A 72,089-nucleotide genomic window follows, 5' to 3' on the forward strand; every position below is an offset into this window, starting at 1 on the left:
CAATGTCTTCCAAAGTTCTATAGCCGAGTAGTAAGAAAAGCAACACAAAAAGATGTTAATAGTGGGCTTACAGTCCTGCTGCTTCTCATAGGAAGTATTTTCTGCCAGTTTAATCACTTGGTTCTCTCTCTCAAAAACCTCTGTTTTCTCTATAGTCTCTTTGCCTTCAAAATGGGACATACCAAAGGCCTGACCAAAATAAACCGAGTAGAAGGCTTCCTATTTGGATTTCACACATCATAAAATTCCATGTCCCATTTGTCCATATCCCCCTGAAAAGCATCCCTGTATTACTGATTTATGGTCATGCTGTAGATGTGACAATGGTACTTGACTCTAACTTAGCAGTCCAGAGATACTATCTGAAACCCACCTGGTACACTGGCAGAGTTGGTGCTCAGTAAATCACAGGTATTACTGTTAACTGTGTCCAGCATTTATAGTATTTTTTCCCTGCAATAATTATTTCATTAATGGTCCCTATGCAATGTACACCTATGGATTTCTAGCGATATACGATTTTGAGGTAAATATTACACTTGTAGGCTGGTCTCTTCACCTTCTTTATCAAAGCCTTAAAATTCCAAATCCATAAAACAGGAATAACAACATGCTTGCCTCCTGCGATAGTTTTGAAGATTAAATATGGTAATTCATACAATGTGCTTAGCATAATTGCTGACACCTAGACAGCTCCAAGAAATTGTGGCTTTAGTGTCCTATTTTAATCATGCCTATTTATCTCTTACTAAATATGTTTAAATAGTACTAAGAAGTCATTCAAGAAAGGCTTGCTGTTTGATCAGTTGTTCTTCATGCTGGTGGAGGACAATCACTTTGTCCCCAAAAGATGGGGTTGCTTTTCACAAGTTGTAAAAATTTCATTGAATATGAGTATTTATTGGTTTCTTGACTCAATGTGAAATCACATCAACATGGGTTACACCACAAGTGGGAAGAAGCTGTGCCACTATTTATGCCACTAAAAATCCTTCATATATAAACCATCCCATCTCAATTTTTTACACACTAGTGCCAAATTAATCCTTCTAAACTGTAGCTTTAGCATTGATTTCTCTGCTCATGAACTTGCAAGGATTCTCCATTTTCTACCAAAAGCAGTCCAAATTTATCAGCTGAGCATTTATCCCTTGATCCATTTTCCTAATGTTTTTGCCCATCACTTCCCAGGAAGGGTTCAATATTCTCATGAAGCACCTCCTTTTCCTGTGGATGCACCAGGATTCCTATCTGCTTCTCTTCCTCCACATGTTCTGGACATCTTTCAAGCCCTTTTTAAATCATCTTTCCATTTCTACATGGTATCCGCCAGGGTCTAGCACAGCTCTGGGAAGCCTTCCCAGCAACTGGATATAATCTTCCCTGCCTGATGCACTAGTCTCTTAGCTCTCTTCAAATACTTCCTACTTCCGGCCTTACAGTACAATCCACTAAAATGAGTAATTTCTCCTCCTGGACTATAGAAATTAGTTCAGTTTGAAGTCCACGTCTTTTCAGCATCCTATCACACCCAAACCTGGTGGTAGAGCACTTTGAACATTATAGGTATTCAGCACATTTTTGTGTTCTATCAATTTACATTTGCTTATAGAGGCTTAGGGATGCCCTCAAATTTTCTTTTAATGTTACAATCATTTTAAAATGAGGTTATCGCCTTATACTCGTCAGAATGGCTAGAGTCAAAAAGACAAGAAATAACAAATACTGAGAGCATATGTTTAGAAAATTCCTTGTAATATATTCAGATTACCTTCTATAAATTTTAGTTTCCCCATTTGCTTTTTCCAGCTTTTTAAAATTCTATGATGGACAGTATTTTATTTATTGTTTATACTACAAATGCTTATGTTAAGAAAAAAAAAGGAAAAATAAACAACTTAGCATTACAACACAAGGAACTAGAAGAAGAAACTTAGCTGAAATTTGGTAGAGGAAGGAAGTAACAAAAAAAAATCAAAAATAAACAAAGACCAGAATAAGCACTAACATAACAATACATAATATTATTTAAGTAACATGAAAGTAATGACCAGTTTTCTTCCAAAAAACTAAACAAATTTGACAATGCCTTAACTACATTAACTAAGAAAAAAAAAAAGAGAAGACTCAAAAACCAAAATGAGAAATGGAAGAGAAAACAATACAATGGATAACCACAGAATTTTAAATCTGTTTATTTCAGCAATTGAGCACCATCTGAACTGTTGAGAGCAATCACTCAACCTGAAAACTAGTATTGCAATTTACTCTCAAAACACAAAAGTTCATTAATATTAGCATTTCCACTATCATAACTTTTATCACCCCACAATATGTCATACTTGGATTGAACTTAATGGAACCCTAAGAAAGATCTCAGAAAGTATAATGGAACAGTATAAAGTAAGACTCTCAAGACACAAGTAAATATTTTCTCCAAAGGAAATGGAAAGTAAGTACACTGAAAACAAACTCCTCTTGCTTCACCTCCAGATACTGTTCTACCGTCTCTTAACTTCCTTTTCAGAACTACCTCTTACACTAGCTACAGCTTGGTGAATACTCTGTCATCACCTATCACCTCTATGTTTCATTTGTCCTTTCTTTGTTTTCCATAAAATACCATGCACGCAGTGTTTTATGTGTATGTGGCAGATTTTACTGAATGTTGTAGAGAAACAGGCTTTATAATGTAACTGTCCACAGAAATTAAACAGTATACAGCTTGGTTAGTAAAAGAAGAAAAAATTGTGCCACATGTATTTTTGAACTATTCTCTTCCTCTGCTCCCCTTTTCCAGCCCTCATATACTTAGTCATTCTTAGAGTTATCCATCTGTTTTCTTCTCTCTAGCCATTATATTCCCTTAAAGTTTGACTTATCACCCCAGGCCACACCATCATTCTAAGCATTTATCAAAGAATTATCCCAAACCAAGGGGAACCAGACCAAGATAAACCCAAGTGTTATCTCTACCCCAGAGGAATCTTGGTGCCAACTGTCAAGGCTGTTTGAAAGCCTGCTACAGGTGTAATCTCTGAATTCTCCTCAACCACACTCCTGAGCACATGTTATCTGGAGATGGTATTCTGGAATCTGTAAATGGAAATGTAACCAAGCATGACCTCTGGGTGTCAAGCAGGGCGGTACTGTCAGCCAGTGATGGCTTCCTCTTGCCTGCTTCTACTCTCCCAAAGAGGGAAATCTGTCCCTTCCATTGAGTTCTCATCTTGGCAAGCTGTCTTCTACTGGCTCTTACCTTCAGGTAGAGATCTATTTTCTATTAATGGCCATATTACCATCTTTCTTACCTTTTAATAAATCCCCTCTCTGAAACTCTTCCAGTATAGGAGAAAATCATCTGATTGGGATGAGACAAACCACTTACTGTAAGAAAACAAAATGCTGTTTTCTCCACTTGCTTTCTCTATCAAGAATAGGAAATTAGGATTAAAAAAAAAAAAACAGCAAGAGCTTGTTCTTATTGCATTTCATGCTATTTCTGAGTTTGGGAGCTCTCAGCAGCCTTCCATGGTGTCAACCCATTATATACCTTAAAAAAAAAAACTGCCTCCATTAAACTTTAAGCTGTCAAGGATTACAACGAAAAGATACAATTTTTTTCACTGCAGGAAAGGTCTGATTTAGTAACAAGCTATAAGCTAATAGAGCAGCAGAATCCACATATAATGTTTCATTGAAAGGGAAAAAAATGCTGCTTTTTTGTGTGCTTCAACCTTGCTTTCTTCTTCTTTTTTTTTACTGTATAGTCCACTTAGCTTTCAAATACAATAGAGACTAACAAGTGTGTTCCTCTTACATTTGTGGCTACAAATCTTGGTATGGAAGCACATACAGACATGCGGTTGGTTTATGCACCTTTTATAATGGAGGGGCATCACTGAGGGAAAAAAAAAATGTTAGTCCACATTGCTGTCTAGCCTACATGTTTAATATTGATTTAATTAGTCATTTAATTCCAAACACCCTTATTATCTACTTGTTTGAAAAGGCTATTTACTTTCACCACAATGCATACATTAAAACAAGTGACTGAGTAGAAAGCCAGCCTTGTGGCCTGGTGCTTTCTGGGCTCAGAAATGCTACCTTCCTCCCCCACTTTGGCTACAGCATCACAATGTCAAACATTCCGCACACATTCCCTAAGGAATCTGCAAGGCTAATTAGGGTGAGATTCACCGTAAAGAATACAGTTGTTAAAACAGCTTCTGTACACACTAGAGTAATGAGCATTCTTTACACATGCTGTGATTTGTTACTGCAATCTGCAGTCATATATCTCCTAGGAAATAACTCATGTGTTGTTATTTATTGCATGTATGATTATTAATGATATATTAACAACTGTTGAAAGCAACTTATTTCACCTCAATAACTCATGTACTTAGCTCAACGTTTAAAGAGCCAGGAAGGCATCAATTTTCTCAGAAAACTATGCCTTTTGTGTTTGTTTTTTGTTTTCCTTGAGGATAGTAAAGAAAATGTCCAAAATCTGATAAATTCAAAAAAATGTTATTTAACTTTCCTTATGAAACATTTTATCATGGTTATGGCAGAGTATATTTTTAAGGCTAGACTGTTTACAATTTTCAATAATTCAGATCAGCCCTATAATCCAACGTCTAATATAAAAAATAAAACCAGAATATCATGTGCCAGTTTATCAGTGACTTGAATAGGGACAACATCATGTCCATGGCTGTTTTTTTTTTATTATTAACATTACTAGAAAAAATACGTTGCTCACTGAAGCTCAATCCAAATACAGAGTTACCTAAATACTTTGAAATGCTGTGTTGGTAGTTTATCTTGCATAAAATATACAAGGGTGGTTAAGCTACTGACTTAAATATTATGTGTGAGACATTGCACCATTCGGCATCAATGAAAACTGAACTCCTTACTGCTTCACCTTCAGCACTGACAGATTTTTACCAATTAACCACTATCCAAATGTCTTCTGATAATTGGAACACAGAAGCAAGAGAGCTTTTGTTTCAGGAATTAGAAATCTAGCATTAGACCTCAACTTTCATGACTCATTGAGCCACTGTGTGGAATGATTTCAGGGTCTCAAGACCTCTCTCGGCTTACCTGAAATCACGGATGCCGTGTGCCTGCATTCCTGCAGGCCTCTCTTCCAAAGATACACACTGCATCACATGGGTGGCACATTTCCAGACAGACAAAAGATTCTTCCTTTTGAAATATTCAGAGATCTGAAGAAAGCATTGCACTATACTCGGGTTCATTACCAAACACTCAGATAATGTCACAGATCTACATGATATTAGAGGCAAATAAACAATTACATCCATTTTGATGATCAGAAAGGAAGATTGTTGACACAAAGTGATGCCATGTGATGAGACAGCACCTTAGGTTGCTAATTACTTAAGTTTACAAAATCATTTCTGACAAGCCTTCATTTCATGAGGCTTGTCGTGCTCTTGTGAAACAGTTTTGCCAAGAACACTGTCGGAGCCATTGAAAAAGCTGCTATTAAATGCTACCTTCTTTGAACTATTATCCATTACACAGTTTTGTGTGTGTGTGTGCATGTGTGTTTTCAAATGGGTTGCATTAAAAAGTCAACTGAAGGCATTCAGTTCTCAAAGGAAGAGTATGATGCTAGAGGTCTGAGGCAGAAAACAGCATAACAATAAACAAGCAAAGAAACAAATAGACAAGCAATGGGGGTGGGTCTACGGAACAGTCTTTCTAGCAAGACTGAAGGGACAGGACTGGAAGGAAAGCAACACATCTGCATATCTAAGGAGAATGATAACAACATCAGATGAAACAAGTGAATATCAGGATTGAAAAGGCTGCAGGAGTTTGCAAGCAGATGTCAAAAAGCATACAAGAAAATGTCAAGAAAAGTATAACAAGCAGCTAAAACTGGTTGCAGAGATTAGGGTGCTAAATATATGCATGATGAGAACACTACTCTATGGCTTACAGACCCAAGAGCTGCTTCACAAGCAAGAAGGGGAAAAGAGAGCTTCATAAATAATTTTTGCAAATAAAATTGGGGTCAGAATGTAAACAAATGTAGGAAGAAAATAAAGCTCTGCTTAGTACTCGCTTCCAGGTTTCCTGTGACAGGACTCTTAACCAGATGACGAGAGAATGACCTTTTATTAAATAGAAATTGTAAAATGTGCTAAGTCTAGAAGGGAAATAGAGATGTCCAGAGGTAATTACTATAATCTCTAACTTTCAGGAGCCTGCTTTATGAAATATTACAAACAGGAATTTGAATTGCCAAACTGCAGACCTCTTCATTGCGAAACCTTAAAGCGGAATTAAGTTTCCAAAACCCACCCTAAGGGATCCTTGTTTAAGGTAATTTTGGGCATAACTCTATTCTAATTCCAAAAAGATTCATAAGTTTGCTTTAATCAGATATGCATGATTTACAGATGACAAGTTACCTGATCTACTAGGCAGAATCAATAAGGTTTATAAGCAAAATGCCGTGGGGACACCCACTATTAGCTTAATTTTTAGCTTAAACCCTCATCCTTCCTGGGAACCAAATGACAGCACAAAATCCTTTCCTCCTTAGAACGTGACTAAAGAGTTCATCATTCCCCAAGAATAAGCACTACTATACCAAGCTTTATGCCTAAGCTCAGTTAGACTAATGAGACATTACTGATGGAAGAACAAAACAAAACAAAAAACTTTACAAGGTTATGGCATTCCCAACTCTGCATGTCGGTTTCTCTTTCAAGGACAAATTACATCTGAAGAGACCAAAAACCCTAACAAAGTAGTCTTAAACACTTTGCAGATTGGCTTCTACTGTGTAAGTTTCTCCTCAAGACAGTCTTGGACACCAAAACTGGAATGAAATAAATTCTCAATACACACACACACACACACACACACATAAATTCTCAGTACATGTACACAATATAAAAAGCAACCTGGATCCACACTATGAAAATAAAAACAGGGGTGCCTGGGTTAAACATCTACCTTTGGTTCAGGTCATGATCCCAGAGTCCTGGGATCAAGCCCTGCATCAGGCTCCCTGCTCAGTGGGGAGCCTGCTTCTCCCTCTCCTCACCCCCTGCCATGCTCTCTCTCCTTCTCTCTCTAATAAATAAATAAAAATCTTAAAAAAAAGAAAAAAAATTTTCATCCCATTCCCACTCATGACCTGGAGTCTATCCTGGCTTAACCAAACCTGCTTCTTCTGGTTGAATGAGAGGAAATGAGAAAATCTACGTATTAGGATTTGTCTCAAGATGCATCTCCTTGTGAGCAAGAATGTATCATGGTTGCAAACATCATTAATCATTAACATCTGATATCTTATTACCTACTCTTCTGCCTTCTGTTTCTATTATCCTACCTGTGGAGGTGCTCCTACTTCTCAGCTTTAGTAACTCCATATTAATAATTCTTTTTTTTAAGATTTTATTTATTTATTTGAGAGAGAGAGAGCAAGAGAGACAGCACAGGTGGGGTGGGGGAGAAGGGGCAAAGGCAGAGGGAGAAGGAGACTCCCCATTGATCAGGAAGCAGGACATGGGGCTCCAACCCAGGATCCTGAGATCATGACCTGAGCCAAAGGTAGATGCTTAACCAACTTAGCCACGCAGGGGCCCCCGTACTAACAATTTTTAAACCTGTATCTGCAGCTCTGTACTTACTCCCTAATCTCAGGCCTCTCTAACTTGGATATTCTGCCAACATTGTAATCCAACAAACAAATTCACAATGCTTCCTATTGCCCCAAAAGACATAATATTAAAAAAAATTAAGCAAATTATATGGTATATTAGAAGGTGGTAACTGATATAGAAAAAAAAATTAAGCAGGGAAAGGGAAAAGGTATTATCAGGGACAAGGGTAACAATTACTACAGAGGAATCTCTTTAATCATTCCTTGTTTTTGCTTATCTATTGCTTCCCTTCCACTTAAATTCCTCACTTCTTCAAATTAAACTTCTAAAATATTCCCCAGGGCCATTTTCAGCACCTTTACCATAAAACTGATCCTTGAGAAATATTTTCATTGCGTCTTTCTTCTGAAAATTCTCAGTGCTTCTAGTCATGTATAGAATTAAGTCCAATTTATTTTATGTTTTAAGAAAATTTCTCTAAACATGTTCTCTAATCCATTCATCACATCCACTCTAGACCAGAACCAACCAAGTGCCTCTCAGGCGTCAGGGGCTGTGTTACATACTCGAGAATTAGAAGGATCAGGACACACTACTTCAAGGAGTTTTAAAATCTGGCAACGACCAACAGCAGACAGTAAATACCCCAAACCAACCACCCTTGATCTTTAATTCTCAACTTCATGCACAGTTTTTTCCAACTCTGAAATGCCATTCCATGCTTACGCCTCTTCTAATCTTACCCAGCTCTCACAGCTCATTTGCACCCTCCTCCCACAAGGACATATCAACACTAGAGGTCACATTGAATACTCCTACAGAATTGGTCGTAGGTAAAATTAATTTTGGCACTATCCCGATATTAGAATTTGCCTACTAAAAATCTACTTTCCCTCCTTCTATACTAGTAGATACTCATCTTATTCCCAGAAGAAAAATGTACACCTGCCATGCAGATGGTGGCAACGTGTAAGAGTAAGAATAAGGACTGCGGGGAGGCTTTCCAGGAAACTCTTTAAAGAATCTGGACCCAGGTGGGCATTTCCCTGTTTTGCCCTCTCCCTGCTTCCTCATTCTCTTTGCCTAGAATACGGACATGAAGGCTGGAAATCCATTAGTCATCCTGGATCATGGAATGACTTTGAGATCGGCAACCAAGTGCTAACCACTGGGGAGAAAGAGCGAAGATGTTACATCTGATCACTGTGGGGTTGCCACAGCAACTCCCCACAAGTAACAAAAGAAAAGTAAAACACTCATGACTCTCACCCACCGTGGTTTTGTTGGGGCGGGAAATAGCAAATTTCATTGCCCTTACCCGAATGCAATTCCTGACAGATGTAGCACTATTTAGCCTTGAATTCAGTCATGAAGAAAACATTTGTTGTGCACTGGGCATTTATTACATATTTGTTATATAAATGTACCAGACATTTTGCAACATACTGATGACACAAAGACAAATGAGAAGTGGTCTTTGCCTTCCAAGAGCTCCCAAATGCAGTGGCAAAGATACACAAGAAGTAGTAATTAGGACAATATGATGGACTAAAACGCTGTAGTACAGGTGACTCTCAGGGGCTATGAGAGCATACAGGAAGAACATCACGAAAACTCTCTTGAGGAAGTGACACCCGGCTCAAGTCCTAAATGTATCAAGAGTTACCTAGAAGAGGAGTGAAAGAGTGGGCACCGACACAGGGCTGAAGAGGTGTGCAGAGGACAGATTATAAAACGCTTTCCATGCCATGCTCAGGAATTCAGGGTCTTATCTGCAGGTCATTAGAAGAAATGGAAGGATTTTCAAAAGGAATGATACAATCAGACATACATTGGGCTCGTCCAGCTAGGTATTATTTGGAGAGAATTTTGAAAAGAAGTTCAATTGGAATGTTCCTGGAGAGGTATTTGGACAGTATTTCATGGGGATTCGTTATGGGGGAAAGGGGGTAGTAGGTAGAGTCAGGTATGATTCAGGGTTCCAGTTTCTGAGACAATGAGAATGTCACCAAGTAAGAGAGGAAAGACAGGAGGAGCAGGCTGATTAAAGGTTGTAAGAAAACTATAAATTTAACATGGACATTACGATTTTGAAGTCGCAAAAGATAACCGAGCAGATATTTATTTTAGCTGGTTATATATAAACGTATGAGTTCAGACTAGAGGTTTAGGTTGGATTTCGAAATCATCAACATCTATGTAGATAGAGCCATGTACAGGTGAAATCACCCAGAGAAGGAGTTACACGACTAGACTTCGGGGGGGGCATAGCCATTTAACAGACCAGCTAAGGACAAAAAGGCCATGGAAGAGACAGAATGTCCAGAGAGATGAAGTCAAAATCCAGAGAATGGTAAATCAAATGCTAGGAAAGGGAAGTTTCAAGATGTGGGGAGAGAAAAAAAAATGTGGGGAGAGGTCAAATGTTACAGGTCAGTTAAACGTTGCAGCAATAAAAATTTTAAGGAGAACTTTTAAAAGTACATAGTATTTGGCTACAAATATAGACAGAGCCGCTTCGATACATGTGGGGTAGAATCTAAATTAAAGTAGGTTAAATAACAAATAAGAAATCAAAGTACAATAGAGCAATTATGCTATATATCATATCTTGTGTCCTCAGTTAAACTCGAGGTTTCTAAAAGGCACTTTTTACATTTCTTTTCTCTATTTATGTCCCATTTTTATATATATGTATATGTATATATATATACACACATATATATGTGTGTATGCATACATACTTACGTATTGTGCATAGATATGCATCTATTGTGTATATATATTTTTATGTATAAATGCATGAGCATATGTGTAGTTGTATGTTTAGCCCATATACGTAATAGTGGCTGCAGAAGTACCAATGACTAAGGTTAACTTAATGAAAATCCAACTGAAGTTCCTGGGTCTCCAAGTCCACTGGCATCAGTAACACTTTATTGCCTTCTTCGCATGTCTCCTAAGCAAAACTGAACTTGTTTTTGCTGAAGCCTTATACGTACACCAAGTATGTAGCCTGAAGTTCCTCTTTACTCCCATTTATTTGCCTCTTTCGTATCTACATTTTCTTTCCTCCACCGCTCAGATCATGAGCAGTCTGACTTCAGCAGCTGGCATTTATAGAGCTATAAGTTTCCATAACTTCTCCAGGAGCTCTGCATGCATAAGCATGCCAAATCAAGCCCTTAAGCTAGACTGCAAATAATTTCTACAGTAAATTTCACTTGAAAGGACCTGAAGTTGAGTATGTATTCTGTAGGAAAAGCTCTATCTTCCCACAGAACTCACAAGCTCTCTCCTTGCAATGTTAAACTCAAATTTTACTAGTATAATTAGTATACATATGGAATTTATGGCACAAAAAATATAACTGATTAAAACAAACTGAATCACTTTAAAGCAGCACTAAAGCACAAACATACTTTTGTTTTGAAAACCTCTTATTCTTCTGACTGTGTCTCTGGGTTTAGAGCTCCCTCTAACCACAATATGGTATGTTTGGGGCTTCTATTATCTGTTTTGGCATTTCACACATGGAACACCTGCATGAGATAGGTTCCTTGACTCTACAAACAGCTTGCAGGATAAGAATTTATTATTGAATGAGTCTTATTCACACTGTTTAAATGAAAGGAGGAGCTCCACTAATGGTTTCTCCAGTTTAGTAACTGGAATATTTTATAGTTTCATCTAACTTTTATTTTCCCCCATCTGCTTAAGTGGCTTTATTCCTCTCAAGCCGAAAATTTCAAGGCTCTTTACTAATAGTATGTTCAAATGTATTGGTGTACTTTTTTTTTTTTTCCCCCTGCCACCTTCTTTTTCCAGCAGTCTGCCTTTGTTCTTCTCAGAGGCCTTTTATAAACCTTTCCTTTTCCCTTCTCTTTTCCACTGATGTTGTCTGGTCTAAAACAGTTCCAGAAACTCAGTGAGGTCACAAAGGAGAAGAAAACTTGGAAGAATGAGGATTAAAGTTTAAGGTGGAGAAGCAAGCACTTTGCAAGCAAATGGACTCTCTAGGGCCTCAGTCACTGTATTTTCACCGACTGTTGAGTCAGTACCACTCCAACTTTTAACTCTCTAGATCCCTCCCCACTGGTCTGCCAAAGGGCCCCCAAGCATTCACACTCTTTCCTTGATATTATACCTTCCTCACTCTTGTGAATCACAAACTCCATGGTATCTTGTTTTCTTAGAGCAGCAGGAAACTACAAATATCAACCCAGGCTATTTGTGCTCCCTCCTATGATTCCAAGGAACGTTGGGGTAGGAGGGCATCCTTTCTTCACCTTCCTAGAGTAGCTCCAATTCCTCTCACTACAGTGACAAGGAGTTGTCACTCAAAGGCCATAGCAGGCTGGTTAAACCCCATGTCTTGAATTCCGTTTTCTTAGCTTTCAATGCACAGTGAGGGGTTGTACATGTTGGGGTATCAGGGGGTGAGAAAGACTGGAGGGTAGAAAACTTGATTTGTAACATTTGCCAACATCCATGGTGTAAATATTCCCACCATGGTAAACTTCAGTCTAGCAGCACTTTAGGAATTGGCTCCCACATTTTTTGTAATTTAACAACTGGCGTTCAGTAACTGTTATCAGCTAGCTCCTGCATACCATTGCAAAAAGATGCCATACAAAAAACTTTGAGGAATAATACACCCCTTTCACTTTCTGTACTACTAATTACATTACTGAAAGATCTGCCCTTGTATCTTTCTCAGGGCCAGTTCTAAGCACACTTGCAAAACTGGGACTTACCCTCAGAGCCTTTAGCTTTGCCTTTCAGGTTCCCTGGCTTTTCATCACTTTGCTGTTCCCAGTGCCTGGCTGGTGTCATGTGATTTAGCAATCTTACAACATGCTTTCACCGCTATTAAAATCACTTGCCTTGCTTAGCATTCTGTCACTGATCTAATAACTTAAGTGAGCCAATAAACTCACAAATGAGTTAATGGGCACTAAGTGTTAATGGAGATAACAGCTTGATTCTACACTCTTTCTTGGGTTATCTGCAATATTAAGAGTGATGGTCTCGAAAGAATGTCCTAGCTCTGAATCGTGTCTCTGTGGCACTATCAGGCACTAGGAAAACCACAGAGCTTTTAGCCCCATGATGGCAGTTTTCAGATGTTACCCGGACATTCAGTCCAAGTATCTCTGAAACAGGCACAGAAAACTTTCACAGCGAGCAGTCTGTTTTGCTCAGCACTTCTGACTTCTCAGAGGCATTTCAATCATGATTCCTCTAAAACCTTGTCAAGAACCAAGTCTTGTCTCCATTTATTCCTCAAGCTTTTCACTCTTCTCCATGCCCATGCTTCCTCAAAATACATGGACTCCTGACCTTCCTCCCACCTAAAAGTCCTTATTTTATTCCTTTGAGATTGTGCTAAAAATTTAACTCTTTCCAAGAGATTTTCCCAATTCCTATTCCATGCTATCTCGCCTTCACTCTGATGTGATTAGGTCCCTATACCCTGTTCGTCTTACGAGGTCAATGATCTGGAGCAAGTGACTTCAACATTCTGTGCCTTAGTTTCCTCATCTTTAAAATGAGAATGACAGCAACACATGGTCAGAGTTACTGTGGGGATTCTGGGAGTTAGTATGTCAAGTGCATGTGATAGGGTAACTGCACATGTAGTGACTCTGCAAGAAACAGGAGCTTTCATAGTGGTATTGGTAATACGGAGTGCTATTTTATCCCTCATCAAATGCTGAGTTCTTTACAAGCAAAGAGACGATATCACAAACGTCTTTGTATCTTGAGCCTCTCTCTTCACACCTGGCATTTAACAGAGGCTCAGTGCAAATTTATTGACTAACATAGGGTACCTGGGAATTTTTGTTTAGTCATGTTATAGGCACGTGGTAGGCCTCCCAAAGGAAATTGTCAAATTTTCTAGGAAAGTGATATGTTCTATACTTTTTTAGATTCCTCAAAGAACTTAATGCAGTAAAGAGAGGTGCTCAGAAATAACATTAATGAACAAATCGAGTATGAATAGCTGTTAACCCTGGACAACCTAATTGCATTGTGTTCTCTCACGATATATTTTTTTCTTGTTCTGCAATATCGGTTGTGGCCTTATGGATAGGAGCTGCCAGGGCAGAAACTACACTTGGTTTAGTTTCTGTATTTTAAAGTATTGAAAGGTTTTCAGCACTCAGTGAACAGTAATGACAATAATAATAAAGATAAAAACTGCAGTAAACTGGTTAAACAAGAATTACTCACAAAGGCTGGCCATTCTATTGCAGCTGGGGAAATGAAGCATGACTAGTCACTTTTCTTTTAAACCAAGGATACATCAGTGGCCACAAACAAATAAAGATGACTCAAATAAATTAAGTAGAAAATGCAAAACTGAAAGTTCTCCATATCAAGCTAATGTTTTAAATAAATATATTGCAAACCATCTAGCCCACCTACATGAGCTGTAATTAAGACAATCCTTAACAGTATTAAAGCCGAATTAGAGGCTCAATTCTATGAGATAATAATAATCTTTATATTGGAATCCAAAGGACTTCAAATTCCTACAATCCATGCTATCTGTATTCCTTCAGGAAACTAGTACTATTGAAATAGAAAGGGAAAAAAGATTACTGAAAACAAGGAAGACAAAGCTAGCATAAATGAGTCAAATCATCACATAAGAAACCTTGCAAAATTAAACTCAATCTCCTTTCCATGGTAAAATAAAACAAAACAAAACAAAACAAAAACAAAAACAAAACACACACACACACACACACACACAAAAAAACCTAAAAACAACAACAAAAACCAGGAGACATGTGGGCAGCTGGGTACCAGTGTCACATCACTCCTGTCAATATATGTATTCATTCTGCAACCGTTTAGTACATTAGTACTGTACTGAATACTGGGATAGATGCTCACAAGTTATCAATACCTTGAGGTACGTATGTTTAGGCATTATTTAATACTCATGAATGGATCAAGATTCATGGATAAGATTCTATGCCAGATTTAGCTTTTCTGTGTGTCCAAGTGTTATGATTAACAATAAAGCTACTAAGCACCCAGTATATCTCACATACTGGTCTAAAACCTCCCTGACACTAAAAGAAATAGTTGTTAATATAATCTCCTTCTTGTTATATGAGGAAACAGACAGCCAGAAGAGTTAAGCAAATTGTACCACGTCACTAGTAAGTGACTAGTCCTAGGAAGTAAAGAGCTGGTGTTTGAACCCAAGCAGCCCTCATGATTAAGTGCACTATGTCTCAATAACGGCATTAGGGCAATCTGATTGAGTGCCTCTTGAGTGCTCTGGACACATTAGGTCATTGATGTTCACAAGTCTGGGAGGTAGATATAGGTGAGCAACTGAAAGAGGAAAGGCCCCTTCTTCAACAGCATCTAGTTCATAAGCAGTGAAGTTTAAGTTTTAACCCAGGAAGGCTATCCAGTTCAAAAGCCTGTGCCCATAACCACCACAGCATGCTGCCTCCATCTGACTTCATTTCCATTCCTATATGAACAAGGCATATTCCTGCACAAATTCTCTGCATTGTGCATCACTGAGAGCCATGCAGGTATTTTGTTCCACACGAAAGAGAAAAAGCCTGACTCTCTCTGTAAAGTTTTCTCAATAAGACAGACATTGCAGCAGAGCTTCTAATAAAACGTCCGAAATGAAGCAGCACGCGCCCTAGTTCACCAAGTCTCTTTCCTCTTTACTCCTCCTTCGTGACCCGAAAGCTGAACAGAGCGCTGACCCCATTCAACAGGGAACAACAATCATAAGGACCGCAGCATGAGATGAGGGATCAGAAGATTACGCATGTAATGGAAGACAGTCGAGAGCCTTGAACAAATCTTTCACCATCATGGCTTAAAGAAAACAAACTGTGGTTTTTGTTTGTTTTTTTAAGAGTTCAAAGAAGAGATGTATGTGGTCAAGGGGGACAGCAAAGGATGCCAGAAAAAAATTAAAAGTGAGTCAACAATACTAAAAGTAGAAATGGAAGGTGAATGTAAACCACTTTGTAAATAAAAGCACATTAAAAGAAACAAAAAATATTAGAGAAAATATGGAAAACTCAACTAGGAACAGGGAAGACCAGCTTGAATAAACAGAATATAGTTAAACGGGGGAAAAAATAAATGCTTAGACATAATAAGAGATATGGGAGATGAATTTTATACATGCAAGTGTATACTTGTGTATATACATATTTTCATATTTCTGAAGAAAAGAACATGACGTTTCTTAATTAGGCCATTGAAACACCAAAATAATAAAGATAAAAATTTCTACATTAAAATGATAAATTCTATCCTCAGGAAAAAAATGAAATGCGTCAACCAACACCTCCGCATATCCCAGAGCAGTTGCTGGACTTTTAAGTATAAAGAACTAATCCCAGGCAAACAAAACCAAACAAATAGCCATTAGGAGTAAAAAGAGACAAACAAGACAAACAGATAATCTTTCAGAGTAAAAAAGACAGTATGTTGCTGTGGTAAAGAAAAGGTGGACTTCATTTTTTATTCTCCAACAAACTGTTTTTGAATAATTAAGGCAACAGATAAACACTTCATTGAGCCCAGGCTGATCTGATCGCTGTGAGCACACTTAACAACTACTCAATCACAAAATCCAACCTGACAGAGATGAATCAAAGTAAAGACCAGGATGGAAACTTGAAATGGAAAAAATGGTGAGCCACTGATACCACTTACTTAGAAGAACTAATGATAAAGCAACGTGGGTATTACGATTATTTGTCAATTATAGGATGTTATAACCAGCAAAACTGGGAGAGGGAGTGAGAGAAGGGAAGTCTGACGAAGTGAACGTACACTCATTTCCCAAGTGAGAACTCAACAGATAACTGGCTAATTCTGTGGAGTAAATTTCTTGGATAAAAGTTAAAAATAATAACAAAATCAACTAAAACTAACATATATTGGGAGGTAGAGTAACGCAAGGGTTAGTGAGCTGACTTCTTCGTACTTTGATGTAGAGATTCAATGGATTTTGTAAAGCTAATCAATTAAGAAACAATTTTTAAGATAGTTAAACTTGCAAGAAGGACTCAACAGTCAATAAACATTCCAAGCAATTACAAGAAAAAAAGAAGTACACAAACAGAAGGTGGCACAGTAAGATACAAGTGCTCTGTTCCACAAGAGACTGGAAACAAGGAAACATGAAATACAAGTAAGATTATAACACTAAGATCAATCATATTTCTCACATGAACGAAGATAAACAGAATAAAATAAGCTATTAAGAATAAAAGATTATCTAATTTGATCTGCAAGAAAGTCTAATCCCATAGTGTAATAAAGTGAACTTTAAAATAAAGTGGCTTTAAAGGAATACAAGAAATGGATAGGCAAAGATATACAAGAGAAAATACAAACAAGAAAGCAAAATTTGTGATATTAATAGAGTTGAAATCAAGGAGGAGAAAAAATATTAAAGGAGTTAAAAGCAGCACTTTAATGAAATAGAACATACATAACAGCTCTAGAGTATTTTTAATTACATCTTTCAACTCATTTGGTCAAACAGACCAAATAATGTATACAGATGTGCCTACTAAAATACATCAATCTCCTTACATAAAATAGCATACAAATTAAGTTATAAAGAAAAATTAAAGCAATTTTTGACAAGCGATTAATTTCAAGAAATCCCCTGCTTACAATGCACTACAATTACAATAACACAGAAGAAAAACCTAGCATACCAGCTGTTTAAAGATTTAGAAGTTCTGTGTTCAGCAGCTCATGAGTTAAAAGAAAGGAATGTGTAGAATATCCAGAATATAACAATAACAAGTAATTATATATCAGAACCTATGAAAACTGACTAAAATTATGATCAAAAGAAAAAAAATTATAGGCTTTAATAATTACCTTTCTAAACAACCAAGAATGAAATAAGTTAATTAAACATTCTACTGAGGGAATTAGAAAAGTAACAATAACATGGAACTAAGAAAACCAGAAGGAAGGAATTGCCAGTGACAAAAGCAAAATTAATAAAATGGAAAATAGAAAAATAGTAAAACAGCGAATTCACTAATTGACAGATATGTGGTCACATAAATAGGTATCATATACAACTGAATACATGTTATACACATATGCATATACTAATATATAGACATATATACACTTGGTATATGAGTAATACTGAAAAATAACATTAGGGAGAAAGCACATATAAGAAAAAAAGTAAAACTCAGAGTGTTAGTAACTGTATATATTATATACACATACTATGTATTATACACATATATATAACCATATGCAATATAAAGCTACATAAATATGTGTGTGCCTGTGTGTTTATGCTTATGTTTGCATACATATATGTGTATATATAAACTAATCTTAGAAAAATAAGCTGAGGAATATAATATTACATGTAATAAAACAGGCAAAAAATGAATTTGTTAGTGGATACTAATGCAGGGAAAATGAAACTAATTATGAGAAAATACTTAACTCACGCACTGAAGATACATTTGAAAGTCTGAATAAAACAAATGGTTTATTATGATAACAGAAGTGACAAAGTTGATCTAAAAGGACAACGGAAGTCAAATGAAAGTAAATTTTTAAATTTTTGTGGGGGAAAAATTAAGAAAACTATTTATTTATCCTCAGTAAGCCAAACACTTCTTAAACCACAGAGTTCCAATGAGGAATTATATAACCAGCCCCTAAAAAATAGATAATTGCAAAGCTATTTGAAATTCTAGAAAGCATATAAACTTATAACTTCCAAAGTCATCTTTTATGAAACCAACATAAAACTAACATTTTAAATCTGGAAAAAATGATCTTTCCAGATTTAAAAAGGGGCCGGGGGCGGGGGAGGGGGAACTACAGCCTCATACTGCTTTTGTATACAAGACAAAGCAAAAGAGGAAATTCTTAGAATATTAAAAGAATAGAACACAATTACGAAGGTTCATTCAAGGAATATAATTACATGCATCTTTATACAAAATCTATCAATATATTTTAAAATATTAGAAAGAAAATAAAAGCACATGATTATTTTGTAGGCAGCACAAATTATTTGCTAAAAACTGATATCTAACCTTGATCTTTGTAATTAATAAAATGATAACTGATATCTTCTAAAACTTTATAATCTGTTTGGTATATATGTCTAAAAGCAAAATCCATGATAACACTGAAATATTAAAGCATTTTCATTCAATTCAGTAACAAAACAAGATGTTTATTATGATTACTATTATTTAAATATTTAAAATGGTTCTAGAAGTACCAGATGTACTTTAAAATATTTCTTAAAATCTTAATTTTTTAAATGGAGAATTAAATACTGTAAAGGATAAAACAACATTTTTTTTCAGATGACACACAACTGGAAAACTTCATTAAAATGAAAAGCAGTAGGAATATTTGCTGAGGGAACCAAATACAAATAAATAAAATTAATTGCTTTTTTTGGAAACATACCCCACTATAAAAATAGGAATTAAGAATCCAACTTTAAAATAAAGAGAACAAATACCTAGGGGTGAAGTTAATCACAAACGTGAATGATGTCTCTGAAAAAACAATTTTTAACTTTACTAAAGGATACATATTCTTAAAAGGCTTCAAAAGTAAAAAAGACAAAACTAATTCTTGCACAGAAAGACCCACTATTGTAAAAACGTAAGTTCAAACTAAATTAATCTACAGATTTCACATGATCCAAATAAAATACCAACAGCCTTATTTTTGGAACTTGAGCTGATTCTAAATTTCTTATGTAAAAATAAACATGGAAAATTGGCAGTAAGTTTCTGAGAAAATAAAAAGTAGTAAAAGAAGATACCTTGGTAAGATAGTGAGGTATATTTTCCTACTACTGTAATTGTTTGGCGCTGGTATCTGAATCGGCAGACTGATCAACTGGATGGTAGAAAAAGTCAAGAAATAAACAAATACCCATGAAAATTTACTGTATGATAAAGATGGCATTTCAATTAGGTAAAAAAAAAAATTAGCTTTCTCTATAAAGGATGTTGACACAACCAGCCAACCATAAATTTAAAAAGCTGGTTATTGTCTTAAGAGTAGACCCCAATAAATTCCAGATGTATCAAAGATTTAAATGTAAAAATAAAATTTTTAAAGTACTAACAAAATTTACATTTATAAAAATAGTTTTGATATGGAAATGCTCTTTCCAAATAATAGGAACCATCCAGATGCAGCAATTAAAAAAGATTAATAAATTTCACTACATAAAAATTTAAATAGTCTATGCCCCAAACCTCACAATATAAGGAATTTTTAAATATTTTATAAAGCTTATTAAATAGAATAATTTCCTTTACTTGTAAGAAACATATATAAGTTTTTTTTTCTTTTACAAATCATAATTGAAAAATAGGCACACACAGAAGAAAATTCTGTCACACATAGCTGATTATAAATTAAACTTAGACTTTGACTCAGTAAGGCAACTTTCAGGCATTTATCCAGCATTTATACATGCATCTTTATTTTATTTTTATTTTTTTATTTGTTTGTTTATTTATTCATTCTAGAGAGAGCTTGTGAGTGGGCGCGGGGGGGGGGGGGGGAAAAANGGGGGGGGGGGTAAGAATCTTAAGCAGGCTCCATGCGCAATGCAGAACCTAACGCAGGGCTCGATCTCAGGATCCTGAGATCATGACCTGAGCTGAAAATGAAGAATTGGATGCTCATTAACCAACTAAGCCACCCAGGTGTCCCTATACATGCATCTTTAAACAATGAAATAAGAGTAAGGATGTTCATTGCAGCATACTTACAACAAAATTCTGCAAAATCTTTAAATGTCAAGCACTAATAAATGGGTTAAGTCAATCTCAGGCCACCCATAAATGAAATACTCTGCAGCTATGAAAAGCAAGGGAAGTTATAGAGCTGATAATGAAAATACCGCCCAAATATAATAAAAAAAAAAAAGAGTATTTTATGTCTGCATGTATAAAATTCTTTTGGAAATATATATAAGATTTTAACCTGAAAACAGACTGGAGAGCAAAGATGGGAGAAAGAGTTCCTTTTCATGTTACAACTTCTTTACTGTTTGAAATTTTTTATACATATATGTATCACTTTTTAAATTAAAAAAAAAGGAAAAAAAACCTAGAGGTTAAAGCAAGCACACTTTATGAACTTCATATTTTCACATTTTGAAAATGACAAATAAATTTTACAAAAGTATTAAAGGTTTACTAATACAATTTTATGTCATCATTTCTCCCCTTAATATTTGTCCCCTTCAGGCAAAAATAATCCTGGGGGACAGGGAAGGCAAAGAAATGTTCAATAATCAATGTAATCTCTTTAAATCCTAGTAACATAACTGCAAAAAGATTCATACATATAAATGAAGCTATAAGAACTTAATAGCATGTATGTGACTTACAGGAAAGAATACAGGCATTGAATCCAGATCATCTGGGTTTCAAGCTGGCTCTACCACTTACTTGGGCAAGTTATTCCATCTTTAAAAGTCTCAACTGAATGGCAAAATAGAGATATAGGTAACAACCTTATAGCACAGTTGTGAGGATTAAATTATAACACATTAATGTTGAATAAAGATTCCAGGACTTTCAGTGTGATCGGCAGACTATACAAAAGAGATTATCTTTGTGGTACTGTCTACAACACCATCTTCAGGCCAGAAAATGGTTAGAGGTCCCAACAGATCCAATGTAAATTCCAAAAAGGTATAAAAACAAGAGAATGGAAACCACATGCAACTTAACAGAGTCTCAATTCACTAAGTAACTCCTGACCAGTGTGAAAAGCTCACAGAGGCACGTGGGTTATATTCAGCTGGATGCATTTTAAATACTCCTTAATTTGTTGTTGTCTTTAATGACCTGATTGAGAATTTTTAGGGTCTACTAAAGGAGCATTTTATTTGTTCCTTAACACTATCTCTTTTCCTCCAATTTTCTTCTCTCTCTGTTTTCTGCCTCTTCTTCCATTACATAAATAGATAGACCCACGCCATATGTGTAATTTGCTTCAATTTCGCTCTTTATCCTCTTACAGAAATCTGTTTTAAGTGGACTATACCAACAGATCTAGAGGTGCTAACTAGATCAAACAGTTAATTCTGAAAAATTTGAAGGCTTTCCGTAACATTTGTTTATGTTGGCTTTTTCATTTAGTTTCTAGGAAAATTTTATCACTGTGACAGTTAATTCAAATCCCAGCAAGACCTGGTAAGCAAATAACTTGCCAAGTTTTAACTAGAAGTACTCCTTAGCCTTTACCAAAAGAAGGACCAATTTGAGGTGTATTTCTATAATGGATGAGCCTTCTGTCTGAGTATTCCATTACCTCATTCATTTTCAAGTCAATTTAGAACTCCTGAACAGTGCCAGATTTACAGCCCTGAGTCCAGACTCCCTTTTTTAGTCTAGAAAGAAGGCATTGCATAAGTTGTCATGCTGCAAGCCTTCTGAGCTAGCCCCACTCCATCACACCCTTATTCCTGAGGGGACACAAGGGTTTCAGACTCTTAGTCTGTCCAATAATGTTAAGTACCATTAAAGATCAGCAAATCTAGCTGCAACCTCAACTCCACATCTTATGGGACATTATCACATCACTAACACAATGGGCTGGCAAACGCAACCAAGGTCTAAAATACCCAAGATCCAAGCCACTGAAGGTCTCTGCATTCACTCTATGATTACAATCGGTAAGCAGCAAGTTTATAAAATATTTAATTTTCCAAGGTGTTTTTAAGAGCTATCCCCAGAGAAACTTGGACCCCTAAATGTACAGAACCTAGATTCAAGGAATGACCGATTACACCATCTTCTCTAAGAAGCAACAACGTCATGGTCGCTTAGGGAGTTAAGCCTATTTGTGTGCACACCCTATCTATAATTAGAATTTTCTGAGGGACAGGCTAAAGCATGGCCGGAGTAGGATTACCTTTGCTATTTCACAGTATTACTGCTATTGTGGGGCTGCTTACATCATTCTGTCAAATGTCCTGATGCATAAGGGAACAGAGAGCTTTGGCCCTACCGGACAGCTTGCTTTATGTCACACATGACTTGACCTTTGGCATCTAGGTCTTTTCCCCATAGTTTCCTCTGCCTGAAGATACTGAAGTTTCCTCTAGGTGGCCAAGGTGAACTCTGCAGGGACATCAGGTGGGTGATACGTGGGGCACTGTGCTTTAGTAAGTAAGGCAAATCTCTGCCCAGGTGGAAGTTCTGAACTGGGAAAGATAGCTATTTTCAAGGGTAGGATCAAGCAACAGAAAACCACATCAAGGAGGCTGGGATTTGAGAGGGGAGTGGAATCCAAGAGTCTAAGAGGAAAACTTTCAAAAAGGTCAAGAATGTGTACACAAAAATGTGTCCAAGGTTCATTTTTAACACGAGAGGACAGCACAGTTCAAGGAGGCATCAGTCTGCTGGAAAGTCGACTCAGGACAGCCAAATGTCTCTTCTTCTTTTCCACCTACTGACACCATTTTCAGTCTCCACAGCCTAATTCAAATATCATCCATCTGAAGTCTCCTGAAACTCTCTCCTGACTCTCAACAAAATGAATCATTCCTTCCTCTGCACTCTTTCAAGACTTGCTCAAATTGCCTAGTGTAGAGCTTATCATTTTAATATAGTTAGTTATAGATTTATCTTCTTGGGTTGAGGCCAGGTATGGTATTTTATTCCTCTTTATATCCCTAAAACCTAACCAATTCATAAGGTGGATGCATAATTTAGATTAGATGAATTGGACTCAAATATGACTTGCATCCTCCATGAGATCAGATTATACATATAATAGGTCACAGAAGCTTTAAGGAACCAGAGTTTATTTCTTACTTGATTAATTCTATGGCCACCATAAAAGACATCGTAGCATACTCTTGGATTAGACAAGAAATCTCCAAACAAACTGGACACAAGGAAATGAAACTAAACAAAACTCTGACTGGAATTATCATGTGTATATAGATCAAGTGAGGTGAGTTTCAGATAGAAGATAAATTTACTTTCTGCAGCTGAGCTCAGAAAAGAGCTAGTAGGATGATGGGGGAAGAAATAATTCGATTGAGCCACCTACTGTGGCAGAATATTAAATATCTATGATAATTGTGATACCAATAACTATTTCAAAGGCAAAGAATGCTATTTATATTACTATAGTGGCATCCATGAAACACTTGGATAATTTTAGCTCAAGGTTTTAATCTTCCTGATTTTCAGAGCTTTCACACTTGCAGTGCCCTATCATGTTCGGGAAGGAGTGCTTATTCATAAGAAGCTGTATCTTCATTCTTTAGTCATTAGTAAAAATGGGTCATAGATCATGTCATGTTGTCTGTAACCTAGTTATAATTCTGGCAGGAGGGAAGTTTCAAAATCATGATTGCATATAGGAACCTTTAAAAACTCATTAGCTTCTGATAATTATACTAATATCTAAAGCACTAAAATCATGGAGCTAATTTCTGCAAAAGATCAGCAGTGAACGTGTTCTGGGGAAGTTTTCTCTTTCAATTTTCTGGGAACAAAAGAGAAGGCAGTTCAGGGCTCTAACGTGACACCCTATTTCAGATGCAGAAGAGAGAAAATTTCACAGAAGCATCACATCGTGAGTTAGCGGATTCTAAAATGAAAAGCAAGAATATTAGAGCAACATCTCAAAATGGGACTCTGGGCACTGGAGAAGCCTCTCCACTTGTGATTGATTTGCATTTCTGCCTATGTCTGAATTCATATACCATAAGCACAGATGGAGGTGTGATAGATTTTTTTTTTTTTTGAGCACATCTATTTATTCAGATACCGGATTCAGTCTCTGAGTAGAGAGATGGTAAAGGCTGCTGTGAGCAGATGGCACATAGGCACTATGACTTCAGAAACAACATTCCTTAAAGATAAGTGGCGCAGTAATAATAATAATACTTAGCACATACATTGCACCTTTGGTCTGCCAACATTAACTAATTAATCTTCAGTAGACCCCTGTGAGATTAAGTAAGTGCTTATAATGATCTCTATTATGCAGTCAAGTCACCTAAGAATGTGTCTGCACATACTGTGGAAGAATTGGCCCAGTTAAAGACCGGGTGGATCCAATTTGCATGGCTCTTTAAGATTTCTGCTCTAGTAGCAGAGACTAGTATTTCTAGACACCCTGCTGCTTGAGGCATCAAGAAGATTTGAAGCAGGCTCTCAACTGCAAGATACATTTCATTCAGAAGGTTTCTGCTGCAGGGATCTCAAATAGGCCTGGGAGAAGTCAAGTCAGTTTTTTGAAGCCTGAGAGGCCACGGCTGGTCAGTAGCTGGTGTGGAATTAGAGTCTCTGCCTATTTCTCTCATAGCATTGTCAAAGCAGACAACTTGACTACAGATCAGACCCGAGTCCTCCCATAAAGCCATTCCTGATCTCCACAGTTCAAACTGTTCTCTTTTTACTCAGAATCCACAAGATTTCATCTTTTAAACATCTATCTGGTATTAATGGCATATGGCATCTATTTTTTTAAATACTATACCTATTTGTACTGTTACCTGTTTAGGCCATGTATACCTGTGAGTTAAGAGTATTATAAGAATTAAATGAGCTCAAACACACTGAACTGAGAACCATGTCTGGCACATAATGAATTCTCCATAAATATTATTATAATTATTTTGTCATTATGAAATCTTGATTTTCCTCTGCTAGATCTTTCCCTACACTGTCTTATACCAAGAAAAGCTCATAAAGGTATCTTACATGTTCTAACAGTTTACCAAGCAGTTGGTCAACCATCTGATTCTCAAAAAAAAAAAAACAAAACAAAAAACCCACTTAAGAGGTAGGTAGTATTAGCTGTCTCTGATGAAGGAAGAAATTAAGATTCAAGAAAGGTTAACAAATTCAACAAGAGAATTCAGCTAGAATGTAAGTCAACAGGAACCTCAGGACTCTTGATTCCAAGACCAGTCCAGGGGAAGAATTCATCCATGATGGCAAATGTGCTGAGTCAGAAGCTCTAATATAATCCCTAGGCTGTCCTTTTTCCCTTTGCATTGGTCTGCACCTGATTTTCAGGTTATACATCTTCTATTTAGATTATAATTTCCTTGAGGGAAGGTCTTATAACAGGCATTTTTAAGTTGTCCCTAAACCCCTCATTACACCACTTCCTACTCTTCGAATATTGAATATTTTAACAGCTCATGTCCATTAGAATCTAATCTCAGTTTGACTACTCATTTCTCATATGACCACTAAGATAATATTGATTACAAATATGTTATCTGGCTATATCTTAAAAAATGATTGCCAGTAAAATGAAAAATACTTAGACTTTTGGGTTTCAAGAAAACTACTTCATTTAATCAGGTTATTTTCCATAGGCTGAAAAAATTATTAAAAATATAAATGAAGCACACTGGATAGTTCTCAGACTTCCTCTGATAGCACAATCCTCAGAAATCGTGGTGTCCCTTGTAAAAGTCCACAAAGTAATCCGTTCCAGCTCATTCACAGTAATTTAGCATCAATGTTGGCGTTTGCCATTCGATATTTTACTTTATCAGTTTTATGTTTAAATTGAATGCATAGCATGCAGAGTAACAACCAAAGGCATTTGTATCCATTCATGAAGAGCCGGGATTTATGCAGGCAGTGGTGTTTGTACTGAAATTCCTCCTTACCTGTTCACTCATTTTGCTCACTAGAATATGAGTAATGCTAGGCACCAAATCTCAAAACACAATCATGAGATTAATGCTGAAAATGGGGGACATACTAGATAACGATTTGATTATTTTCCTGGAAATTGATTATTTGCCTGATTTTGGTAATGAAGCAAAATGTGCAGCCCAGAGTAAACCAATTTTGATCCTCAAAGTTTGTAAACTCCTGCACTAGAAATTAAGGTAAACCTAAACTTTCCTTCTAGTTTGTCCTTTATTTAAAAATAATTTTAAAAAATAATCAGTAAGTCAATTTGTTCATTGTTTCATTTACCTCTCATATCCTTAAGAGTGCAACCCATGCAAATTTTACAGAAACATAATTCTTTAAGAATATGTCCTTTCCTAACAAGGGAAGTCTAGGTCTAGGAGTTACAACAAAACTGGAGGTCATAACAATTATGTGAAGGTCATGGCCTTCTAACGTTTGCTAGTACCACAGCTACAGTTGGGTGCAAAATTCTCATGTTTGCTACATATTAAAAACAGAAATTAATACAAGGCCACAGACTGAGTCCAGAGAAAATAATAATTGTGAGGTTAAAGGCTCATATATACACATATTTATATCTATCGAAAGACAAGTGGAGTGGAAGACAAGTCAAGGGGAATATTTTTCTTATCAGCCATAAAATGTATGTATAAAGACTCCATTGCTATTTCTGGTGGTGATAGAAGGAAGAGTGGAGAACTAACAATTATGATGCAACTGGAGGAGCAAATTCAGCTTTTCCTCCTTTTATTAAACATCCCTCATTCATTTTATCCATCAGTTCTAGGAAAGCTTCCTTCTCAGAGCATTTGTTCTCAGCTTGGTGAAGCTATACAGGTGGTGCTGCCTCAGCAGGAAACTGTCTTCTTGCTGAGGGACCGCCAATTATTTGTAGTGAAACTAAAACAGAAGAATAAATATTACATGTTGATGGATGCTTGTCAGGCAAGGGAGTGAGATGCTTTCAATGGGGCTTGTCAGACACAAAAACCTTCAGCAAATCTGCATTTTCAATGGCAAAGTGGCTAGAATTCTCCAGCTGCTCCACTGGTGAACCTCAAGGTTTATCTCATAAATTTAAATTATAGATGACATAGCACTGGAATGGAAATAGATGACACCTTTAAAAATAAATCTAGTGCAACATTTGGGAAAAGGAATCACACATTTAAAAGGGAAAAAAGGAAAGCTCCAATGTGCCAAAACAGAGCTTTTATTTATTGTCCTATTTACTATTCTCTGTCCAAAATTAGCATCTCTCTTACTTTCCCTTTTAGTCCCCTTTATAAGACATGCTGTGGAGGAGCTCTGGAAGTTTTGTGCAACTCAAGGAGTAAGCTGGGTTGCAACTATAACAAAAAGCTTGCCAAGGTTGAGAGCCAAACTGGCAAGGTTTTCTGTTGTGTCAGCGTTTAAGTATTATTGCAATGTTATCGTATCACTGAAGAAAGGGGGGCATGGAAACAGCTAGAGCCAAATGCTAAGGAACATTTGAAGGGAAGTGTGTACCTAGCTTCAATAGAGTTTGGCAGTATTGGTCAGGGCTTAACTTTAATAGGAACCAGTCAATTCAACTTTAATTCAATCATACGAAATTGTGCTTTTTAAATTTTTTCCAGGAGATCTTGGTTCCAGCAGTCTTTCTGAATCAGATAGTGGTAAAGAATAATAAAGAATATAGGTCTGAAAACATGCAACATCACATGAAGACTTGTTTGTATTAGAAGGAAATTTCCACTGGCCAGAACAGGGAGAATACTTTTCTTTTGAAGGCAATTTCAGAACGATAAATTTGACATTTTTCCCCCTTTCCTGTATTTATTCACATGTCTAGGTAAAAGTCGATGAAAATCTGAACATTTGTCATGAGAAACCACAGAAGAATTCATGATTTGAGCAAAGACTGTACCAATATCAATAGAACGAACTGAGAAAAACAAAGATGAAAGCAACAGTTAGAAGCAAAATGAGTTAAACCAAAGCCTCAACCTACCATTAACATTAATACATTTACTGAGGTGGGGAAACGTATAGCAACATTTGATCATCCCATGCAAGGTATTATGAAAGACAGATTTCTCTAGATTACAAATCTTCCCCCCCCCCCAACCAAGTAAAAACCAGAGAAGACACAGAAACATGAGCTCTTCCAGAAATCACCCTTCCCACCACTACTGATGGTTTCTGTTCTCAGGTCATGGAAGTACACATACAAAATTCAGAGGATTTAAAGACGGAAGTGGTGAGTTTAATAGCTTTACCCATGTTCACTATTTGCCTCCCTTGCTTTTCAATTCCCTGTAGCTAGAAAGAGTCAAAAATATTCTCACCCAGTGATCAGTGTTGGTTTTCAAGTGACACTCTGCATGTGGAGCTCAGAAAAACCAAACACCTACAGGAATGTGTCGAAGAAACCGGATAGCAAGGCCGCCAAGTGACTCAGTCTCTGCTTCCATTCCCTGGGGTTTATCAACTTTGTTAATGGGGCATATGTGCTGAGAATTATGTAACATTAAACATGGGGAACATTTCCTGGAATTATTTTTTACTCTTCCTCAAAGCCAGTGCACTGATAGGTCTAGTGTCCAGGTAAAACACCACCCTCTAGTGTACATCTCTAAATAATGCTTTTGTGACTCCTCCTATGACGATGATAATGATAGTTAAGAACATGAGAATAGGATTAAAATGAAAGGCATTTCCTATTAATATCCATAGGGCAATACATGCAAGGACTAATTGCACAGTGGGTGGTACGTAACTCATCAGTGTGGTCAAAGTAACTTGATTTTCACTCAAAATGAACCCAAGAGTTAACTAGATGGGAAGAATCCAACAAAACTCATCAATATCTCAAGTACGTACAGAGTATTTCATATGGGGCAGATGTTCCGTAACACAACAAAAATGATAACCACTTAAACTATGAAACCGAAGAAAAGTATTCCAAGAGGTGAACATTTTCTGCAAAATCCCCATGAAGCCAGTTCTTTAGGAAAAGAACACATATTTGTGGGATCGGGGTGGCATTCGACTACCTAAATAAAACTAAAAATGTAATAACAAATATTTCTGTTAATGTTTCTCAGAAATGTTCAAAATAATGGACCAATAAAATGTGAATTTTCCTACATCATAAGGAGAAAAAAATAATTTATAAAAGTCTAGATTAGAGGCCTTTTTGCTGTTATATAGTGTGATTCCCTGTGAATAAAATGAGCAGAGGGAGCAATTAAAAGTATTTTACAATTCTCTAGCACAGAAGATTGTTAGAAAATCCTGTGAGGACACCTGACATTGCTCTCTTCTCTCTTACACAGAGCTCAAAGAAATTGAACTCTTTTGTTGAAAATATCTATGTCTCTCCTTTCTACAGTGGTTAATATCTCAGGAAACTTTTTTCTTAATCATATCTGGCCTACACTATTGAAAGCAGATTTGGCGGGGTGCATAAAAATGTGAAGCATTCGAGTGTTAAAAATTCTCCCACAGGAAATGAAATTTATCAAATTCATACACATACTATTTTTCCAAATAGTATCTTCAAAAGGCCTTATTAAAATTCTCTCATTGGTATTTTCTGATGGAATCAGGGAACACCTAGTATCTCCACCTAACAAAAACAGCACTGCTCATCAATATCTTTTAGTTATAAGCAAGTTATTTAGACTTTTGCTACCCACAAAGCTTTCTCTCGTACGTACAACTGGATCTAACTGCCTCAAAACATTTTTGGAAGTAGTTGGAATATAATTAAGGACCCATATATATATGCACATGTACACTTGGTCCAAGTTCTCCTGTGTCTGTTTAGTGAATATCAGCTGAACACGACGTGCTCAGGTAGGATATACCCACCCCCACCCAACCCCCCGCACCACCAAAAGAAAGTGAATTTGGCCTAGATTATTATCTTCTCTTATAACTAGAGAGAAATACAATTAATCAGCACAATGGGAGTCAGAAGACCCAAATCTTCACCTTGGCTCGGATTCTAACTAGGTGTAAGAGTTGAAAAAAGTAACTTTACTTCACAAACCTCAGAATCCCAAGTCATATAATACATGTGTGGGTAGGACTGGGTGATTGCAAAAGACCTTCCACATCTTAATGGTTTATGAATTATAAGGCTTTGTAATTTGGCTTTCTAATTACTATTAAAAATCTAAGATTATTTGGAAAAATTTTTTAATTAATATTGGCTATGATCATCACCCAGTAAGTAGAACATCTCAAAGAAAGACCTACAAATAAATAATTTCATCCAGTGTTGATGCCTCCTTCTGTTGGTCTAATACTGGGGAGGCTATCAGGACAAGATGTGGAATGACGTTGCCGGGAGGAAAGTCCCAGCTCTACCATCACTGGCTACATAACCTGAATTATTTAACTTCTCTGTGCCTTAGATTTCTTATCAGCAATGCGGGCATAAAATAGCATCTCCTTGACTTTGTAGGATTGTTTGGAGGATCAAACACATTAGACACATAAAGCTTTTTGGGCAGTTTATATAGATCAAGAATCCAACAATATTTGCATTACTACTACCACTCTAACAAAGAAGAGAGAAAATAATGAAGGAGGAAAATCATCTCCAAATCTTATTTTTAACAGAATTTTTAAGGGAAAACGGAGTTTTAAATTTGCATCGAATGGTTAATAGTCTTTATATCTCTACCATTAGCATCATCTATGGTTAGAAATATAGGTAGCATCTGGCCAACACTCTAGTTGGTACTATGGAAAGAAAGCATGTTTGAACTCATGGGGAAGTTTCACTGACAGAGCTAAGCTGTCAAGAATGGATAATGGATAATAAATTAGGTATGAGGACATTCGTTATAAAGGCATCACTGTATTCTGAAAAACACATATGTAAGAATTATTTCGAACAAATAGTAGCTACACAAATATCGGCTACCACACATACCACGTGGGAAGAAAGGCACATTTTAACTGTGGTGAACATAGCAATCTATGACAGGCAAACTATATTATTTAGTTAATCCAACAATAAAGTTTGACAGGTTCTTTAAAAATAAACAAAACAGTGCATTCTGAAATTTATCAAGTGATTTTTTTTCAAATAAATACCCATGCTGTGTTTCGATGTTTTTGAAAACCTTGAAATTCACGTTCAGTTATAAACTTGCTAGGAAAATGAGAACTTGGATTCTTCCAAATGAAAGCCTTCTGGAGTTAATAATTCTCACAGCAGTTTCATAGATTCTATCCAAACTTCAAGTCCAAATGCCAGGGCTAGAGACTATGAAGACTGATAAAAGTTAGAAGTTCTGCTGATGTTTTCTATTCTATTGCTGTTCTTATAAAGGTTTTTGTTCTAGCTACATACAACACATCATATTGTCTTTAGCACTGGCAGAGAAAAAAAATGAGTTTGCAGACTTCAGAGAGACTAAATAGACAGAGATAATGTGGCCTGAGAATATCAGCTTCTATACATCTATTTCTTATATTTAGCAGTATTCATAAAACTAAGTGGGCTTTGAGTAGAGAGCATTATCTTAAAAGGGTGCAAAAACACCCTGAAACTAAATTCATATTTTCAGAACTCTCACAAAAAATGAGGAACTGAGGCCAAACTGACACTACTTTGCAATCAACAAGAGTTGTCCGCGTATTCAATGGCTCCACTGGGCACATTTAGCACAATTGATCAGACTAACTTTGAGATGGATCATACGGATATAAAGACTCCTTCAAAGCAGTAGGAAAATGAATAGCTGAATGGAGAAAATTGTGCCACACATCTTCTTGTCCTATTACTGTTAACGCCAGCAGTCACAATCAGTAGTTTATTGTATAGGGCAATCTTGTTGATTAGAAACTGGATTCAAGTTCATCAAAATGGAATGGCATGTAACTCATCCCTTCTATTCCTACAGAAATAACTTATGCATCTTTATAGACATTTTTATTTGTAGCACTATATTATGTCATAAGAATTGGCTTTGGAAATGCACATCGTGCCTTGTCAATCACTTCTGCCACTCATTTCTGGAAGGAACTACAAAACAAGTCAGTAACAATAATAATAATAATGTTTCACTTTGGCAAACAAGACATTTTTAGTTAAAAGTTTCAAAATATTTGTCTTGAAGTCCCAGTGCTTGGTCGTATTATTTGGACTACCTTTATATCAGGATGTAGGCACCTTGCTAAAGGACCCTAAAGGAAACAACCCTATGGAAGGAGAATAATGTGCTCAAAATTACCCAGAGGGTCCCTAAGTGTGAAATCAATGCAAAGCCAAGAGGTTTAAAGTTCACCGTCAGCCACTAACTCCTTTCTCTGATATGCAACATCAGCTCATTACCCCCAGTCCTGACCCAAACAAGAGAGGATAAGCAAATTTAGTTGCCTAGCAACAGGATTGCTGAGCAAAGAGGTAGAATTTGCTTTAATGTTGCTTCTTGGGCTGATCATTTAAAGGTCCTTGCAGATCATGCAACCTCTAAAACCAGCAACTCTCCATAAATACTGACTTAGATCAAGGATAACGTTGATAGTCAAATACAGAATACAAAGCCATTTCAATAGCAACAAGAAAATAATTTTTAATTAATATTTACTGGTGTATGCCTATGTTAGATACTGTTTAAATGCTTTGGGTATGTTAACTTCTAATGTAGAAAACAGAGAAGAGATGAAAATGAGATACTGAAAATACACTGAATACATACATATAAATTCAAGAAAAGATGGACTATACATAAAAAAAAATATGTATTAAAAAACAAAAAATGGTTATTAGGTTAATCCATAAGGCAAAGAGCAAGACATCAACAAATGTATACCTCTTTGTTTAAAAATAGGTATATGAATCCTTTATTTATATAAGCTTTCAACAATGGTAAAACACTCAATTTGACTTTCTCTCCCAAGTTCTTTGAGAGTTGAATACAGTTACAAATATGTTTTCCCTTGTATGAAAAAAGTAAAAAAAATAATAAATAAAGCTTATCATAAAGTCATTGCCTCTTCTTAAAGCAGAAAGATTAGTCCTATAACTCATGAGCTTTAGTTTACTATTCCCTTTAATTACACTTACAAAGCAGATAGTGTATGAGTGTGCACGTGAAATTTCATCATCACAACTCAACTGGTACACAAGGTAACATTGCATAAGTAAACAGAACTGTATTAAAATCAGTTTGCTAAATAGTCACCTTTGCCAGTTCAGTTATTTTATAACCATCAATTACTTGGATATAACTCTAAGGGTGCTGATGACTAAGTTCCACAGAGAAAGGACAAGGAACACAGCATCCTCATTTTCCCTCCTCACAGACACACACTGTAGCAATAGAGCAGTGAAGACATTCGAAAAAAGGGGGGGGGGGCTGATTCCATATATATCAAAATTTAGCATTTTCTATGTACAATTTTAATGCCAATATACTTGTTTTGAAATATGAAATGATTCCATGGTTGCTAGAAAGACTACAAACTTCATTTGTAACTTCAAGTCTAGTTGGTTGTCCCCCTAAAGGAAGTGTGTCCTGTGTCTTTCAGACTCTGTAGACTTACTTTGGGGGGAAAAAAAAGCTCATACTGAGAACAATAGTTCCAGACACCACAGATGGAAATTGAAATGTGGTGTGATACTGCACATCAGGAGCCAGCTAAGGTAACTGTGTTGCAATCTGCGAGTTACTCTTGTGAAAAGATCCCTTGGCATTTTCTTAACAAGAGCAGAGTGTTAGTGCCAGTGTTTTTGGCTTGCTTCCATTTTCCAGTGTCTAAGTTCCAACCACTAATACTCTCTCTACATTTCAAATATTAAACGATTTTAGGGTTATATAATTCACATTAATATTTTCCTCATACACCTCGGTGATATGGCAACACAGACCATTATTAGGTGTTTACGAGATTCCTCAGGCAAAACTGTGTTCTATCCTTGAGCTTCAGTAAGAGCGCTGTTAGATCTTTTTACCAAGATCCTGATTGCATTTTCTCATATTACCCAGTGCTTCATCAAGTTAAATGCTTTTATGAAACTGAACCAACTTCAAGACAGACAAATGAATAAAAGCAAAATAGAGGAGACTAGGAGAATGAACACACACTCACACACAGACACACACCCCACACCCACAGACGTAATATCTGGCAGCACACTGGAATATTTATCCTTAAAATGTTGTTTGTTTGGTTTTTTTTGCATAGGAAAATAAAATATATATTATAAAATATAAATGTATATTTTAAAAATATATATATTTTGTCATCTTAACACTCCATACTCTAATAATGAAAGCTAAATAAATCATTGACACAAGAATTTGCTTAAATAGCATATTGGTTTCAAAAATAAAATGTTTTGAGGACTAAATCTGAAAGTCATTTTTAAAAATTATTTTTTAAGTATCTGTGAAAAATATCTCAAGTACTTAGCAAAAGTTGATACAGGGAGGGCTTCCAGTTTCCAAACTAGCATATAGCATATAAGAACCTTGGAAGTTGTCACTCTGTCCACACAACAAGTAAAAAGCTGAGCAGACTGAAAAATGGACAACTCTTCTTAGAACCATAAAAGAAGTGATATCACAGGGAAAACCACTGCCCTGAAAGCTGGAGAGACAAACTGGGCAAAACAGAGGCTCACAACTTACTGGAGCAGAAACTCCTGAGCAGAGACATCTACAGGAAAGGTGGTGGCGGGAGCAGGCTGAAGGAAGGGGAGACAAACAAGAACCGCAACCGACCAATTACCAGTCAGAGTTAAAAACTCTAAGGGGACCCAGTCATAGGGGTGGCCCCACACCACTGTGAACTTTACCTCTGGGAGTTCGACCTGGCTCTCAAAAAAATTCCCTCATGCTTCCAGCAGGGTGAGGAAAAAAGGAGCCATTAAGTTCTGCCCTCCGTAGAAACTGTTTAACCAGAAACTAACCTGCTGGGGTGCTATCACTGACTGACCCAAAGGAAGGGAAATACCCAATTCCAGCCAGTTCTAGATGGATACCTAACGCAGTAAAATGCCTTTGTATGATACTACGATGGTGGATACAAGTCATTATACATTTTTGCAAACCCACAAATGTAAAGCCCCAAAAGAAAATCCTGATGTAAACTATGGTCTTTGGGTGACTGTGGGATGTCAGTAAAGGTACAATTATAACTAACTGACGGTTGGAAGATGTTTAATGGGGGAGAGTATGCATGTGTAGGGGTAGGAAGCACGTGATAAATCTCTATATGTTTTCCTAAATTTTATTATGAACCTAAAACATTAGCTCTAAAAAATAAAGTCTGTTTTAAAAAAAATTGATACAGCCTCAAACTTATTTTTTTTTTAAAGATTTTATTTATTCGACAGAGATAGAGACAGCCAGCGAGAGAGGGAACACAAGCAGGGGGAGAGGGAGAGGAAGAAGCAGGCTCATAGCGGAGGAGCCTGATGTGGGGCTCGATCCCATAACGCCGGATCACGCCCTGAGCTGAAGGCAGACGCTTAACCGCTGTGCCACCCAGGCGCCCCATTCAAACTTATTTTTTAATCTTTTATTTTTGTCTAATCATTCCCTTGATTATATTATTCAGTTATCTTTTCAAATCAGTCCAATTGGTTTTTTCTCCCTTAATTCTATTGCTGTTATTTATTTATTGAATGACCACTTGGCATTTAGAACCTAATGCACACAATCCCATTTAACCATTCACATCCACAGGCTGAAATAGAAATGATCACCGCCAATGTACAGGTAAGGACTCTTTGAAAATGTGAGTTAATGTGACATTAAGGTTGGAACATAATGCTGCCCATTATGTTATATAGTCTTACCACATTATACAGTTATTGGCAATGGTAAGCTCTATCACATGAAATCTCATCAATGTTTGTTTTTTTTTTTTTAACTGAATTTTTCAAGGTTGTCTGGTATGCCTCTGCAAAGCTACTTTCCCCCAAACTTCTGAGTAAAATTAGTAATTTCTTCTTCTAGAATAAATAATAGTCAATTCAAATTTCTAAAAGCTGGGTAGAAGTTTCTCATTTGATTTTATTTGTTATCATTTAACATTTTTCACCAATATTTTTGGATAATTAGAAGCTATATTTATGGGATAAGGACATCTAGACTGCTGATTATGACTTACATACTCCAGAAGAAATAGATGATGTTATTAAATTATAATTAGGGACGAAAAGTTACCCCAACAGTACTTTGCAATGGCTGAGGAACAGAGTGAAATTAAAGGAGATCAAAACAAAGCTTAAGGACATGGAGGTAACATACGTATGAATACATGTAATTTTAAGATGTATAGATACTCTAGTCCTCTGGAGTGAAGAACTGTTAGTGTAATTATAAATGAAAAATCTGTGTATATTTCTTTTGTAAGGGAAAATATCAAATAGCTTTTGGAAGGAAGAGTCTATGCCATTATGAGAAGTATCAACATATGAAAACGTTGACAGTCTTTTTCTAAAAATGCTAGATTTGGTAAATCGTACTATAATTTCGAAACTCAGACTAGCATTAAACACTACAAAAAAATCTTAAATTCAAATCAACAAATAATTAGTTTTGATAACTTTAGTATCAAATCATATTTTGTCTCATTTCTAATTTATTATCCTTAATAAACACACAGCCATGGCCCTCAGCTGTGACAGATATATTACACATAAGCATAACGAGGCGGATACAGAGAGATTGAACAAAACTTTTGTTTAAAAGGGGGAGGAAGCAGAGAGGAAGACGGGAGTTTATGTGGCTATAAAATAATCAGATTTAGGTTGGCTTCAACTTTTTCACTGTTTTCATTTTTCAGAGACCAAAAAAAAAAAAAATGCAATGCAACCTGAATGGCATACTTTTGAAAATATAGAAGCATTATTTCACAACCAGTTCCAAAGAAGTGGAGCAGGACAAATTTAAGAAGCAAAACGATCACATTTTAAAAGCCACAAGCACCCTTTGGTTCATTCCTTATTAATGGACTGAAACTTCCTCTAGAAAAGAAAAAAAGGAGGGGTGCAAACAAGAGGTCTAAAATAGGAATTTTCAGAATATTTCTATAAAGACAGAGAATGCTACAATTTAACCACTGAGCTGAAATGTGAAATCCTTAAAGTGTGTTTTTAGGCTGCTGATCCTGACCTCCTACAGACCAATTAGAGTTAAATAATTGTTGTTGGTATGACAACCTCAGGAAGAAACAAAAGACTTCACTTTCTTTAAGCAAAGCCACAAAGTTGTTCTTTAGAATAGAAAATAAGCAGGGGTGGCTATAAATTGTGGTAGCTTATGAGATCACATTGGATAATGACATTTTTCTTCTAATAATGTAATTAAGACCACAACAGGTCCAATGGGTCAGAGAGGGCTAACTCATGCACATCATTACTTTGTGCATTTCAGCTGCCTTCAATCTGAGAATTGATTATCAAAGGCAAATTGATTATTTCATTCATATGAATAGTCAGTAAGGCATATCAAATCCATATTTTTTTAGATATAACTTTAGTTTTACCTCTCACTAGGAGCTGTATTAAAAGGTCTGATGGCCAAAGCCCATGAGCATTTCATTAAAACACATACAGGACATGAAATGGTCAGACATGTAAATGGTCACTTTTGATCTATGTAAAAGCTGCTATTACTGATTACAGGGAAATGAAGGTATCTGTAGTCCTCATCACTTTAATTTAGATATATTACTCTTGATTGTAGAGCTTTATTGAAGTATGATTGATGTACAATTTAATGTAAAATTTCATGAGTTTTGACATGTATGTATACTTGAAACCATCATGACAATAGAGATAATGAACATACACATTACCCTACCCCCCAATTTTTTGTGCCACAGTGTAATCCAGATCTCATTCCCTCTCCTCCACTGGCCATCTCTAGTGAACCACTTACTTGTTTTCTGTCAGTATAGATTGTATTTTCTACAATTTTACATAAATAGAAACAGAGTAAGTACTCCTTTTTGTGTGGTTTCTTTCACTCAGCATGACTATTTGAGATTTATCCATTTTGTCATATTCCTTTTTACTACTGAGTAGTAATTTTTTTATGAATATACCATAATTTGTTTCTATGTTTATCTGTTGATGGCCATTCAGATTATTTTCTGTCTTTATGTATAACGAATAAATCTGTTATGAACATTTCTGTGCAAGTAATATATAGAAATATGATAATATTTCCCTTGAGTAAATATCTATAAATGTGAAGGCGTGTACTATACGGCGGGAATACATTTAACTTTTTAGGTTACCAAATGTTTTCTAAAGTGGTTATTGTATCTTTTACTCCCCATATCCATGTATGAATTCAAGTCATTCCACAGCTTCACAGTCAGTCAGTATGGTTAAACTTTTTAATTTCAACCATCCTAGTGGGTGTGTTGATATATATCTAATTGCAGCTTAATTTGGATTTCCTATGACTAATGATGCTGGGTACCTTTTTTGGTGAACTGTCTATGAAAATCCTTTGCCCATTTTCTAATTAAGATTGTTTACTTACATATAATGGAGTTTGTGGGTTCATTGCATATTCTGAACACAAGTGCTTTATCAAATGAGTTTTGCAGATATTTTTCCAAGTCTATGGCTTATCTTTTCATTTTCTTCAGTGTCTTTTAAAAGCTGAAGATTTTAATTTTGATGGTGTCTGACTTTCAAGTTTTTTATTTTATGGATTATGCTTTCGTCGTCATGTTAGAAATGTCTGCTTAACCCAAGACACACAAGTGTTTCTCCTGTTCTCTTTTAGCACTTTTATGGTTTTAGGTCCTTCATTTCGGTATACATTTCAATTAAATTTTTGAACATGAAATGGAGAAAAGGTCAAATTTCTTCCTTCCTTTATTATGGTTATTCGATTCTTGCACCTGTTTGTTGACAAGATGATCATTTCACAACTTTATTGCTTTAGCATCTTTATCAAATCAATTGACTATATAGTGTGGGTCTATTTCTGGGTGCCCTCTTGTGTTCTATCAATACTTTTGCCAATATCATGCTGTCTTGATTACTGGAGATTTATATTAAATATTTTTATCAATTGGAGTCAGCACTCCCATTTTTTCAAAGTTAGAAAAACCAGTCATTTTGCAATTCTAGGTCCCACATCACCAAATAAATTTAGAACTAGTCTGTCAACCTCTTTAAAAACAAAAACAAAAACAAAAAACCTGTTATTATTGATTTAATTGGAATTGCATTGAATCTACAGGCCAATTTTGGAAAAATTAACATCTTGTTAATACTCAACATTCTAATTCACGAACATGGTATATGTATCGATTTACTTAGGTCTCATATAATTTCTCTCAGCAATTTCTTGTAGTTTTCAGTGTAGAGATAATGCCAACAAGTATTTTGTCAAGTTTATCCCGAAATATTTCATTATTTTTATGCGATCTTAAAGAACACATTTCTTAAAATTATTCATTGATAGTTCATAGAAATACAGTTGATTTTTGCATTTAGCTCTTATTGAGAAATCTTGATAAACATGTTTGAAGTTCTAGTAGCTTTTTTGTAGAGCATATATATTTTCTAAACAGGTTATCATATCCTCTGAAATAAAAACAGTTTTCATTCTCCCTCTCAACCTTTAGGATTTTATTTGTTTTTCTCGTCTTTATGTACTGATTAGAATCTCCAGGACAGGTTGAACAAAAGCATTAGGAGTAGGTATCTTTGTCTTGTTCCTGATCCTAAGGGGAAAGCATTTAATGTTTTATAATTACATATACTGTTAACTACAAATTTAACTATAACTATAGGTGACCTTAATCAAATTGAAGAAGTTCTCTTCTATTTCTAATTTGTTGAGACTTTTTATCAGGAAATCAATACTGGGTTTTTGACCCGTGTTTTCTCTGTCTCAGTTGAAATAATCCATTATCCCCTTCTTCTTTAGTCTCAATACGGTAGGTTACACTGAGATTTGAATCATAAACACATTTTGCATTCTTATGATAAACTCCTCTTAATTGTGATCTTATCTTTTTTTTATATTGTTGGATTTGATTTTCTAAACTTAGTTAAGAATTTTTGCATCTATATTCATGAGTGATCTTGGCTCACAGATTTCTTTTCTTACAATAATGTTTTTCTATTTTGAATACCAGGATAATGCTACTCTTATGGAGTACTTGTAGAATGAGCTGGGAAGTATCCTGCCCCTTCAATTTTTTATAAGACATTTGGTGTTATTTCTACATGAAATCTCTGATACAAATTCACAAATTAGAATATCAGAACATGTTCATGCCATTACCTATCTTCTTAAACATAAATATTATATTGATAACTATTTTAATGTCCTTTACTAATTCTGTCCTTTGCTTCATTGTTTTTCCATTGATTAATTTTTCTCCTCATCATGGTTTATACCCTTTGCATGCCTGGTAATTTTTTATCTGATGCCAGATTTTTTTTTAACCTTATGGGGTATTGATATATTTTTTATTCCTTTAAATATTCTTGAGCTTTGCCTTAAGATATAAGTTACTTGGAAATCATTTGATCCTTCCCAAGTTTGCTTTTAAGCTTCGTTAGGCAATTCCAGGGCAGTCTTTTGTCCAGGGCTGATTTTGACTCCCTAATGAGGCAATGCCAATTTTGAGTAATCTACCATAAGCCCTGTGTATTGGGAGAACTTTCTCTAACTGCTTTGTGGGAACACAAACTATTCTCTCTTTGTAATCACCAGGGATTGCTCTGGCAATTCCTTTCCAGAGACTCCTTCTCTGGCCTTGAGTAGTCTTCTCATAGACATGCACTTATTCTGTACACAACCTAAGACCTGGGGAAAACCCTGACCAGATTTCCAGAGCTCTCTCTGTCTTTGTAGCTGTCTCTTGATAAAACAGCTCCCTTTTCTGTCACTCTGCTCTGCAAATTCTAACCATTTTGGTTTCCCTGCCTCTTCAATTCAGGGACTACTAGGCTCTTACTGGTTCTCACACTCCTTCCACAGGGCTTGACGATAAGTAGGACAATCATAAGCAATAAACTGGGACAATCGTAGAGCTCAGCTCAGTGATTTCCATTCTCTTAGATCACTGTCCTGTACTGATTTTTGTCCAATGCCCACATTTTCATGCATTTTGCTTGTTTTTACAGTCATCGGGAGCGAGGCGAAGTTAATTTCACTATTTGATCAAAGCCATCAGATACATTACTTTGAAAGATAAAATTAAGTCTATTCAGACATATTTTTTTTAAAGATTTTATTTATTTACTTGACAGAGATAGAGACAGCCAGCGAGAGAGGGAACACAAGCAGGGGGAGTGGGAGAGGAAGAAGCAGGCTCATAGCACAGGAGCCTGATGTGGGGCTCGATCCCATAACGCCGGGATCACGCCCTGAGCCAAAGGCAGACGCTTAACCGCTGTGTCACCCAGGCGCCCCTATTCAGACATATTTATAAGATAAAATTCTCTAAGGGGTAAAATGTATTTTCCATCCTTGTGATATAGCCCTATGAATAGAGGGGAAGCTAAAACCTCTTCCCGAGGAAATTAAGAAGGTACTGAGGTCCAATCAGGAACATACCTACTTTCAGGTCTTAGGAGCCTGTTTAAAGACTACATTAACATTCAGGTCTACTAATTTCAGATTCAGTGTCTGGTTTAACCTATCTTTCATTAATAAATATTTTCAAACAGACATTTAAATGGGATGCCTCTGATAATTCTATTTATTCAATATACTATAATCACAAAGTACTTCATACCTATTACCTGATTCAAGCCTCATAACTTCCCTGTAGGTTAGAATATCCAGGTATTTGATTCCTTTTACACAGAATAAAGATATGAGTTCCAGAAGACATCAGCAGACCCCTCCTACCCCTCAAAGAGCAAGGACCTTTAAGAGGCAGAACAGAGACCTTGAACAGGTCTTCCAACTCCTGGTTCACAGCTCTATTTGCCTGCATTTGTTATGCTGACTAGTACATTTAAATAAACCATTTGGATCAAATGTTGAAGCCTGCTAATGCCAAACCTTCAGGTCACTGCATGTCCAGCAGATACAGCCTGAGTCTTGGCACCACTTGTCAGCTAAGTTCACGAAATAAAAAAGATGACAATATGAATTAACTACTTATAATAGTAACCATCTTCACCTGATTCAGCTTCGCTAATTCAAGTTATTTCATTATGCCTATTGCGATGTCCAACTCACAAAATTTAATCAAAGTTATGTGTTGTCTCAACTTAAGAAAATACTTTGAAGATAAATGTCTTTTTTTTCCCCTTCAGTAAAAAAAAAAAAAAAAATTCTTAAACTACCTATGCCTGTTTAAAAAAAGAATAAGCCTTTTAGGTGACTTGCAGTAGTTAATGGCAATTGGGATGTATTAGCAACACCATCCTTCTTAATTGGTATCACAGGGGATTGACTTCTCAAGCATAATTATACGTTGTCTTGAATCCCCAAACACTGAAACAGTCAACAAATTGCACCCATATGCTGTACAGTTTTTTTTTTTAAAGTGTTCCTTTTGGTCACAAAGGTATAGATGCTCATATAATACAGGTTAATAAAAAAAGAAAAACGCATCAGATGTTTCACCGTGGTAAGGCATATGCTTCACGAAAAGCAGCGTATGGTTAGAATCTGAGAATTTGTATTTTACATTGTGTGACCACACAATTAGCATTCTTACTATGGGAACTTTTCAGGTATCTTTTAATCAGTCAACATACCAAAGATAAATGGTCATTAACAAACAACAACCATGGGGCGCCTGGGTGGCACAGCGGTTAAACGTCTGCCTTCAGCTCAGGGCGTGATCCCGGCGTTATGGGTTCGAGCCCCACATCAGGCTCCCCTGCTATGAGCCTGCTTCTTCCTCTCCCACTCCCCCTGCTTGTGTTCCCTCTCTCGCTAGCTGTCTCTATCTCTGTCAAATAAATAAATAAAATCTTTAAAAAAAAAAAAAAAACCAGGTTTTCACCAGTAATAAAGAAAGCTTAAATATTGTGTAATTTCTGAAATAGCTAAATAGTATTCTTAGGTAAAAGTTAGTCCTCATTTATATTCATAAATTTATTATAATTATATATTAATTATGTGTAGTTAACTCTCATATGAGGATTTAAACAACTAGGCAGAAACTCATATTAGACTCTATCAGGCTATTTCTTGGCCTACTGAACACAAACAACTAAAAATGTATGGAATAATGATAATTTAAGGATTTTTCTTAAAGCAAGATGTTAGATTCCACCAGATACGATTGAAAAGCTTCCACTTTTCCAGACAAGTATCTTGATGGTGAAGAAAAGAAACCTTCTCAGACCACTCTAAGAAACAAAGTGGAAGCAGGAAGCCATCAGGAACAAGACAGTTCAGAAACCTGCTCCTGTTTGCTGGTCCTGCACCAGCTGGGCCCCGGCCCCGCCCTGTCCCTGCCCAAGCCCTGCCCCGGCCACTGCCCCCACCATTTCCCATGTATTCTTATTCTTAGGGGTTCTTAGGTTCTTTCTCTAAAGATTCTTTATTGTCCTCCCCACTTACAAAGGTCTCTCTGGTCCTTTGCTACTTATTTTAATTGAACATGCTCTTATGACCTTTTCTAAGAATAACGACCCAGTTCTTCCTTCACATCACTCTTTGAAGTTGTAAGGGTTGGATGTAGAAAAATGTTAAGATAGTACGCAAAAATAACTAACAAAAGCACACATAAATCTGCATTATCCTCAGGGAGATTTTCTAGTCTCCATTTCCTGGATATCTGGTGTCTCTATTAGTTGGGGGACAATGTAAAATTTAAGATTTGGACAATGATCATGTCACTATGGTTAGGAAAGCTGTAGACCAAATGAGGTACCATAACATGTAGGATGTATCAAGATTTCCTTAAAGTCCTTAATGGGATGTTTTAGTTGATTGAAATTTTATATTTCTTTCTAAAATGTATTGATTCCTTTAAATTATTGATAATACAATATTTACAGAAAAATGCTTAAGATTAAAGCACCAAACTCTCTATAATGTTATATATTTCACATGAATGAACATATTATCCATTTTGATTTGATCTAAAAGCACTGAAACTGCATGCTTCATAATAAGGATCATGTCTGCTGCCTAGGTGACTTTGTATGTTTTCATGTTAGTGTATGCTAGGTCTTGTTTAATCCACTTCACAGGTGTGTAGGGCACGACTAGTTTCCAACCAGGTTGAAGCAGCTGCTGCTAGTTCACTACAGTTTATAGAAACAAACAGATACTTCCATGCTGACTTTCTAACCCAAAGTGTGGAAACACTAACATTTCTCCCAAAGCATTTGTCATGGCATAACTACTGTAGGCACATTAAAGTAAGACTTAGGGAAGCAAGGCCTCAAAATCTTTCTGAATGGTACCCAAGTATTAAGTTAACACTAGGCAGGAAAACAGAATTCCATATCCAATGCCTTCTACTCCATGGTTGCCTAAGAAAGAGTGACTTCTCTTAATAGTTATTAACATTATCCATTGTGGTAGTCAAGTCATAAGGACTGCTCAAGAATTTTCCACTTCATCTCCTTCAAAACACAAGGTAGGAGCATTTCTTCACCATGTTTGGGGCTAGGTAATATTGTGTGGTTTTCTCTGGCTAAGGAAATGTGAAGGGAAATGATGCATACCACCTCCAGACAGAAGCTTTAAGAGCCATGGAGTAATTCACCTTATTCCCTTTTCCTGCCTCAACAGTCATCAAAGTATGTTTTGAGGTAAAGCTTCCATCCACTATTTGTGGAGTAACTATGATAAACAGATTTTCCAACTAACTGGAAGGCTGTTGCTTTACCCTGTTGAACATACAGTGTGAGTGAGAAATAATCCTGTTTTATTTAAACCATTAAGATTTTAAGATTTACAAACTATCATCACAGCATCATCTGGACTACCAATATAAACAGCATGACTTCATACACACCCCCTTAAGAACATCCACAAAAAGGAAGGAAATTGTATCAAAAACAAAGATTTCAACAGAAAATTAAATTGGAAACTCAAAGAATACCCTGGCTTAATAAGTAAAGCAAAAATATTTCAGAGGTAGGAAATCTACTTTGAAAAACAATTCCTAATCTCTCAGGGGAAAAAAAAAAGTGTGGGTGTTTAATTGTTTTATTTGTGAATTCCTGGTACTTAAAATTTTAATTTCTTACTAATGACACTGAATGCTGAAAACTATCTACTTCATAACTTTAATTCTAGGACTATTTACATTTAGCTTAAACCAAGAATCAGACTTAAAAACAAACAGAAAATTAAATGTGCACAGTGCAAAAAACTAAAATACAATTAAGGAGTGTTTCTCCATGATGACTCCTAACATATTAGAAATATTCTAGTGACTGGTCTTACGCTTTTGACAATGTCAAAATAACAGTCCAACAGAGTCTCCTCTGCCAGCTATAGAAAGTGCCTGTTAGTTCAATCAAAGAACAGTGGCTGTGAGCACTACTAGGTACTAATGACCAATCAGTCCCTTAATTCCTCAGAATCTAGACTATCTCCTCAAAGTTGAAGCCTTTTATATATTTAACAATATGAGTTTTGAAATATTATAGCAAATGTTATAATCTATTGAGCCACCGTGTCACATAAGTACATTTAAAAACACTATTAGAATAATAAATCAGGAACAAGAGATCTGTAAAGCAAAGCTATCAAATGCCTCTAGTGACATCGTCTTCAGAATATACACAAGTCTTAACACCTACTTTTAGTGGTATAGGGGAAAAGAGGTCAAGATTTTTATAGGCACTGATGAAATGTAACTATTTTTGTTGTTATTGGAGTGTTGCAGGTAGATTCTAGCAATAACAGAGATGATTTTCAAAAAGCATATTCATCCACTGCTCCCCATCAGCTGATCTGTACCTCCTCAGAAGCCACTGGATGGTTGTGAAATGTATTCTGACCCTGATGTATGACAGTCCTGCCCATTTTAGTGAGGGCATGATTTTGATCCTCTGGATGATCTTAAGTAACGCTTCAAATTAACAACACATTTTTCCCTGCAAGCTCCCACAGAAGATTGTTGCAAACCTTTCATCTCTACCTTTAGTGCTTTCACTAGAAAAAGTAAAATTTCTTGTTATGTTATTTTCATTTGTCATGTAATCAGTGAATTTAATTTACAACAATATTAAACCACTGTAGGAGCAGACATTAGAATATGTTCAAAATTTTTTCTAGGATGTGGATCAATAGCTATCATGCCCAAGAAAACAATTAAGGCCGATTCTATAGGTAAACTATATAAGTACTATGCTGAAATCTGAAGGGAATGTTAGTTTTAATGAAATGCAAAAAAAAAATCATGATATAGAATATAGTTATAAAATTCTGAGAGCTCAAAGTCTTATTTGTAAATCAAGGATTGAACTTGATTATCCTATCTTTGCCAAATATTCTAGATTTGGTAAAAAGCCCTATCTTATTATAATTTCTTTTAATGTGATTTCTAATAATTTAAACAGTGTAACATCATACATAATACATGTCAATATACTGTGCCAATATAGGATGTGATATAGCTATACTCCTCTTTTATATTTAAGATGTATGAACTCAATACATCCTGTTATCCAATGCAGCCAGGAAGACATTTGTGAAGAAAAGTTAACTCAGTACTTTCTCTCACCAAAAAAAAAAAAAAAAAAAAAAAAAAAAAAAAAANAAAGAGAGAGAGAGAAGAAGAAGAAGAAAAGGAAAGTAAAATATTTGGGGGGGGTTGATTTGAGAACATTACCAAACCAATTATTTTCAATATAGCTACTTAGTAGGAAAAATCCTATTAAGAGAGAAACATGGATTTTATAATAAATGTGTGAAAAGGCCCACATGAAGATACATTAGCATACCTCTTGTTTACTTTTAGGTAAAATAATGATAATTATAATAGAAAGAAGCTTCTAATCTTTTTTAGGAACTTATAGTCCTTTGGGGGAGAAAACCCCAAAACATCATAATCAAAATTTTAATGAGACTTCAAACCTTCGAGATGTTGTCAAAGAAACTGCTGCCTGTCCTCACTTTTAAAAGGAAATGAGAAATGTGAAAGCTTAGGGGGAAAAAAAAAAAAGAGGCTGGCAGGAAGAAATTCCATCTTGTTGGGTCTCTGAAACAGCGGAGGACTGAACACTTGTAAACACGGTACCTTGAGCAATAGTTGCCTTATGGCTTGTAGTTTGAGGCCAAGAATAGCATGATAAACTTAGAATGTGTTTATCTCTTGGCAGCCTCATTTTACTTACAAGCTGGGAGGGACAAAGACCAACAATTTTCCACCTACAAAGTGCATCTAAACTGGCAGGCAGCTCAGTGAGTAAGTCAACTTGAACTTCCAGATCACAACTACTCTCCAAGACAGATGGACAGTTTTGGAAAGGGGGATGATTCAGCCAATATCTCGAGGCATTTGCGGTTACAGTGTCCTGTAGTGGGGGTGCGGTTGGGGGGGAAAGCTTTAATTTGGAGACTTCACATACGTTTAGTGCTATTTTAAGAGTCAAACAGTACGTGTGCAAATTTTTATAATTCTATGTTCATTGCAAGTTGAAAACAGGTAGGAAGGTGGCAGCATTTCGAGAACCTGTGTTTTCTCTCTGAGAAAGAAAGCTAAACAATTTTCCCAAATACTGATTTTATTATTTTTTACTTCTTTTATAATAAAGCATTGTGCCCGTGTAATTCAATGGCTCAATGTCAGTTGTTTAATGGCTGATTATAAACCCACGTAGACTTTTATATTTTATTTCCAAATGGCTTAATTTAAGAATGGCATTAATTATATGAAGTATGGTTAGGAAAAGAAGAGCATGGATGCTGTAATTTTGAAGACCAAGCAGAAGAACTTCCTGTTACAAGGTTTGAGGTATCTGTTGAAGCTGGGTTATGCGTGTAGTAGGCGTGTTATGTTTGAAATTATGGAAACATGTTGAGATCATAAAACAAACTTTTTCTAACCTGCTGGATTCATATTTTTTGCTTTCAATACAATCCTCTTCTGTTTCAACACACAGCTGAATACCCAAGATTATTCTTAATCCTTGGAAACTGCAGGTAAAATCTTTTGGTCCTGGGAGAGCTTGTTTTATGCATATAGTTCGTTCTGATTTCACCAGTTAATGATTTACATTTCAGAAGGAATGAAAAGTGATCCTGCCCCTTTTCACAGAACACTCCCTGATCAAGCAGAAAATACAAAATAACTTCAGAATGGAAATTAAATATGATCAGGTATTTATTCAACCAAAGAATTTGTTAGAAATTTGTTTCAGGTAAAATAAAATAAAATGATTTTTATGCTTTTTAAAACAAATTGTTAAAAAGTAGGTCTGTGAAGAGAAGAAAGAATGACCAGAGCAATAAATACTTGGAAGCGTTAGAAGTAGATTCTAAGCAGTTCGGTGAATGACTCATCATGATTTCTTCCCGACAGTGGCAAATTAACATATTTTACACCCAGAGCAAAATTAATGCAGTTGAGCCTGCCAAATTCCAATTCCTTTGCCTTACCACATGTCCAAAATAATTGTTTCAAAAAAGGGTTTCCTGTGGACCTCCATCACAGCTCATGCTGGAGTGTAATTCCTGACGAGAATGGATAGTTATCTTTGAAGTTTGCACCCTGCCACCCTTACTGAAGAGATCCAGCCCAATCCAGGCCTGTGTTAACTACCTTTTTGCCTTATTGCACACAGTGAGTACTTCACTTGTTCTGTCTGAATTATACCACTACATGGAAAACCAACTTGATTAAATATTTTCTAATAGTAAATTTCCACTTTTTACAAATGTGTCATTGGCAAAATGTTAGTTTAAGGAACTGAATTTTCTCTTGAGAACAACCTTATCCCTTCTTTAAATTTTACAAGGTTTTTAAATTTTTTTTAAAGATTTTGTTTATTTGTCAAAGAAAGAGAGAGAGAGAAAGCACACAAGCAAGGGGAGCAGCAGGCAGAGGGAGAAGCAGGCTCCCCACTGAGCAAGAAGCCCGATGCAGAACTCGATTCCAGGACCTGAGCCGAAGGCAGACACTTAACCGACTCAGCCACCCAGGCGTACCTACATTTTACAAATTTTTTAAAGCTTCAATTTGGATTAATAACTGGTAACATAACTGGTCACATAGGATCTTGCTGAGTCCACTGCAATTGTGAATCAGATGTGACATAAAGGCTCCTTGCTATTAAAGGTGAATCAGTCCAACCCAGAAAGTAACTGCGTTTAACTGAAATTTGTCATTCTCGTTGTCAAATCATTATTCTTTCCATACCGGTGTTTTAAATACTATCATATATATTTTATGGAATCAAAACTGTATGCTTTCTGAAAGAATTAGGAAAGGTACTTCTGTGTCATTTGATTCTCATGGCACTCTTTGACTTCTTTTCCTTCCTACCAAATACCAGAGAAGCTACAGCCCCAATATAGACAGTACTATATCCCCAAAGGAGAAAATTATTCAAAGGGAGTGAGGAACCAAGGGAAAAATATGAGGCAAGGTAATTCTAAAAAAATTCTCAAAATATTTGTCAACAGCAAAAATGTCAGAATTGGAATACAAATAATTCAGCCCCCATCCAGATATTTCAGACACCAGAATATAGTCTCATAAAGGAAGAGATGTTGGTGACGATGCCTGTGACAACACAGCCCTTGGGGACGTACGTGTTAATGGAGAGAAATAAAGATTCAGAATGAGAAAAACTAAAATGGGATCAGAATAGGGGATAAGTGCTTCCCTGCTTTGAAAAGGAGAGGGCGCACATGGATGCTGTCATGGCCACTACACATGGAAAAGAAGGAGAAAATGTCGCCCATGTTCTGAGAACATGCAGCTCTATCCAGGGAGAGAATGTAAGAATGTGAAAAATGAAACAATGCATCATCAAGACAATAATGCCAAAAGGATCCCTACCTCTTAGCAAAAGTGAACTTCTTTTATCTACCAAAAACCTAAAGTAACATGTGGTTTCTAGGTTTTATTGTCATAACCTGGCATAAGCACGAGAGATTTGAAAAATCTGAAAACATAGAAAGAAAAAGTTTCTTTTCTCTTCTATGCCAGGGGAGACATTCTGCCAACTACCTCTTAACTTAAAAGGGAGAATCCAATCCAATGAGACTAAGTGAGATGATGGGAATGTAACACACCACTGTCCAGTACAAACAGCCAGAGAACACTTTCCATTTAAAAACGTCTTGCTGAACAAACATAGCTAACTCCCTTGAAGATTATTTTAGCCCTCATTGCCTTTGCACAAAGATTCCCCGTGTTACTTTGAGATCATCCTTTCATTACACTGAGAACAGGCCATCTCTTTTTGAGTGTGATGAAGAACTTAAGCCACCGAGGCAGTCTGAAAGTTTGGCTCTGGACCATGCCTTTGGAAGGACGTTCCAATGTTTACCAATGCTTTTCCTTGGCTACACAGTACCTGCACCTGTGTGTTATGCTAAGAAAATATTTCTGTCCCTGGGAATATTTAAACTGCTTGAATTCAAAACACAGAAGACAACTCTAACTCTGTGTTAAGAACCTAATTATTCTACCTTTGTAGAGAATTCCAATCTAATTTTAGCTTCTTCCTACACACTTTTCCCTACATTTTCTTACTATCCTGTCCCCTACCTCTGTTTTGGCTAATCCTTTGCTCAAGATTTCCACTGGATTAGCCAATGGAAAAAGAGGTAAAGGAATCCAAGTATTTCATATAGAAATGTCTTCCCTTTCCCATTATGCAAAATAACCAAATAAAAGCAATCCCAATTTTAATCTTTGGAGTTTTGATTCCTAGTAATAATTACGTTCAGCACATTTGTCTGGACTCAAAATGTATCAAGCCAATCCCTGAAAGTCTATTCAGTACAAGAAAATTCACTGAAAGTTAATTTATTGAAGGCTAATGTACTTTTATCTGCTAAACTTTAAAAAATAAATTACAAGAGTCCCCATTGGATAAGACAGCTGTGCCATCTTTTCAAGATTTTTGGTGAAGTTTTAGTTTACCACTTTTCAATTTGTCTTCATAACAACATCATAAGGAATGCTCAGTTTCCCTCTGCCCCAAGAGAAAAACATATCCATAAAATATATCAGAATGCTTTCATGAAAAATTATTTTCATGAAAAATACATTTACATATTCAAAAATATAGTTTTTAATAGTTCTTCGAATATATTCTTTTTTTTCCAAGTTCTTATTTAAATTCAAGTTAGTTAACATATATTATGGTATTGGTTTCAGTAGACTTTAGTGATTCATCACTTACATATAACAACCAGTGCTCATCACAAGTGCCCATCACAAGTGCCCTCCATCACCCATTTAACCCATCCCCCACTTACCTCTCCTCCAGCAGCCCTCAGTTTGTTCTCCACAGTTAAGAGTCTCCTATGGCTTATTTCTGTTTTTATCTTACTTTATTTTTCCTTCCCTTCCCCAATGTTTTGTTACTTAAATTCCACATATGAGTGAAATCATATGTATTGGTCTTTCTCTGACTGACTGCTTTTGCTCAGCATAATATACTCTAGCTCCATCCACATCATTGTAAATGGCAATAAGTCATTCTTTTGGTAGTTGAGTAACATTCCATTATACACACACACATATATACACCAGATCTTCTTTATCCATTCATCAGTTCATGGACGCTTGGACTTGAATATGTTCTAAAATATATATTTTAAATACAGTCTCATAAATATCTTCTTGTGATCCTCCGATTTCCCCTCTCTCTGCTCTAACTCCTTTATTTTATCTTATTATTCCAATATCCTCTTTCAATACCCATCAACCTCCCCATGCATGTCCCCCTCCAATTTGTCCCTAAGAAGGATGACCAGACATCCAGTCCAAGAACATTCCTGGTTTTTCACTGTAGTAAAATAATGACTGTTAAATATTTTTGTGTCTCCTTTACATCTCAAGTGAATCCTGGTTGAGCAATATACAATTTTTCTCTAAAATCCTCCTGTCATCTCTAGTCTGGAATTTGTTGTGTGATAGCAGTCCTAGCTCCCACCAGGCAATCTCTACCCTTTATCTCACTTCTTCCAGACGAGGCAACAAGTTATCAAGGAAAAACAAATTAGAATTCGTAAAAACATAGTGAGAAAACAAAATGACAACTGTCAAATAAAACTTTGCAGGAAATCCACTGGTCAGTAAAGCTACCCCATATAGCAAAACTTACTGTAAATTTGTTCAAAACAGTTAAAAGAACAAGTAAATGTGGATGATTAGATTTTTATAAATTGACCTTCCGAAAACTGTCTTTCAGGGACTGAATCTCGAGCTGGATAAGGACAAGTGGAAAAGGAAAAAAGGGCAGTTTGCCTAAGTCCCCAGGATGACTGGGATATGCCCCTCCAGGAAAGTATTATCACTATCCAAGTTAAGAGTCAGTGCTTTAAAAGCCTCCAAATCATGCTTCATTCCCCCTTCTGGTTACCCCCCCCCTTTCTTTATCCCTTTCTTCTCCTACCGATTTTCCTACTTCTTATGTTCCATAGATGAGTGAAACCATATGATAATTGTCTTTCTCTGCTTGACTTATTTCACTTAGCATTATCTCCTCCAGCGCCGTCCATGTTGCAGCAAATGTTGAGAAATCGTTCTTTTTGATAGCTGAGTAATATTCCACTGTATATATGAAGCATGAAAGACTATGGACTCTGAGAAACAAACTGAGGGCTTCAGAGGGGAGGGGGGTGGGGGAATGGGATAGGCTGGTGATGGGTAGTAAGGAGGGCACGTATTGCATGGTGCACTGGGTGTTATACACAACTAATGAATCATGGAACTTTACATCAAAAACCAGGGGTGTACTGTATGGTGACTAACATAATAAAAAAATATTATTATAAAAAAAAAGCCTCCAAATCAAATACGCACAAGGGGTATAATGTAAACTCAGGCAATCTAAGATATCTATATTTACCGAATGCTTACTCTGTGACTGAAACTATGCTATGCAGTTATCTCATTTAATATTCAAAGTAGCCCTGCCAATTAGCTATTATTTCTGTGAAGACGGTACTGTGTAAAGAAGTTTTGTCATTTATACAAGGTCCTGCATCTAGTATCTGATGACGATAAGAAAGGAACACAGTACTGCTGAACTCCATAGCTGATGCCCATACATATTATGTAAAGAAAATCTGGGGGAGTATGATGCAATCTAAGACAGCTATTTACAGTAATATGTATATATGAAGGATATATGATAAGTAAGTACAATATGCAAGCCTTAGCATTCTTTAATAATGGGAGATAGAAGCCTTTCAGGGAATCTTCACAGAGGAAGTAAAGTACTTTTGGAACTTTTTTGGAAGGGTGACATTTTTGGTACTTAGAAAATGGGAGAGAGGCATGAAAGAGTAAGCATTTCTTCATTTCCATGATGCTAATTAAAATATATAAAGCTCTTAGCACAATGTCTGGCATATATTAAATGCTAAAATACATTGTAATTTAAATAATGTTTAAATAATATTGTTTAATATATTAATAATATCGAACACCAAAATACATTATTTGACGTGACTGAGCTGGTAGGATACATAACTAAGGTGGCTGGCATTTCCAAAATCAGTGTGGTTTTGTCAGCATAGTTTTGTCAGCATAGATTTGACAAAGTTACACCTCTTCGTTTCCACAGGAATCAGGCTTAAAGGCTTCAGCTCTTCCAGATGTGAAAGGGTATATATTGATTGAAAGTGTTGTGATAAATATTTTCCCATGTGATTTGCATGTTTTCAAACTCATAAAGTACATGAATGTGTTGTAGACACGTGCTTATGTAAGTGTTAAAGCAACTTTCATATTCAGAATCAAGTTATGCAGGGGCAAGGAGAACAATCTTATCATTGTAGCCTGACCTCTACAGTAAGTTAAAAAAGAGAGAGAGAGAGAGAGAGAAGGGGAGAATTAAAACCACCAGAAACATTAAAAACAAACAAAGCAAAGCTTGAATTTAGATCATAATATTTGAAGATTTTCAAAACTTATTGGGGAATTAAAGAGTTTTTCACTTTTGTGAAAAACTGGAAAACAGTAAAATATTTTGAAAAAAAGCCTTTTTCACAAAAATATCACACACACTGCATATAATTGTTTAAAAGCAGAAATATGATGAAATTTCTACTTACATTTCCTTATTATTATAGACTCTGATTTTACTCATGCAGAGAAACACATTTATCCCCCTTTAGGTAGGAGTAAATATTTTCTGTTAATGACCTAAAAAATTCATGTGTTCAATGTTAACAATATTTCTGACTCTTCCATAACATTTTTATTTTCCTGTCCATTAATGCAATAAAATAACCTGTTCTTAAAACTCTAAAATTTCTCTTTAAACACCAAACAGCTCTAAAAATCATTATTTTGAGAATTTCATTTAAATGAATCATAAACATATGGATTAGCTTTCCCTGGATGACAATGATAATAAAAGTTAATGCAATATGTTTTTGGTATAATACAGCTCAGTTTGAATTCGTCAAAAATGTCTGAAAAAACCCTGCTTCTATATTGTTCAATATTATAAAATATGGCTGGGTGTGTCCCAATGTTGAAGAATTCTTTTCCAATTTTTTTTAAGTCTCAAGATCAATCCCAAAATTTAACTTCTATAAGAATATTTTCATATTCAACATTTCTCCTACATCTTTATTATTTTTTAAAAAATATTTTATTTATTCATTTGACAGAGAGAGAGAGCACAAGCAGGGGGAGTGGGAGAGGGAGAGGGAGAAGCAGACTCTGTTGAGCAGCGAGCCCAATGTGGCGCTCAATCCCGCGCCCCTGGGATCATGACCTGAGCTGAAAGCAAATGTTCAACTGAGCCACCCAGGGGCCCTGAAATTACTACATATTTAATGCAGAAAATTTTAATAAGCACAGAAGTCACTTCCGTTTCTTTCATGGACTTTTTATAGTTCTGGGGATGCAGGACTTTTATCTCCTTGGTTAAGTCTATTCCTAGCTGTTTTATTATTTTTGGTGCAATTGTAAATGGGATTGCTTCTTAATTTCACTCTCTGCAACTTCCTTATTAGTGTAAACAAATGCTACAGATCTCTGTATATTGGTTTGTATCCTCTGACTTCACTGAATTCATTTAATTACCCGAAGAGCCAGTATTGTTAAAATATCCATACTACCCAAAGCAATCTATAGACTTAATGCAATTATTATCAGAAGATCTACAATATTTTTCAGGGAATCAGCACAAATTATCTTAAAATCTGTATGGAACCACAAAAGACCCCAAAGAGCCAAAGCAATCTTAAAAAAAGAAGAACAAAGATAGAGGTATCTCAATCCCAGATTTCAAGATATACTACAAATTTCCAGTCATCAAAAAAGTATGGTATGTATACAAAAATAAATGCATAGATTAATGGAACAGAACAGACATCCCAGAAATAAACCCACGAATACATGGTCAAATAATCTAAGATGTTCAAATAAGGAGGCAGGAATATACAATGGGGAAAAAGATAGTCTCCTTAATAAATGGTGTTAGGAAAACTGGACAGCTACATGCAAAGGAATGAAACTGGACCACTTCCTTATACCATACACAAAAACAAGCTCAAAATGGATGAAAGACCTAAACGTGAGACCTGAAACCATTAAAATCCTAGAACACAACATAGGCAGTAATTTTTGACAGGGGCCATAGAAGTATTTTTCTACATAGGTCTCCTCAGGTAAGGTAAACAAAAGTAAAATTAAACTCTTGGGACTACACCTAAAAATAAAAAGGTGCTGGGTAGCAAACACAACAATGAAACACAAAGACAAGCCAACAAATGGCAGAAGATACTTGCGAATGGTGTATCCAATAAGGGGTTAATATCCAAAATATAGAAAGATTCATACAACTCAACACCAAAAAACCAAATAACCTGATTTTTAAAAATGGACGAGGGGACCTGAATAGACATTTCCCCCAAAGACGACAGCCAGATGGCCAACAGACACATGAAAAGATGTTCAGTGTCACTAGTCATCAGAAAAATGCTAATCAAAACCACAATGAGGTATCACCTCAGACCTGTCAGAATGGCTAAAATAAAAGACATAGGAAACAAGTATTGATGTGGAGAAAAAGGAACCTTTGTGCATAGTTGGTGGAAATGCAAACTGGTGCAACCATTGTGGAAAACAGTAGAGGTTTGTCAAAAAAAATAAATAAATAAAAATGCAATCATCATTAGATCCAGTAATTCCACCACTGGTATTTGTCCAAAGAAAACAAAAACACAGATTCAAAAAGATATGTGCACCCTATGTTTATTGCAGCATTATTTACAATAGCCAAAATATGGAAGCAGCCCAAGTGTCTATCCATAGACGAATGGATAAAGATGTGTATCTATACACAATGCAATATTACTCAGCCATAAAAAGGAATAACATCTTGCCACATGCAATAACATGGATGGATCAGAGGCTATAATGCTAAATGAAATAAATCAGTCAAAGAAAGACTAATACCATATGATTTCGCTTATATGTGGAATTTGAGAAACAAATGAAGAAAAAAAAAAAGACAAAAAAATACACTTAAAAACAGAGAACCAACTGATGGTTGCCAGAGGGGAAGTGGGTGGGGAAGGATGGGTGAAATAGGTAAAGGACATTAAGAGTACACTTACCGTGATAAACAGTGACTAGTGATGAATCGTTATTAAAAAATGAAAGTACAGAAGAGTTCAAGGGAAGAAACACATGACAACAGCAATACTCACCATCTAGGTAGAGATAAACATTGTTAACATGTAATTATGCAAACATTTTGGTATTTACACCAAATACATGTGTCTTCCAAATAGATATGAATATTCCAGATAAATAAATATAAATAGTATGAAGTCTCATATGATGCCTCAACTTATAGGAGTATTGCTTTAATTCCTTAGGGAAAAAGAAACAAAGGTATCTGAAATATTCAGAAATAAAGGAATGATGGCAGATGAAGCAAGGGAGTAAAAAAGGGTGGGGGGAGTGAAGGGGAGAGGGGAAAATAATAGTTTTCCAAGTTGAGGTGATTCACCTGCCATCCCCTCCAAGAGCATTTTACCCGGGTAAGCCGAAGGAGAAGCAAGCCCCTAGTCCTAGATTCTCATCCCCACTCCAGGAAGCTGTTGTTTCTTTGTTTAATGACTTGCCTGGAACAACTCTGTGGAGTCTGTTTCCCCAGTGGTGTGCCACCATGAAGACTCCTCAGGTTTTTTTAAATGATTATTTTTATTCTTTAGGTCTGAAATCAATTACCAAAAAGTTAGGTTAGGATTTACTTTTGTGAGGGAGATGAAAGCTACTGATTCATGGGGTGCAGGAGCTTTTGGGAAGTGGTAATATTCTATATTTTGACCAAAGGGGTGGCTATGAGTGTTAGCCTTGTGATCAATCATTGAGTTATACAACTTTGTTTTGTGTAACTTTCTGCATGCTTATTTATTTTACAACAAAAAGGTTATATTCATCATCTTGCTTGTAGTGATGGTTTCATGGAGATGTGTGTATACACACACACACACCTGGAATTGGTGTTATACACCAATGTATAACTTAGCAAGTTATGCACTTGATATATAAAATTTAGCAAGTTATACACTTGATATATATGCAGTTTAATGTGTATCAATTATAAATAACTCAATGTGGCTTTAAAAGCTGTAAATAAGAGCTTAAGATGTATTATTTCTTTAAAAGGAATCAGCACTATATGTTGGGTGATAATCATAAGATTATTCAATCTCAAGAAATAAACTGCCAGTCCTCAAAATAGACTTTATTTCTCTATCTAGTATCTACTTTACTTGGTAGTAAGTATGAAAACTTGAACTGCACCTGGGAAGGCAGGGGTATGCAATATTTTTTTAAAGACTTGATTAACACCTGCTTAAATACTTTCCCCAATCTTTAATTAAAGAGTTAAGGTAGGACTTCATTTCTAGATACACAATCAGACTGAGTCTGAGTAAGACTCTACAGCTGTTAAGTTCCCTTTCCAATGAGAGTTAAACACCAAAAGATTCTTCACTTTCCAAACACAGTGCTCGTAACTTTCTAAAAGAAGCAAAAGCCTTATATTAAAAAAATACATACAAGTAGAGAAAACAATTCCAACCGTTTTTTTTAATTCTGAAAATTACAAATATACATTTCTCCCTCATTCTAGAAGACTGTTAAAGATTCAAAAAAAAAAAAAAAATTAGCTCAATAAAAAGGTGAGCAGATTTCTCCAAACACACCAACTATTAGTACTACTTTCAACATCTAAAAATAGTAACATTAAGAAATTAAGTTGCAGGGGCGCCTGGGTGGCACAGCGGTTAAGCGTCTGCCTTCGGCTCAGGGCGTGATCCCGGCGTTATGGGATCGAGCCCCACAACAGGCTCCTCCGCTATGAGCCTGCTTCTTCCTCTCCCACTCCCCCTGCTTGTGTTCCCTCTCTCGCTGGCTGTCTCTATCTCTGTCAAGTAAATAAATAAAATCTTTAAAAAAAAGAAAAAGAAATTAAGTTGCAAAATTTTAGTCCAGCCATCAGTAAGGTAAGAACTTTACTATAATTCCTCAATTACCTTTAGCATCACCCAAGTTCTACAAAGCAAAGTAAAAAGGCATATAGACAGCATTTAGACTCTAAGTATATAATAATTCAGTCGATATTTATAAAATAGTTAAGCCATACTGTTTTCATAAGCATAGTATCAAATTTCTTGTCCCATTTTCTGATTTGCAGAATTTTACAGCTCTTTCAAGTCCTTGACCAGCTAATTTTCTTTTAAATAGCACACAGTACTTGGGATAGAGAAAGAGAGTGAAAGGGAAGGGGGATGGGGGAGAAAAGACAAAGGAGGGAAGCAGGGAGAGAGGGAAAGCAAGAGGAAGAGCACCTGTGTGATACTGTTATCATAGCATTGCAGCAGGCTTAAGGGTAAAAGCCATAGTTTGGTTAAAGGAGCAACTTTTTGCTGGTAATTTCCAAAGCATAGTAGTGTGACCAAGAGATACTATCTCCCTGTATATATGTAGATTGTCACTTAGAAAGGAAGAGTCAGATTCCTTGTGAGAATGCTTTCGTTAATAAGGTGGCCAAGCACTCAGTTCTGACTGTGTGTCTGAGTCGTGGCTCTTTCAAACTTGCTATGTGATCTCAAGCAGGTCACTTAATCACTCTGTGCATTCATTTTCTCATGTGTAAAATAAGGATACTAATCAGGCATACTTCGTAGGATGGTTGGGAGGATTAAATATGTTCATATGTTGAAAAGGTTCAGATCATTGTTTGGCATATTTCTATGTAAATGTTTAGTATTATTCTGTTTACACTTATTACCTATGTGATGATTTTTGTTGCTTAATAAAACAAGAATTTGGTACAAAAAGCCATTTTTATTTATCTTGTGTACTCCTTAATCTTGCAAAATCATCTATCCTACCCACAGCAGTTAAGTTCCTATATAGTTAGTTCCAAGAAGCTTTATCACAACATATAATTTTTAAGGAATTATTCTAAGAAATTGTGATTTAATCCATTATAGTACCCAAAATGCATTCATGAATCCAGATCCAATATCCATTGAAATAATAGTATCAGCCCTTGAACTCCTCCAGAGGAAAAGGTCTTCTAATGTTTAGAATTAAAAACAAGTGAATCACAGAAGAGTTCAGAAACTTACCTAATTTTAGATCGAAAGGTCTTTAAGATTTTCTAAAATAAATTCCATCCTAAAAGTTATTAATATAAATATCCTCCATTAAAATATTATTTTTTAGTGAATCCCCAGTGACACAATAATGAATTTCAGTTAACATAACAGTATGTTATATATTATCAATATAATAACCATCTAGCCACATTTTGAGTTACGAATACAATGCTTCAGGGAAGAGTGTAGAATGACAATAAAAGTCTAGAGCAGTCATGGAATAGGTGGAACTATCTGGTTATTGTCCCTTTATGTTAGCTTCAGTATTACCCTTGAGAAATCTGTGAAAACAAAGCTTAAGGTGAATATTTTGGGGAATAATAAAATATTAATAAAGAGTATAATATTAAGCAAAATAAAAATGGCTGACGACAGGGAAGTATTAATCATACCAAAATGTGTCAGATGACTTCCGTGAAGAATGTATACTTTAGTGGATACCGTCAGTCTCTTACCAGATCCACTTAGTGGCAGATATATCCATCCCCAGCTGCTATGAGTGTTGCTATTAACAGTTTGTGAATGCCCTGTTCTCTGGACAAGTGACCCCACCATTTGAGAGCTACGTCACCAAGAAGGTGCCCTCTCACCTGGCAGAGCTAAAATCAGGTACAGCTTCAATCCTTTCCTTAGGCTTTGCCTCTTGAGAATCTAAGGGACCAATCATTTTCATTTCCTCCTCAAAATCAATCAAAAAGAAATAAATCTGGGATTTAAGTTAGAAGAAACGTCATTTAAATATAATTGTTAGTCCCTACGAAAGTAACGCATCATTTTTTCCCTATCATTATTTCAACAGGAATAAAACAGTCTTTTTGTAGTGTTGGAATACTTGTATAAATGGAAGTCTGTGTTTTATGTGCGTGTGCATGCGTGTGTGTGTGTGAAACTGTGTTTATGTGTTTATACAGTACGATTTCTGAATCACAACTGTCACACTCTCACACACACATACGCATGGCATTTTGCTATGTGGTCAGCTGACTGAAATCAACACATTTGAAAGTAAAAATTGAGGAGAAAATGGACTCAAAGTTTATCAGCATTATCTCAAACTTCCTTTCAAAGAGTTAATTTTCTATGCTTGCTATTGTTGATGGATCTAAGAATTTTGGAAGTTGGATAGAATAAATTATGTCTTTGTTACTCAATAAATACACCTGAATGAATATAGGTCCAGGACTTACAACATATTCACAGGTAATTTATATGTCTCAAGTCAATTATCTATAGGGCTAAACTTAAAATTGCAGTTCTTTTCAGAATTTAAAATAAATTTTAAGAATTAAATAGACCTCTCCTCTTTTACTACATTATCTGCTGAACTGTTAGAGATAGTCTTAATCTGCATAGTTATAATTCTCAAGGAGTTTGATATTGTTGACATTTTCAAAGATCTATGATCATTTAGTAAATTATGCATTGATCCCTGTATAGATCAACTCTCCCTCAGGTTAATAAGAGAAGGATGACAGAATAGATATTAAGGGAAGCAAACGCTGATCACGTTTCTTTGACTTGCTTATCTACTGACTCATGGAAGGATAAGAAAATGCTATGCTTTCTCAAATACAACCTCTCTTACCTGCACTTATCTCACCCCCCACAGGATTTTAGTGAGTGTGGCATATGGTCCTATTGTTATACACTCCACCAGCTGGATCACTGACAGAATTCCTTTAGGCAGTTAGGGCCTGTAGGACATGAGAACAGAAATAAACAGAATGGTAAGGCCACTTCCTGTTGGCCTAACCAGCACTTGCTTCAGGTCTCTCTTCTCTGAACTCAGTATAAATAGAGTTATTAACTGCTGTATGTAATATGAAAGGAAGAAGGGATTACTGGATTTTCAAAGTGCTCTGATTTCAATTATTTTTGGTCCAACCTGTAATTGAACAATATCTAGTACTTTTCAAACTGAGGATGCACTGTTTAGAAAAGGTCTTTTTTTTTTTTTTTAAGATCTTACTTATTTGAGAGAAAGAGAGAGAACGCACAAGGTGGGGGGGCAGGGCAGAGGGTGAAGCCCTGGATCCCAGAGATCATGACCTGAGCTGAAGGCAGATGCTTAACTGACTGAGCCACCCAGGCACCCCAAAGAAAGGTCTGTTTAAATTGAAATAGGAAAATACTCTGATTCTAACACGGGATGCTTTAGAAACACCAGGCTAAACCCATGGAAGCTAGTACACAGATGGAGAAAAAGTGATGGGGGAGAACAGTGGAGGGAAGAGAAGGAGAGTTAAGGGGAGACCAAGAGAATAGAAAAAAAACATAAACTTTGCCTAAAATTGTTCAGGCACAACTGAATTTTACAGTTACTCAACTTACTATTACCAGTATTTGTGTTAAAAATTAACAAGAGAAGCCTGGACTTCTACAACACCCATCAGATGAGTTAAAAGCAAAGGGAGGTTTAGAGGGTTATAAGTACAGAAATACCAAAGTTCAAAAATTCAAGACGACAAGAAAAACAAATCTAACTCAGAAATGATATCATACTTGGCAAAAAGGACGAGGAAATAAATATGACAAGTTCATTTGTTTCAAAGAAAATTCTCCCTCTAATCCCCTCATTTTGGATAGAGTTAAAAAGTCATTTAAATTCATGACCTTAGAATGTCTGTTTAAAAGGATTTAACACGGCATGATGCAGCTTCTCCAAATTCTCCAAGGTATTAAAAAATACCTATGAATATATATTTTAAGACAAGTTTTGTTTTTTTTTTTAAAGATTGCAATCACAACATGAAGCTCTGTAGTAAATTCATTAGCAGATTCTTGAAGAAATTTCCATTAAAACCAGGATGGACGGAGAAAGTTTACAAACAAATTTAATGAGCTATACATGCTTAGCTGCTGAAACCAGAGGAAAGCTGTTCAATTGAAATAAGATTAGAAAACCTTTCTCTTCCCTACCCTGACACATTTTAGCTCTTAACTCTGAAGTCCAAGATTATAACCTGAAAATTAGGCATCCATTTCTCTACTAAAAGATGTTTCTCCTAAGCAACTTAAAATATCCCTCTGTACGTACCTTTCATATATTTCCATTTAGTGGCTTGATTCTGATAGCACAATTGGGCATAAAGAAGAACGTAGGCTTTGAAAGTGGATTTGGAAACTTGGAGAAGCATAAACCTGTTGAGAGCTGGAACAGAAATTCCGTGGAAATCTTTGTCTATCGTATATTGAGTGGACCAGCAATGTCCAAGAACCAACCAAGTAAAAGACTCTCAATTCAGTCCAACATACCCTTACCCCAAAAGAGCTTGCTGGCCACCTGGATGGCACCTGTTATACTCACTCCTTACAACTGCAGAGCTGAGGAAGGCACTCAATGAGTACCTGGAGTGGATGGTAAGTGAACTCAAGAACAAAATATCTGAAAATATTATACATGAAAATATCTATTTTAGACTAGAATGATGAATGAATAAAAAGAAATAACATATTTAAAAGGACTATTATAAAATCTAAATAAAAGGAACATCATCCTAGCAACCATATCATAAAACATACACGAAACTCGGTAATTTTTTAAAAACCTTGGCAACCACAATAAAATATAAGAGGATACCACTACAAGTGGGAAACCACAGAGTGAAATTTAGAAAAAGACTCTTCAGGGAAAAAAAAAAAAACAAAAACATCAAAACAGTGAACTAGAGTTCATTTTTGTATTAGTTTTACTTTGTACATTGTATGGAACACATAAAGACTGAAAAAAGTTAATCATAGAATAGCATTTCTTTAAAAATCCTTTTATAGGCTATTTATAGTAAAGCAGATATTGCTTGTGGAGGTTTTGACTTGCATCTTCCTAATGATGAGTGATGCTGAGCATCTTTTCATGTGTCTTTTGGCCACCTGAATGTCTTCTTTGGAGAAATGTCTGTTCATGTCTTCTGCCCATTTTTAATTGGATTATTTGGTTTTTAAGTACTGAGTTAAGTTCTTTTTATATTTTGGATATTAACCCCTTATCAGATACACCATTTGCAAGTATCTTCTCCCATTTAGTGGGTTGTCTTTTTGTTTTATTGATGGTTCCCTTTGCCATCCAACACCTTTTTTATTTTGGTGTAGTCCCAATAGTTTAATTTTGTTTTTGTTTACCTTGCCTGAGGAGACATGTCTAGAAAAATGTTTCTACGGCTAATGTTAACAAAATTACTGCCTATGTTGTCTTCTAGGATTTTTATGGTGTCAGGTCTCAGGTTTAGGTCTTTCATCCATTTTGAACTTGTTTTTGCATATGGTATAAAAAAGTGGTCCAGTTTCATTCTTTGGCACGTAGCTGTCCAGTTTTTCCAACACCATTTGTTGAAGACACTATCTCTCTCCCCAACACATTTTCTTGCCTTCTTTGTCATAGATTAACTGACCATATAGGTGTGGGTTTATTTCTGGGCTCTCCAATCTGTTTCATTGATCTCTGTGTCTATTTTTGTGCCAGTACCACACTGCTTTGATTTGCAGCTTTGTAGTATATCTTGAAATCTGGGGTTATGATACCTCTAGTTTTGTTCTTTTGTAAGACTGCTTTGGCTATTCAGGGTCTTTTGTGGTTCCACATAAACTTTAGGATTGTCTTTTCTAGTTATGTGAAAAATGTTGTAGGTCTTTTGATAGATATTGCATTAAATCTGCAGAAAGCTAGGGACATAACCCCCCCCACCCACCCACCCACACACAAAACCCACCCAAATAATCCAATTAAAAATGGGCAGAAGACAGTCAACATCACTAATCATCAAGAAAATGCAAATCAAAATCACAATGAGCTATCATCTCACACCTGTCAGAATGGCTAAAATCGAAAACAAGAAACAACATGTGTTGGTAAGGACATAGAGAAAAAAGAACCCTCATGCCCTGTTGGTGGGAAAGCAAACTGGTCCTATCACTGTGGAAAACAAAATGGAGGCTCCTGAAAAATTAAAAACAGAATTACTATATGTTCCAAGAATTCCACTACTGAGTATTTACCCAAAGAATATCAATACACTAATTCAAAAAGATATACGCACCCCTATGTTTGCTGCAGCACTATTTATAATAGTTAAGATATGGAAACAACCCAAGTGTCCATTGATAAATGAATGGATAAAGATGTGGTAGATATATATTTATTACATATAATAGAATATTACTCAGCCATAAAAACAAAAGACATCTTACCATTTGCAACAACATGGATGAATCTAGAGGGTTTAATGCTAAGTGAAATAAGTCAGAGAAAGACAAATACCATATGATTTCACTCGTAAGTGGAATATAAGAAACAAAGCAAGTGAGCAAATGAAAATAGAGACATCAAGAAATAGATTCTTACTGTAGGTAACAAACTGGTGGTTACCAAGGGGAGATAGGTGAGGGCATGGGTAAAGTGAAGGGGATTAAGAGTACACTGATCATGATGAGCACTGAGCAGTGTAGAGACTCGCCGAATCACTACTGTACACCTGAAACTGACATAACGCTATGTGAACTATACTGGAATTTAAAAATAAAAAATTTTTAAAGTAGCTATGGCTAAAATCAAATCAATAATGCAGAGGAAAAAGGCAAAGCTCTCCCAAAAGCAGAGGGAAAGGACAAAAAAAGACGAAATGAAGGTAGAGATCGTACCAAAAAGCATGGGGACCCTAAGAAAACAGGACTGGAAGAGAAACCACCAAGATATATTAAGTAGCAAAACAGAAACTTTTCGGGGGCGGGGGGAAGCCTGGGCAACTGCTGGAAACTTCTGTAACATTTAATTATTTTTCTTTTAACTCAAGTAATACCTATATAGTGGAAAAATTTTGGAAAGTGAGAGAGAACAAGAGGGACAGAGATAGAGTGTGTGTGAGAGAAAAAGATAAACATATAGTGAGGAAGGGACAGGACAAAAAAAAAAAAAAGAGGGAGAGAGAAACCATGGGGTGATTACATATAATCACAGCACCTTCATGAGAGAATCATGTTAAAATTTATGGCTCACTTACTGGAAACAGATTTGTGAGTGAATTCTGCTTCTTAGAACTCTGAGGTAATTCTCTTTATCTTTGTTACCTGTTCCCCCAATAATTTTATCAGCAGTATTACTAAAAATAATTAAATGACCACCTAGTTTGGTTGACTTATTTAACCAAGTTCCTATCAAGATAGTGACTTTGCAGTTTTCAACCACTGTATCACGATGCAATGATTTAAAGCAAAATAGTGCTCCCATTCTTCTGTGACAAAAAGTATGTAAAACCTGCTGTCTGTTTTATCCACACAACAACTTCATTAAACATCATCCTGTGGAGTTTTTACATATATTAATATTAGCCTCATCTCAGGGCACCTGGGTGGCTCAGTCGGTTAATCATCTGCCTTCTGGTCAGGTCATCATCCCAGGGTCCTGGGATCGCCCACATTAGGCTCCCTGCTGAGCTGGGAGCCTGCTTCTCCCTCTCCCTCTGCCTATCACTCCCCTTGCTTGTTCTCTCTTTCTCTCTGTGTGTCAAATAAATAAATAAAATCTTTATGAAATACATTAACCTCATTTCTTGTGGCTGAGAAAAAGTGAGAACCACTGGAATCCATGGTAAAAAAAAAAAATCCTCGTCTCATTATAAACAATTCTGTTATTGCCTTAGAGTAAGTTCCCAGGGTAAGAATTACTGGGACAGGTTGAAAAATTTTAGTATACTGGTTGGACATTTCTATTTCCTTTCGAGAGGTATGAATTATTTATTCATATTCTTTGTTCATTTTTTATGAAGTGTTAGGTTTATGAGAGGATGAGAGGAAGCTTGTCTTTTTCAAAGTTGTAATCATTCATCTATTATATGTTTCACAAATTCCTGAGTTTATTGAATACCTTTGTTTTCTAATTAATTTAATTAAGTTTTAAATCTTTAATATTGGACCACGAATCATTTTTCATTGTGACTTCTCTCTTTAGTTTAATTCCTATATAAATTCCTATATATAAGGCATTCTTTGCTTAGAAGATCAGATAAATATACCAGTATTTATTGCTAATTTTAATTTTTACATTTAATGTCTCCATCTGGAATTTATTTTGACATATTTTGGAAAGTATGCATCTCTTTTGATTCTGTTATTATTCAAATAAACATCCCATCACCTTTAATTGAACTCTATCCTTCCTGATTTCAAAGGTCATAATCATAAATCTCCAAATATATATACATATACGAATGATTAGGATCTTCATGGCTCCAGCAGAAGGAGAGAAAGAATAATTACTGTGAAATAAGCCAAGAATGTTTTCCATAACAATGGCCTACTCTCCAAGGAAAAGACTTGCTTTCTTTCCTTGAAAAATATATTGGATATTATATTTTCTGTCTTCCACACCTTCCTTAGTTGTTTTTTTTTTTAAGATTTCATTTATTTGAGAGAGAGAGAAAGAGCACAAGCGGGGGGGGAGGGGCAGAGGGAGAGGCAAACTCTCTACTGAGCAGGGACCCCGATGCGATGCAGGACTCAATCCCAGGACCCGAGGATCATGACCTGAGCCAAAGGCAGACACTTAACTGACTGAGCCACGCAGGAGCCCCTCCTTAGTTCTTTTTTAATTTCTGTAATGTCATTCCTTTCTTCTTCATATTGTTTGAGAGTTTCTAAATGTTCCTTATATTTTTGATGTAATTTTCTGCAGTATCCTCAAGTATTATATAGTTCTATCACATAGGACATAGGAGTAATGTTTCTACTGTAGACCTGTTGAATCACTATATTTGTCAGATTAAAAAACTTGCCACGCAAGTCTAGAATTACCAGTTTTAAAATACTGCTGTCAGTGATAATGGAGTACAATATATTTATTACATACTTCTCAGGAGTGAATTTTGAATTGGCTCTCAATGACATCTCTGGTATAGTCCTGTTTCCCATACATCTGCTTGACAAAAAAAACAAAAAAACCAAAAAAAAACCTTCAAATTTTCTTTTAATGCCCTAAATTTCTCATGGTATTATGCATTCTTCCCCATTCCCATCATTTTAAAACTTTAGTCATCATTTTAATGGATACCTACATGAGAAAAAGGGTGGAAAAGGAGGCAGGCAGGATTAAGAAATAATCCACACGTTGGTTAAAAACATTAAAAAAAAAAAACAAACTATCAGCTGACTTCAAACTTCTCAGTAACAATGGAAGCAAGAAAGGACAGGAGTGCTACAGTGGAGTATAACAGGAAAGACTCAAGTCTAGGCTCCACCAATTTTTAGATTTATGACCCCAGTCAAGTTACGTATTTTTCCTAGTGGCATCATCTCTGAACAAGGACAATAATACCAACCTTATAGAGTGATAGCGAAGCTTAAATGATACTGAGTACATAAACCATAGAGCACAGTAAATCATAAATACATATGTTATTAAATATAAGATTTCAAGGATTGTAAAATACCCCATTATTTTATCAACTATTACAGGAGCAAACGACTGTCAATTAAACTGTGACATAATGCCTTAATGATAATCCTAAGTGACAATCCATCACACCAGCTTCTCATTTGCTTTGAAATTAATTCCAGCTACACCAAGATTTTTATGGCAGTTTCTCATACTTTCATTTGCACTCCTTTGAGTGTGACAGACAATATTTGTGCACAAAAATCTGTAATAAATAAATAATTAATACACTTCAGTCCTCTACTTTAGGGTTTTGTCCTTTCTTTGATAACATAAAGCACTTTGCTAGTCTTTGCAAAAAAAGAAAAAAACTATAATCATTCCTTCAACAATTAAAATTTCTGCATTAATATCAAATTTATGCCTCTCTTCTCTGATCTATGACTTCCCTTATATTCAATAACTTTTAACTGCTGAATTAGTGTGTAATTATTTTGAAGACATTTGACATGGCATTTAAACTCGGTGTGCACAGCAACACCAATGCATACACTTAATTGAAGTAATGACAAAGAATTGCGACCAAATTTGTATATGCCTAACAAAACTGTCATTTCCATCTCAAAGTACCACCCCAAAGTACCACCCCAAAGGGACTGTATGAGGTTATTTTATGTTTCATCAGAATTTCAGAAATATTTAACATAAAAAATGTACATTTTTGAATCAATAAAATATACTCAGTAAATATTATCACTGAGTATTAGAACAGAACATTGAGAATCAAAGTTTACGTTCATAAAGATCGTCTACCTATTCAAATTTTTATCTTTTTTTTGAAAGGCATCAGAAAATTTCATGCAGATGAGCAAACACTCAAAACATGTACCTACTACATACTGTTTTCTTATGAAGAAGATGACTTGAAGATTATCATCTATGAAATACTGTGGTATAGCTATATAATGGGATATTATTCAGCAATAAAAGAAATGTCAATTTATGTGAAAAGACATGATGAACCCAAAACACATATTGCTAATTGAAAGAAACCATTTGGAAACAGCTGTATACTGTCTGATTCTAACTATTGAGCTTCTGGAAAAGACAACAGAATAGAAAGAGTAAAAATATCAGTATTTTCCAGAGATGCAGGGTGGATAAGGTTAAATTAGATAGAGAACAATATTAGGTAGAGCACAGGGTAGATTTTAGAGCAGTGAAACTATTTTATATGATACTATAATGGTGGGTACGTGGCACTACGCAGTTGTCAAAAGCCACATAATGTTACATAACAAATCATAGGAATTACATCATTTAGGAGATCAAGGGATCTCAAGAGGGAATGCAAACTGCAACAAGAGAAGCTAACTGTATTACAAATGTATGGAATAACCTCACTAAAGAGGGTGGGTGTAAAAGGTCCTGACTTAAGTAATTCTGCACAGAAACACAGTCCATACAACTAAAAACAAAAATAACTGTGCATATGTACTCTGCTCTAGTTGATAACGTTGTTTCCCACATTGGTACTGGCTAACAATTCAGATAGTGCTATACATGTGGGCTGAAACTGAATAATTAAATGTCTGGTAGGTGGTATGAGACACTTCTCACTGTTGGACTAGAACTTTACAGATAAGCAAGAAGAGGAGGCTAGAATGATCCAGGTGTTAAGGGATTAGAGTTGGAAACATCAGTATGAACTCATGTTTAACTTAATATATATTGACGGAGATGGTTACATGTAGAAATATTTATAAATGTGTGTATATATACAAGTTTTTACATACACATGTTTCCTCACTCTGTCAGTTGAGGGGACCTAGAGAAAAATCACACTTCAGTAGCAATAAGCGCACTAGCACCCAGATCTTGGTTTCTAATGCCCCCCCCCCTCCAATTTGGAGCAATGGCTGATTCAAGGACAGGTTGGAAACATATAAGAGGCATCCTATAGTTCCATAAAGTAAGATTGTTATCTAAAAACAAAAACAAAACACCAAAATCTTTATTTTTGAAGGTATGTGAAAAGGACACAGGAGTCAACTGAAGGAGCCGCCAATAACCAAAGCTAGAACAATTTAAGTGACCAAGTAAGTAGCACTGGATTATAACCCAAAGTATGAAGCAAGTCCATATTGATATAAATGACTAAATAAATAAGCAAATGGGGAAGGGATTAGACAAATCCCCCTTGCAGAATTTCAAATAATTTATGTAAATATTCTGCTCTTGAAAGTGGGGGGAAGCATAAATCCCCACTCCTTAAGCGTGGGCTACATATAATGAAAAAAAATGAGCAACTTTACAAACATTTCATAAGACTGACAAATACTACCTCAGCCAGGTGATCTAATAAGTCAACAAGAATAGTGATAAATCATTTTCACAGTAGGTACTTCTGATGGTTAGTTCTATGTGTCTATTTGGTTTGGCTAAAGTAACCAGTTATTTAATCAAACACTAATCTAGACATTGTTGTTAAGGTATTCTGTAGATGTTGTTAAGACAATCAACTGACTTTAAGTAAAGGAGATTACCCGCCATAGTGGGTGGGCTTCATCTAATCAGTTGTATACCGTAAGAGCAAAATGAGTTCTCCCCTGGAAAAAGAAATCCTGCCTCAAGATTGCAGCATCAACTCTTGAGATTCTAGTCTGTGGACCTACTCTACAAATTTCACAATTATGTGAGCCAATTCCTTACAATAGTTCTCTTTACATACACCCAGTTAGTTCTGTTTTTCTGGAGAACTCTGATGCAGTACCCTTGATACAATGTAATGTGATAAAAACAGGCAGCTCATCTCTGTGGACTTCCTCTCAAAAACCCCTAACTCCATTTGTATCATTAGAAGAACAAGAGGCAAATTCCAGTAGAGGGACATCCTACAAAATACTTGGCTAATACTCTTTAAAATTGTCAAGGTCTCTCTCTCTCTCTCTCACACACACACACACACACACACACACACACACACACACACACGTCTAAGAAACCCTAATAGCCAAGAGGAGCCTAAAGAGATATGACAACTAAATGTAATGTGGTATCTTGGGTAGGATCATGGAACAAAAAATGGTACTAGGTAAAACTAAGGAAATGTGAATACTGTAAGGTCTTTAACAATGATGTATCAGTACTGGTTCACAAATTGTAACAAACGTACTATACTGACCTGACATGTTGCTAATAGTGAAATTGGCTGTGAGGGTACATGGGATTTCTCATAGTAACTTCTCAATTTCCTCTAAATTTAAAACTGTCCTTAAAACAGTCTATTATTAAAAGTAGTTTACATTAGATGATAATCTAGTCTATTGAGAGAAGAAACAAAAATAAGAATTCAAAATCTGGGAGATGATGTCAGTATAGATTTATCATTTAGAAGTAAAATACACCAATTTTTAGCTTTATAAATAATTATTTTAAGCAGCTTTAAAATAAAATGCAAATATGAAAGACATGAAAAAGAAAATGTGTTATGTAAAAAATGAACAGTTGAACAATTTAAGAATACAAATACAGGCTGAACATCCAGGTATGTATTAGCAAATTAGAAGAGGTA

The sequence above is a fragment of the Ailuropoda melanoleuca genome, chromosome 3, assembly GCF_002007445.2.
Source record: "Ailuropoda melanoleuca isolate Jingjing chromosome 3, ASM200744v2, whole genome shotgun sequence".
NCBI classification, from domain to species: domain Eukaryota; kingdom Metazoa; phylum Chordata; class Mammalia; order Carnivora; family Ursidae; genus Ailuropoda; species Ailuropoda melanoleuca.